This window comes from Rattus norvegicus, chromosome X (genome assembly GCF_021556685.1).
Source record: "Rattus norvegicus strain SHRSP/BbbUtx chromosome X, alternate assembly SHRSP_T2T, whole genome shotgun sequence".
NCBI classification, from domain to species: Eukaryota; Metazoa; Chordata; class Mammalia; order Rodentia; family Muridae; genus Rattus; species Rattus norvegicus.
This window is the reverse complement of record NC_141554.1, coordinates 29,715,479-29,787,567: the sequence shown is the minus strand read 5'-3', so window position 1 is coordinate 29,787,567 and position 72,089 is coordinate 29,715,479. Positions and strand designations below refer to the sequence as shown.

Here is a 72,089-nt window from a genome sequence, read left to right as displayed (position 1 = left end):
ACAACTTCTGTCTCAGGAAGGTTTCAGGAATGTCCCTCTGGGACACCTAGCCAGTTGTCTGTTCTTATCACTTTTACAGCTTCTATCTCCAGCAGTCTATTCTTATCACTCTATATCACTCTATACATGCAATTTAAGGCTTAGGCCTATAGGGAGGGTGGTGGCAATGATTGATTGGATCATGGGTCCTGAGTAATCTTCCCACATGCTTGTCTTTATAAGATGCTGCTGTAAAATTAAAATTTGAGAGCTTGATCAGAACATATATTTGCTCTCCTTAGTACCTGCTGTCCACCATTCTTTCGCCCACTCCCAGATCTCCACTGAATCCCCACAGGCTGGGGCAATGAATGAATAAAAAAAAAACTCAGGTGAAAACATATGTTGGTAAGTATGTGGAGAAAGAGGAACACTCCTCCAGTTTTGGTGGGATTTCAACCTTGTAGAACCAGCTTGCAAATCAGTCTGGAGGTTCCTCAAAATATTGCACATAGTACTACCTAAAGATCAAGCTTATATCACTTCTGGGTATATACCAAAAAGATGCTCCAAAATATAACAAGGACAGATGATCCTCTATGTTCATAGCAGCCTTGTTTATAATACCCAGAAGCTGAAAATAACCAAGATGTCCTTCAAGAGAGTAATGGATACAGAAAATATGGTGCATTTGCACAATGGATTACTATTTGGATGTTAAAAATTACTTCATGAAATTGATAGAAAAATGGATGGAACTGGAAATTATCATCCTTTGTGAGATAACCTAAACACACACACATACACACACACACACACACACACACACACACACAAACACACACACACAATAAAAAACTCACACATATGTTATGCACTCATTGATATGTGGATATTAGCCCCATAATACAATCCATAGACCATATGAAGCTCACTAAGAAGAACTATCAAAGTACAAATATTTCAGTCAATGGTAGAAGGGGAACAAAACTATTCATAATAGACAATGTTTGAAAAAGAATTTGAAAGAAAGGCAATTCAGACATTGACCCACTTAGGGAACCAGCCCATACAAATAAAGCCACCAAACCTAGACTACATTGCTGATGCCAAGAAGTACATTCTGACAGGACCCTCATATAGCTCTTTCCTGAGAGTCTCTGCCAGAGCATGACAAATACAGAGGAGAATGATAGCTGCAAACCAGTGAACTGAGGATGGGGTCCCCATTGGAAGACTTAGAGAAAGGATTGAAGGAGGTTAAGGGGCTTTCAACCCCATAAGAACAAAATTACAAATGAACCAGAGTTCCCAGGAACTAAAGCACAGCCTGTCATGTACACATGGACAGACCCATGGCTCCAGATACATATAAAGCTGAGATTGGCCTTGTTGGGTACTAATAGTAGGAGAGGCCCTTAGGCATGAAACCTGAATGTCAGGGAATTTCAGGTCGGGAAGGCAGGAAATGTTGGGTAGAAGGATTGGATAGTAGGGGAGTAGGGATGGGATGGGGGTTTATTGACCCCGGAAAACTAGAGAAAGGATAACATTAGAAATGTAAATAAAATAATACCTAATGAAACAAGATATAGAAGGTAGGCTGGTTTCTGACTGCAACTGGAACTAAACTGAACTGGTCCCACAGCTCCCTGCATAAAAATCCAGTAGGGGAGAGAGTTGGAGCCTCAGAAGTACGGAAAATCCTAAGAGCTCAGAGAAAACAATTGCTTCTGCCCACATTCCTGACCCAAAAGGAAATTCCTTAGTGCCCTCTATGCTCTCTGGGCACAGGGACCTAGAAGCAGTCAGGGGCAGAACCCTTCTGGTTTCTGCCTGGGCCAAGAGCTGAAAGTCAGTTCCCAGGAATGCCTACATACATGAGTATAGAGGCAATGCAAATCCTTCTGTGCCAAGCAACCCTCCTGTGGCTTCAGGTCACATAAACCCAGGAGCAGCTCTCTGTTCCCAGTTCCAGCTGAAAGAAAACAAGTTGCCAAGAGTGTTGACACACCAGCCTAAAGGAGGGTCCAGCCACTGTCAGAGAGCACAAGACAAGTTAACGCCAGAGACAACCTGATTGCAAGAGGCAAGATCAAGAACCTAAGCAGCAGAAACAAAGAATACCTGGCATCATCAGACCCCAGTTCTCCCACCAAAACAAATACTGGATATCCAAATACAGCAAAAAAGCAAGATTTGGATTTAAAATCCATGTCATGACGATTATAGAGGACTTCAAGAAGGACACAATTAATTTGCTTAAAGAAATACAGGACAGCACAGGTAAACAAGTTGAAGCCCTTAAAGAGGAAACAAAAAATTCCCTAAAAGAACTACAGAAAAAACACAACCAAACAGGTGAAGGTATTGAATAAAACCATCAAGGATTTAAAAATGGAAATAGAAACAATACAAAAAACACAAAGGGAGACAATGCTGAAGATACAAAACATAGGGAAGAGATCAAAGTAATAGATGCAAGCATAAAAACAGAATACAAGAGATCAAAGTGAGAATCTCAGTGGGAGAAGATACCATAGAATACACTGAACCAACCATCAAAGATGATGTAAAACACAAAAATATCATAGCCCAAAACATTCAGGAAATTCAGGACACAATGAGAAGACCAAACTTAAGTATAATAGGTATAAAAGAAAGTGAAGATTTCCAAAGTAAATGATCATTAAACACCTTCAGGAAAATTATGAAAGAAAACTTCCCTAATGTAAAGAAAGAGTTTCCCAGAAACATTCAAGAAGCCCACAGAACTCCATATAGATTGGAGCAGAAAAGAAATCCATCCCATCACAAAATAACTAAAACTAAAAATCGCACAAAAAAATGAAATACTATTAAAAGCAGTAAGGGGAAAAGGTCAAGTAACATATAAAGGCAAACTTATCAGACTTACACCAGATTTCTCACCAGAGACTATGATAGCCAGAAGATTCTGCACAGATGCCAAACAGACATGAAAAACACAAATGGCAGCCAAGGCTCAAAACTCTCAATTAACATAAATTGAGAAACCAAGGTATTCCATAACAAAACCAAATTTACACAATATCATTCTACAAATCCAGCCCTAAGGATAATGGATGGAATACTCCAAAATAAGGAGGGAAACTATACTCTAGAAAAAGCAAAAAAAAAAGTAATCATCTTGCAACAAAACCAAAGGAACAGAGACTCACAAACATAATTCCACCTCTAACAACAAAAAATAACAGGAACCAACAATCACTATTCCTTAATATCTCTTAACAACATTGGACTCAGTTCCCCAATAAAAAGACATAGACCAGCAGACTGGATAGCTGAAAAGACCCTGCCTTTTTCTGCATACAGGAAACACACCTCTGAGACAAAGACAAACACTACTTCAGAGTAATAGCCTAGAAAACAACTTTCTAAGCAAATGGTCCAAAGAACCAAGCAGGAGTAGCCAATCTAATATCAAATAAAATCGACTTTCATTCAAAGAACACTTCATTATACATCAAAGGAGAAATCCACCAAGATGAACTCTCAATCCTAAATATTTATGTCCCAAAAGCAAGGGCACCTACATTCATAAAAGAAAAATTACTAAAGTTAAAGACACACATTGTACCTCACGCAATAAGAATAGGATTCCAATGCCCCACTCTCATCAATGGACATATCATGGAAATAAAAATTAAACAGAGACATATGAACTAAATGGACTTAACAGATTTCTATAGAACAGTTCATCTTAAAACAAAATAATATACCTTCTCCTGACCACCTCATGGTGCCTGCTCCAAAATTGACAATATAATTAGTCTGAAAACAGGTATCAACAGATACAACAATATTGAAATAATCCAATGCATCCTATCAGATTAACACGGATGAAGGCTGGTCTTCAATAGCAACAAAAATGACAGAATGCCCACATATACGTGGAACTTGAACAATAACGCTCTACTCAATGATAACTAGTTCAAGGAAGAAATAAGAAAGAATTTAAAGACTTTTTAGAATTTACTGAAAATGAAGGCACAACATACCTAAACTTATGGGACACAATGAATCCAGTGTGCTAAGAGAAAAACCATAATTCTGGGTGCCTCCAAAAAAACAGGAGAGAGAGCATATGTCAGCAGCTTCACAGCACACCTAAAAGATCTAGAAGAAAACAAAGCAAATACACCCAAGAGGAGTAGAAGGCAGGAAACAATCAAACCCAGGGATGAAATCAACCCAGTAGAAACATAAAGGACTATACAAATAATCGACCAAACTATGAGCTGGTTCATTGAGAAAATCAACATGATAGATAAACCCTTAGACATGCTAACCAGAGGGCACAGATAGAATATCCAAATTAACAAAATTAAAAATGAAAAGGGAGACATAGCAACACAATCTGAGGAAATTTAAAAAATCATCATATCCTACTACAAAAATGTATATTCAACAAAACTGAAAAATCCACATGAAATGGAACATTTTCTAGACAAACACCAGGTACCAAAGTTAAATCATGATCAGATAAACCATCTAAACAATCCCAGAACTCCTAAAGTAATAGAAGCAGTTATTAAAAGTCTCCCAACCATAAAAGAGCCCAGGACCAGATGAGTTTAAAGCAGAATTCTATTAGAATTTCATAGAAGACCTCATACCAATATTGGCCAATGTATTCCACAAAATAGAAACAGAAGGAGCACTACCCAATAACTTCTATGAAGTCACAATTATGCTTATACCTAAACCACACAAAGACCCAACAATGTAAAAGTACTTCAGAAAAATTTCACTTATGAATATCGATGCAAAGAGACTCATTAAAATTCTTGCAAATCGAATCCAAGAACACATAAAAATGATAATCCATCATGATCTAGTAGTCTTCACCCCAGGGAAGCAGGGATGGTGCAATATACAGAAATCTATCAAATTAATCCACTATATAATCAAACTCAAATAAAAACACGATCATTTCATTAAATGTTGAGAAAAAAATGATAAAACTCAACACCCCTCCATGATAAAGTCTTGAAAATATCATGAAATTCAACACCCATATGTAAATATAGTAAAAAATATAGTTAATACAGCAAACAATTAGCCAACATTAAACGAAATGAAGATAAACTTTAAGCAATCCTATTAAAATCAGGGTCTAGATAAGGCTGCCCACTCTCTCCCTGTTTATCGAATATAGTTCTCAGAGTCTTAGCAAGAAAAATCAGACAACAAAATGATGTCTTTGGGATACATATTAGAAAGGAAGAAATAAAAATATCACTATTTCTGATGATAGGATAGTATACATAAGTGACCACAAAAGTTCCACCAGAGAACTACTAAGCCTGATAAACAACTTCAGCAAAGTAGTTGGGTTCTGGATAAGGGGTTCTATGGATGGGAAATCCTGAAAGAGGATAACATTTAAAATGTGAATTAAAAATATCCAGCAAAATAATCCAATAAAAGTAAAAACAGAAGAGCTATAAAAAATGTCAAGAATTATCTGACAGGCTAATTATTTATGCTTTCTTTCTTCCATAATGTTATTTTGCAAATTATATCTTAGTAGATCTCTTAAAGGATTGTTTAAATTACTAACTATGCCCAAAATTCCTTACAGGCATTTGAGTGACATATGACATATACTCCATGTAAAAAAAAAGTAATCGGGGAAAAATAAAGTGTACATTTTGACTTTAAAATGCAATTTGAAGTGCTTGAGTTAGTAGATTTTTCTTTTATGTCATTTTCTTCATTAATATTATCCTATATCAGACATCTAATTATTCAATTATTGTTTGATATTTTTTAATGTTCTTATAATTTTTTCTAATTTTCTGTGTTTATAATAAATGGTAACATCTAGGAAAACAGTAATCATTATATACTAAGGTAATCAAAGTTATAACATTTTACCATCTTCATGTATTCACTGATAACAAATTAGAAATAAAATTCACATGGAAGTATGAAATATAACAGAGAGCAAAAGGTATCATAAGCAGATATAGCATCCCTAGACACGTTACCATACCTAAATTCATGTTCTAGCACATATTTGTGCTGTTAAAACGAAATGGTACCAACACAAAAAAAAGCCACATAGATCAGTATGGTAGAATCAAGAACTCAGATTAATTCTAAAGAACTACAGGCATTTGAGTATTTGTTGATAGATCAAATACCGACAGTCAAAGAAAGATCACATCTTGAAAAACAGAGCTGTGAAAACTAGATATCTACGTGTAGATACCTTATGGAAATTTCAGTTCTTTTTTTTTTTTTGAAAGCATGTGAAGTTGAATAAGTTTATTGATGTCATTTTTCAACATTTGCTCAATTCTTATATTTCAATCTTTCTGGTGTATCTACTATTGGGGTCCATGATATTACTACTTTAAAAGTTTTTAGGCCCCACAAAAATACTCTTTTGATAATATTCTTTTTGTTGAACATATTTCTTAATTTACATTTCAAATATTAATCCCTTTCCCGGTTTCCTGTCCATAAGTCCCCTATCCCCTTCCCCTTCCCAATAAGTGTGTTCCCCCATCCATTTCTCTTTAACACCCTCCCGACATTCCCCTGCACTGGGGGGTCCAACCTTGGCAGGATGGAGTGCTTTCCCTTCCATGTTGTCCCAACAAGGCTATTCACTGCTATATGTGCAGTTGGAGCCCAGGGTTAGTTCATGCATAGTCTTTGGGTAGTGGTTTAGTTTTTGGTATCCTTAGCTGGTTGGCATTGTTACTCTTGTGGGCTTGAAAACCCTTTCAGCTCTTTTACGTCTTTCTCTAATTCCCCAAAAGGGGGTCCCATTCTCAGTACAGTGGTTTGGTGCTAGCATTCTCCTCTATATTTGGCATGCTCTGGTTGTGTGTCTCAGGAGAGATCTATGTCTGGCCCCTCTCAGCACGCACTTCTTAGCTTCATCAATCTTACCTAGTTTTGGTGGCTGTATATATATTGACCGCATGGGAGACAGGCTAAAATGACCGTTCCTTGAGTCTCTGCTGTAAACTTTGCTTCCAAATCCCCTCCTATGGATATTTTTGTTCCCCCTTTTAAGAAGGAGTGGCAGCACCTGCATTTTGGTCAAAGAATAAATAAAGCAAGAAATTAAAGACCTTTTAGAATTTAATGAAAATTAAGGCACAACATACCCAAACTTATGGCACACAGTGAAACCAGTGCTAGGAGCAAAACTCATAATGCTGAGTGCCTCCAAAAAGACAATGGAGCAAGCATGCATTAGCAGCTTGACAGCACACCTGAAAGCTCTAGAAGAAAAAGAAGCAAATACAGACAAGAGGAATAGAAGGCAGGAAATAATAAAACTCTCTGCTGAAATCAACCAAGTAGAAACAAAAAGAACTATACAAAGAATCAACAGAACCAGGAGTTGGTTCTTTGGGAAAATCAACAAGATAGATAAAACCTTAGCCAGACTAACCAGAGGGCAAAGAGAGTGTACCCAAAATAACAAAATCAGAAATGAAAAGGGAGACATAACAACAGAATCTGAAGAAATTCCAAAAATAATCAGATCCTACTATAAAAGTCTATCTTCAACAAAACTGGAAAATCTGAATGAAATAATTTTCTAGAAAGATAACAGGTACAAAAGTTAAATCACAATAGGATAAAACATTTATGGTCCCTTATCTCTTAAAGAAATAGAAGCAGTTCTTAAAAGTCTCCCAACCAAAAAGAGCCCAGGACCAGATGGTTATAGTGCAAAATTCTATTAGACTACAAGGAGACCTAATACCAATTCTGTCCAAACTATTCCCCAAAATAGAAAGAGAAGGAACACTACAAAACTCCTTCTATGAAGCTATAATTACATTTACACCAAAACCACACTTAGTGCCAAAAGAAAAAAATTCATACCAATTTCTCTTATGAATATGACACAAAAATACTCAATAAATTTCTTGCAAAGGAAATCTAAGAAGACATCAAAATGATTATTCATCATGATCAACTAGGCATCATCCCAGGGATGCAGGCATGGCTCAATATAAGGAAATCCAACAATGTAGTTCACAATATGAACAACCTCAAAGAATAAAAACAACATGATCATCTCATTAGATGCTGAGAAAGCATTTGAAAATAATCAATACCCCTTCATGTTGAAAGTCTTGAAAAGATCATGAATAAAAAGCCTACAACTAAACGTAATAAAAGTGATATACAGCAAAACCGTAGACAACATCAAACTAAATGGAGGGAAACATGAAGCAATCCCACTAAAATCAGAAACTAAACAAGACTGCACACTCTCTCTCTACTTATTAAATATAGTTCTCGAAAGTTCTAGCCAGAGCAATTGGACAATGAAAGGAGGTCAACGGGATACAAATTGGAAAGGATGAAGTCAAAATATCACTATTTGCAGAAAACATGATAGTGTACTTAAGCAACCAGAAAAGTTCCACAAGAAAACTCCTAAACCTGATTAAAAAAAAAAAAACTTCAGCAATGTGGTTGGACATAGAATTAACTCAAACAAATCAGAACCCTTCCTCTACTCAAATGGTAAAGAGGCTGAGAAAGAAATTAGGGAAATGAAAGCATTCACAATACTCCCTAATAATAAACAAGGCCTTAGAGTGAATCTAACCACGCAAACGAAAAATCTGTATGACAAGAAAGTCAAGTCTCGGAAAAAAAGGATTGAAGAAGATATCAGAAGGAGGAAAATCCTCCCATGCTCCTGTATTGGCAGGATTAATATAGTGAAAATGTACATCTTACCAAAAGCAATCTACATGGCCAAAGCAACCTCCATGAAAATACCAACTCAATTCTTCACAACTTTAAAAGAAATTTGCAAATTTATTTGGAATGACAGAAAAACCAGGATACCAAAAACTATACTCAACAATAAAAGAACTTCTGGGGGACTCACCATCCCTTACCTCAAGCAGTATTACAGAGCAATAGTCCTAAAAACTGTATGGTATTGGTACAAAGACAGGCAGATAGGTAAGTGGAACAGAATTGAAGACCCAGAAGTGAACTCATACAACTTTGGTCATTTTATCTTTGACAAAGAATCTAAAACCTTCTAGTGGAAGAAACGATAGTGTACTCGACAAATGGTGCTGGTTCAAGTGGAGTTCAGCATATTGGAGAATGCATATTGACCCATTCTTATCATCCGGTAGAAATCTTAAGTCCATGTGGATCAAGGACCTCCATATAAAAGCGATAAATCATACTAACAGAAGAAAATTGGAGAAGTTATTGTGGTTTGCCCTGGAGTTATCTGTATTTTGGTGCCAATACCGCTGCCCCAAGGACAGGTGCCTATTTCTGTAATCAGAACTCAGGTGACTTCCTCAGAACCTTTCTCCCCATTTAACTTGTAAAATACAGGTGAGGATCAGTACAAGATAGAATGAGTCCTGTCATTGAACAAGAAGAATGGATAGGCAGTAGAAAATTTAAGGGAAGAGAAGCAGAGAGGAAAGACTGCAGAGAAGCAGCAGCAGAGAGAACATGAAAACTGACAGTAAGATTCCATGCTGTACCTTTTCAGGTTGTTATAAATGTTCTTAAGGGACTGAGGTGTACAGGGCTTTGTATGTGTAGGTTGGCAATTATATTTTATCAATTGGATGTTATTGTGTTGTATGTTCTTTGATGTAGTGATTTAAATGTAAAATAGTGTGCGGTGGCTAGAGGCCCTGGGCCACTGTGGAATTGGGATGAGTGTTTCAGGCAAGCTATCCAGCAGATATCTTGGGACAATGCAGTGTGGACCTAGTGGAGGACAAAAGAAAGCATTTTATTTTTTTTATAATGTTACAAAAACAGGAAGAGTCAGGAACACACGGGCACTGGGGAAATTTTCTGAACAAAACACCAATGGCTTATTCTCTAACATCAAAAATCGACAAATGGAGCCTCATAAAACTGCAAAGTTTCTGTAAGTCAAAAGTGACTGCCATTAGGAAAAAACAGCAACCAACAGATTGGGAAGAGATCTTTACCAATCCTACATCCAATAGAGGGCTAATATCCAATATATACAAAGAACTCAAGAAGTTAGACTCCAAATAGCAAAATACCCTTATTAAAAATGGGGTACACAGCTCAGCTAAGAGTTTCAGCTGAAAAATATCAAATGTCTGAGAAGTAACAAAAGAAATGTTCAACATCCTTAGCTATCATGGAAATGCAAATCAAAACACCCTTGAGATTCAACATCACACCTGTGAGAATGGCTAAGATCAAAAAGTCAGGTGAAAACAGATGCTGGCTAGGGTGTTGGGAAAGAGGAACATTCCTCCACTGTTGGTGGGATTGTAAGCTGGTACAACCACTCTGAAAATCAGTCTGGAAGTTCCTCAGAAAATTAGTCATTGGAATACTTGAGGACCAAGCTACACCACACCTGGGCATATACCTAAAAGATGCTCCAACATACAACAAAGACATATGTTCCACTAAGATCATAGCAGCTTTATTTATAATATTCAAAATCCAGAAAGAACCCAGATGCCATTCAACAGAGGAAGAGATACAGACAGTGTGGTACATCCACACAATTGAATACTAATCAGCTATCAAAAACAATGATTTCTTGAAATTTAAAGGAAATGGAATGAATTAGAAAATATTATCGTGAGTGTGGTAACACAATCACAAACACCCACTCATGTTGTTCACTCACTGATAAGTTGATACTAGCCCAAAAGCTCAGATTACCAAAGATACAATCCACACACCACATGAAGCTCAAGAAGAAGTATGACCAAGGTGTGTGTGCTTCAATCCTTATTAAATGGTGAACAAAAATACATAGGACAGTATATGGAGACAAACACTGGAGCAGAGACTGATGGAATGGACATTCAGAGCCTGCCCAAACTAGGGATCCATCCCATATATAGAGAGAGCCACCAAAAATAGATATTGATGGTGCTAAAAGGTGCATACTCAAAGGAGCCTGATATAGCCCTCTCCTGAGAGGCACAACCAGAGCATTTCAAATACAGTGACCAATACAAGCAGCAAACCATTGAAATAAACACGGGGTACCTATTGGAGGAGTCAGAGAAAGGACTGAAGGATTTGAAGGTGCTTGCAATCCCATCAGAGCATCAATACAAATGAAGCAGTGCTCCCAGGAACCAAATCACTACCCAAAGTGTACACGTGGACAGACACATGGATCCAGGTGCATATGTCAGCTGATTAAAAGGGTTGACAAGCAGAGGACTGCCTTGTTGGGCACCAATGGGAGGAGAAGTCATTGATCCCGCCAAGGCTGGATTCCGCAGCCTTGCGGAATGTAAGGGCGGGGAGGGGGGAAGGGGCGGTGGTTTTGGAGAGGGAACACCTTCATAGAAGAAGGGGGAGGAGTATGGGAGAGTGGGCTTATGGATGGGATGCTGGGAAATGCATAACATTTCAAACGTAAATGAAAAATAACCAATAAAATATTTATTCCTAAGGAATAAACAGGACAAAAAATAGCTCTACCTACTATAAAATTGGGGTATAAAACTAAAGATAAAATTGTCCACTGAAGAATACCAAATGGCATGGAAGCACTATAGAAATGTTCAACATCCTTACTCTTTTGGGAAAAGCAAATCAAAACAGCCCTGAGATTCCAACTTACACAAGTCAGAAAGGCTAAGATCAAAGACACAGTTGACAACAGTTGTTGGTCAGGATGTGGAGAAAGAGGAACACTCTTCCATTGTTTGTGGGATTGCAAGCTGGTACCACAACTCTGGAAATCACTCTTAATGTATTTCAGAAAATTGGAAATAGTACTACCTGAGGACACAGATATACCAATTCTGGGCATAAATCCAAATAATGCTCCAACATAAAAGGACTCATGCTCCACTACGTTCATTGCTGTCTTATTTATAATAGCCAGAAGCTGGAAAGAAACCAGAGTGGATAGAGAAAATGTAGTACATTTATTCAATGGAGTACAACTGAGCTATTTAAACCAATGACTACATGAAATACTTTGGCAAATGAATAGAACTGGAAACAGGCACAAAACACCGAACATGGTATGCACTCATTGATAAGTGGATACTAGCCTGAAAGCTTGCAATACCTAATAAAAATTCATAGATAATATGAAATTTCAAGAGGATGGAAGACCAAATGTAGATGCTTCATTCCTTCTTAGAAGGGAGAACAATATACTCGTGGGAGTAGATACAGGGACAAAGAGTGGACAGGGACTGAAGAAAAGGTCATCCACAACTGCCCCACCTATGTATCCATCCCATATGAAAGCACCAAACCCAATCAATATTGCTGATGCAAAGCCATATTTTCTGACAGGAGCCAAATATGGGTATCTACTGAGAGCCTCTGCAAGAGCCCTAGTGATATAGATGAGGGTGCATGCAGGTAACCATTGGATTGAACAAGGAGACCACAATGGAGGGGTTAGAGAAAAGACTGAAGGATCTGAAGCAGTTTTCAACAACATAGGAAGAACAACAATATTAACCAATCAGATCACACCATAGCTCCCACGAACTAAACCACCAACCAATAAGTATGCATATAGGGACCCATGAATCCAGTCACATATTAGCAGAGGATGCCATTTTTCCAGCATCAGTAGGAAGAAAAGCCCTTGGTCCTGTGGAGGCACATTTGCCCAATGTAGGGGAAGGCCAGTGTGTTGATGTTGGACTGGCTGTGAGGGAGTAGGAACATCCTTATAGAAACAAGGTGAGGGGGGAGAGGGTATAGAAGAAGGGGAGAAGGGGATGACCTTTGAAATGTGAATGCATGTAAAATCCAGGAAAATAATATTATAAAGTAAAATAAAATTAAATCAAATAAATAATTAGCCTTCCTCAACTCAAAGGATAAGAGGCTGAGAAAGTAACTAGGGAAACAACACCCTTCACAATACACACAAATAATATAAAAGACTTATGTATGACTCACCAAATATGTGAAAGGTCTGTATGACAAGAAGTTCATGTGTCTAACAAAAAAATTGAAGATGTCAATTAAGTTACTAACAATGCCCACAATTAATTACAAGCATTTGAGTGACACATGATCTATACTCCATGCAAAGAAGAAAAACTAATCAGGGAAGAAAAAATTAAAGTGTATATTTTTACTTTAAAGTACAATTCAAAATGCTTGTGTTAGTTGATTTTTCTTATATATCATTTTCTTCATAATTATTATCCTCAATCAGACCGCTACTTGTTCAATTATTTTTTTTGATATTTTTATGTACTTATAATTTTTTCTAATTTATTATGTTTTTAATAAATGTTACTAAGAAATCTAATCTTTATGTACTTAGGCAATCAAAGTTATAAACTTTTTACCATCTTTACATGCTGATAGTTAATTAAAAATAAAATTCATATGGAAGTATGAAATATAACAGAGAGCAAAAGACACCCTAAGCAGAAACAGAATCCCTAGTCACGTTACCATACTTGATTTTGTGTTCTAGCACACACCTATACTGTTAATACAAAATGTTTCCAAACACAAACACAGACACATAGATCAGTGTAGTAGAACCAAGAACTCAGATTAATTCTAAAGAACTCCAGATATCTGAGTTTTTTTGAAAAGACCAAAGACACACAACAAAAGAAAGAAAACATCTTTCAAAATGAAACTGTGAAGACTGAATATCTACATGCAGAACATGTAATGTAGATTTCAGTTCTTATCATGCAAAATAACCAAGAGGATCAAGCATGTACGCAAAAGATTTCAAATTCTGAAAGTAGTAGTAGAAAGAATAGCAGATACACTTCAACTTGTTGGGAAAACTAAGAATTCTCTAAACAAAACATATATAATCAGATGAACTATGCAATTTTAATTTATGTAATAAAACATTTTATTAATGATATTCTGTTAAATACCAAAAAAGAAGTATATCATTGTACTTCAAATGGTTTAATTAAGGAAAATACATCACAAGTTTGCTCAGTAATTTCAGTTTTAATTAATTGAACATGAGGTCAAATGAATGACCAAGAATAATTTTCACAGGGTCTGTTTAAATAAAATAGGATATTCGAACCATCGCCAAATAATGAATGTGTTTTTTACTAATTTGAAAGAATTTTTGCAATTCATGTGTGCACATTAGAACCCAATCATTGCACAGGATCCATCACCTAGATTTAGTAGTTATGGAAACATAAGAATGTATACATTTTCTTACTTCTCTTATGGGTGGCAGTCTCTAACATTTGAACTTCCTAGAAGAGAGATAAAACGGTAAAAATTGTATACTTTCCATGTACTTCTCATTAGGCAACTTCATTATCCTAACACAGAGAATACCAAAGAAGGCCTATGACTTATGGGTCAGGCTACTGTTAGACATGTACTGCACTTGAGTAAATTTTTCTGACTATCATTAAGTGTCAGAAGTGTGTGAATATTTTTTCTTCAAGTCTTGCACTGTATAAATAACTGATCTTGTACATGTATATTAATGACTCTGTGCAATTTTCCTATATATTAAATGAGACTGAAAGCAGTGTTGGTAACATTGGAGGGTTACTAATATCCTGCAGTGTGTAAAGGAGGTTCAAGACAAGCAAAACATGAATTATTAATGCAATTGTTTGTGTGAATTCACCAGTAAACAAGGCTTTCTAATGAGGAGGAGCATATGCCTATTAGATGCTTTACCACTACTTCTGACTCTCTCTCTCTCTCTCTCTCTCTCTCTCTCTCTCTCTCTCTCTCTCTCTCTCTCTCACCAATGTTTCCAGTGACTTAGAAGAATGGTGATATCATCATCCTCCAGATGGGTTGCTATGCCCTCTAAACAAAAAGGTAAAATATGACATATGGCTTAAAATTTGTTTCTTTAAAAAAAGCTTGTATAAATCCTAAGGATTCAGATAAGAACAATACCATATTCTGCAAGTTAGCAAATTTGTCTGGCAGCACATAATTCTACATTCTGCTTTTTTTAATCCTTCAAAGCCTAATGGTTTTGTGGCCTGCTGCTTTAGATATGCCTTGGTAAGAAATTTCTTATATTGACTCTCAATCAATTTCCATGATCATGCAATTTTCATGCAAGCCCATGATCATGTTTATTAAATTTCCCATGTGGCACTTTTACTGTCTTGACCATTTTAGAAAGCACATTCCACAGGATTCTTTGGAAGAGTGCTTAGCGGACAGCTAATCTATCCTTGAAAGGAGATGCCTATTATAAACCCTTCAACCTGCTGCATGTTCAATAACAATGACATTCTGCACATGCTGGAATCACTGAAAGTCTTTTCCCTCTTTCCTTTCTATTAAAGACTCATCAGGATATCTCAGTATGATGTTCTCATTTTCCTTTTAGCACACACATAGAACTGAATTGAAAGGTCTAAATAAGTTTTTTAATACAAAATATATGAAATGTTATTTTTGAGTCAAAGACGATATTGCCTCAGCAAAAATCCTCTAGATACACTATATGTTTCACCACAATGAAGTCAATTTTCATGAAGTGCAATCTTATATAAAATGTAGATACAGAACACATATATACATTATTCCTCATCATTTACATACAGATTATAGTTGTGATTATATAATAATTCACCTCTACACCTCACAAATATTAGGAAATAAGCATTGTAGCATGAAGTTTTAGAACAAACTAGTTTCAATGAGAAGTTTATGTTTGTTTTCATGTTGATTTTGATTATGAAATACTAAATATATTGTTCTGTAGAAATGCATACCCATTAGGATGATATCTATAGAATTATGACAGTATCAGATTCATCAACCTTGATATACTTAGTATCCCCATTGTGCTATCATTTATGTTCATAATTTCTGGTATTAAAGAAGTCAGATATGCCATGGTATGACATAAATTGGCACACCATGTGCATTATTTTCTTTTCTCTCTTTCTTCTCAAGCATTATTCTGATATTAAAGTGCTCCTGTAAGCATCATGCAATAGTCAACTTCAGTAATTTGATCTTACCTCTGTTTGGAAAACTCAATGTGGTCTTTTTTTCTTTCGGTTTTTCAAAGAAATCTGCTATAAGCATCACCTTAAATGACTCTTCAAACTCTTATTTTAACATTAGCTCTAAGTATTAAAATACATAGTCAAGAAACAGCAACATATCAGTATTTGAAGAACACTGTGAAATTATTGTCCAAACATATTAAAATGGAGATGCCTGCCATAATCACAGACCTCAAGTACTATTATTTATACTTAACTAGTGTGTAGACTTCCAGGCATATATAGTTCATTGAAATACAACATGAAGAAAGCAGGGGCAAGGAATGTGTACTTCATAACTGTATACTATAACTCATTCAGTTTTTCACATTTGTGTTCCTGATTGATTCTATAATTGTACTGTCTCATCTTCAGATTTGCAGGGGTGAAGGAGTGGATATTCAGACTGATTGGCCTCCATTGAAGTCTATTATCTTCAGGGTTTGGAATAATCCTTGCAAGCAGCAAATACTGGTGCCTCTGGGAATTCAACAATAAGGTTGTCCAGCTTGTTTACATTGGACTCTGGGAAGCTTATTACCACTGTGAATTTAAATTCTCTGGTACTGAAACCATAATTCTGGTACACAGCCCTGTCAACTCGACCTGGACAATTTCACCTGAATTTCGATGTGCACAGAACCTGATATTAATGGCAATGCTGATAAAACCTGTTGTTGTGATTTTTAGCTCAGCAGCCATTAGGGTCAGCATCATCAAAGCCTCAGTCCCTGAGATTCAGATAGTGTGCTACAAGTGCTCTGTTTTAATTCTGATCATCAGTAGCCCTTGTACCGTTATTTCTGTGACCTGGAACTGTGTAATACATCTCTATGGCAAAACCACCATTGACTTTCCACCAAAGTTTCCAGTTAAGAAAGAAGCCCTCATAAAGAAACACAACACTTATGTGTTTCCAATAGTGCTACTGACAAACACCCTGTAACTCATAGGTGTGATTTTGTTCCTCTTTGAGATCAGGTCATTGAAAGTTCAGAGTAACCTGAATGCCCAGCATGCTTCCAATCAGGCTGATGACATGTCCATAAATGAGAGTTCTGTTGTTTGAAAAAAGTGCCAGGAGACTCCCTGACAAATCACGCACTTATTCAAAATTAAATATCACATTGCTTTTCAGGGTATGTCTGAAGCTTTTATCTTCTTCATGGTGACGGTGCTGCCTTCCTTAAAGGTATTCACATCCTAAACTCTGCATTCCAAGATGATGTGTTCAGACATAAATTGTAGAACCAAACCTAGGTTAGAGGTTTGTTTTTAAATAAAAACACCACACAGGCATTCATCAGGGTGGGGGATAATTAACACCTAGTATATCTTGTATGTAGAGCAGTACTACCAGCCTGATCGTACTGATGAAAGTTCTTATTTCTTTAATAAAGGAAGAAAACTATTCACTGAGCATTCTTACTGCTCTGAGGCCTCTTGACATGTGGCACTTTCTGAAATGCTCAATTATTTCCAATATGTTGTGATGCAGCAAAATATTCCCTGTGGGGAACAGCTGGGTAGAATTTGGCCATAATAAATGTCTATGGAAGCCGTTGAAAGATTACAGTATTGACTAAACTCTGCTATATACCAAATAATGCCCAGGATCCCCTCAGTACAAAAGAGTGAACAAGTACTCCCACAGAAGTAATGAAACTAGAGAGATAGTAGAGGGAACTGATATTCTAATTCAACAGAGGAAATATAGAGCCAGCAAGATGAGGGAAAGTGTCAGAACATTATGGTCCAGGAAATCTCCTATCTGTGACTGACTAGCAATAGTCTGTTTCTGCAGCTCTGACTGACTGGCAACCAGTTTACTTATTTATGCAGATTTCAGAGAACAAAGACAGACTAATGAGTATTCAAGAAGTAGAGGTGATGTGTTTGGTTTTTCATTTTATCTCTAGGGTTATGAATTAAGCCACAGTTGGAAAGTACAAGCAGTACACATTTTATTTTTATTATCATTCTGATGTTTCCAATTAAAAGTCACTAAAGATTATATTTCCATATCAAACAAATGTATTATATGACAGCTTCATTTTAGTCCAGTGGTATTTCAAGTTTTAAAGTCCCCAGGAAAACAGAAATTATCTGAAATGGTATTTTTATGAATACCAAATAGTAACATCTAATTTCTTTTGTTATATATTTCTTCATCTACACTATAAATAAGAAAAATTATTTTTGTCAATATCTTTTATTTACTGGGTTCTATTGCTCTAGAGAGCATATACTTTATGACCCTCTATCTTAAAATTATGCTTTCAGAGATCTCCAAGTGTGTTGTAGAGGGAGGTCTTGAATCTCTAAATTATTGTCCTGGTCTATCAGAATTTGTCAATTACCTCTGTTAATCCTACACCAACTGCACTGTTTGTGTTTGCTCTGGGTCATATATCCCAATGAGACTCCTGGAGTAATATCTACATCTAATCATAATGATCTGAAGGGAATAAATAAGGAAGAGTTCACAAATAGGGTCATATAAAGTTAATTGTATCTTTTTCCTAGAAATATACCAACATACTTCTCTCAGGAAAAGACATAAAATGAATGACAATGCAGAATATCCTCAAGAATGCAACAAGCAGACACCAAAACCCAAAAGTGAGAGACTGAACAACAGTGATTGCAGAATTCACATCAGCTTTCCTCAAAATAGGTCAAACGGTTTTACTGGCTTCATGAATCTCAATCTTTTCAGGAGATATGGCTGTGCCACATCAGTTTAGATGTATCATCTTATGCGTTCCTTCTCTCCTGTGGAGAAAGAACAACACTGCTCCTTTGTTGGTGCAATTCCAAACTCGTAAAAATCAGTCAGGAACTCAATCTAGAGAGTTTCCTCAGAAATTTGGGCATAGTACTGCCTGAGGACCCAGCTATACCACTACCCGGCATGTACCCAATCTTCATAATTAATTCCATAATAGCCAATCAAAGGATGCACATAGAAATCCACAAGTAAACAGCCCACGCCACACAAATGCGCTCGCATGCGCGCACACGCGCACACACACACACCACATACAAACACATGCACACACGCACATACACACAGATATTACTGCACTCATCTACACACATATATACCACTGAAATCAAAATAATTGGAAAAAATCTATCATGGGTCATTAATATCTCTTGACATCAAATTCTTCAATTTCCCAATAAGAAGAAAGAGACAGTTATCACTTACCAAAATTTCCTACACAGATACTATTAACAAAAGTTAAATCAAGATCAGATAAACTATTTGAAGAGTGCTGTAACTCCTTAAGAAATAGAAGGATTGTCCAAACCTCGCTGATCCCGGCCCACAACTCCCTGCTCCCAAACTCCGTGGGACAGAGAGCTCACCTCCCAGAAAGGTGGGCACTGCTGAGACTGCAGGGCAGGAGAGATCTCCAGCACTGCACATCCTTGCCCACATCCTTGGCCAAAGAGGAAACTGTATAGGGCCTCTTGGAACAGGAAGATAAGGGCACTGAACGCTGCAGTTCAGACACCACCCAGATCTGAAGGGGCCCGGCCAAACAGCTGCCTGTATCCAAATCCCATGGGAGGGGCAGACATGCCTGGGAAGCCAGAGGAGACTACTCTCTGCCCACATTTCTGACTCTAGAGGAAAATGTCTAGCGCCATCTGGGCCTGTTGTACACAGGTTCCTGAGAGAAGGCAAGGCAGGCCCTTTTGGTTGCTGCCCTCACAGAGAGCTGAAACCCCGCTCTGAGAAGCGACTCCAGGCCTGAGACCAGAGGTAAGTCCAACTTTTCTGCTCAAAGTCATATACCTGGTGGACTCAGGACACACACCCACAAGAACACCTGAAGACAGGAATGACTACACGCCTGAAAGCAGAACATTCTGTTCCCATAACTGGCTGAAAGGGAACAGGAAAACAGGTACAAAGCACTCCTGACACACAGCGCTATATGACAGTCTAAGAACTGTCAGAACTAGCAGAAAAAGGTAACACCAGAGACAACCTGATGGAGAGAGGCAAGCACAGGAACACAAGCAACAGAAACCAAGACTATGGGGTTGGGGATTTAGCTCAGTGGTAGAGCACTTGCCTAGCAAGTGCAAGGCCATGGGTTCAGTCCTCAGCTCTGAAAAAAAGACAAAATAACAGAAACCAAGACTATATGATGTCATTGGAGCCCAATTCTCCCAGCAAAGCAAACACTGATTATCCAAAAACACCAGAAAAGCAAGATCTAGATTTAAAATCACATTTGATCAAGAAAAACATAAAGAACTCCCTTAGAGAAATGCAGGAAAACACAAAGAGACAAGCAGAAGCTTGTAGAGAGGAAATGCAAAAATCCCTGAAAGAATTATAGGAAAACACCATAAACAGGAGACAACCCTGCATACCAAAAGCAAAGGAAGAGACAAGGAGCAGTACATACAAGCATCAACAACAGAATACAAGAGATAGAAGAGAGAATCTCAGGAGCAGAAGATTCCATAGAAATCATCGCACAACTGTCAAAGATAATGTAAAATGGAAAAACAACTGGCCAAAAACATACAGGAAAATCCATGAAACGTGAGAAGATCAAATCTAAGGATAATAGGAATAGAAGAGAGCGAAGACTCCCAACTCAAAGGACCAGTAAATATCTTCAAAAAATAATATAAGAAAAGTTCCCTAACCTAAAGAAAGAGATGCCCATAAAAATACAAGAAGCCTACAGACGTCCAAATAAATTGGAACAGAAAAGAAACTCGTCCTGTCATAATGCTCAAAACACCAAATGCACACAAAAAAAGAATATTAAAAGCAGTAAAGGAAAAAAGTCAAGTTACATATAAAGGCAGGCCTATCAGAATTACACCACACTTCTCACCAGAGATTATGAAAGCCTGATCCTGGACAGATGTCATACACACACTAAGAGAACACAAATGCAAGCCCAGGTTAAACTCTCAATTAACATGGATGGAGAAACCAAAATATTCCATGACAAAACCAAATTTACACAATATCTTTCTACACATCCAGACCTACAGATGATAATTAATGTAAAAGCCCAACACAAGGAGGCAAGCTACACCCTAGAAAAAGCAAGCAACTAATTGTTTTGCAATAAAACCAGGAGAAGTCAAGCACACAAAAATAATCTCACATCCAAATGTGAATATGACAGGAAGCAACAATCACTATCCCTTAATATCTCTCAACATCAATGGACACAATACCCCAATAAAAAGACAAAGATTAAAAATTGGATATGTAATGAGCACACACGAAATTCCTACCATGAAGACACAATTATTCTTATACCTAAACAACAGAAAGACCCAACAAAGAAAGAGAACTTCAGACCAATTTCTCTTATGAATATAGACACAAAATATTCAATAAAATTCTTCCAAACTAAATCCAAGAACACATCAAAACAATCATCCATCATGATCAAGTAGGGTACATGCAATGAGCTGCCTACATGAAACACACTTCAGAGAAAAGGATAGCCAATACCTCACAGTAATAGGCTGTAAAACAAATTTCCAAGCAAATGGTCTGATGAAGCAAGCTGGAGTAGCCATTCTAATATAGAATAAAATCGATTTCAACCAAAAGTCATCAAAAAAGATGAGGAAGGACACTTCAAATTCATCAAAGGAAAAATCCACCAAGATGAACTCTCAATCCTAAATAGCTATGTTCCAAATACAAGGACACCTACATACATAAAAGAAACCTTACTAAAGCTCAAAGCACATATTGCCGCTCACACAATAATATTAGAAGATTTCAACACCACACTCTCATCAATAGAGAGATCATGGAGACAGAAATTAAGCAGAGACATAGACAGACTAAGAGAAGTCATGAACCAAATGGACTTAACAGATATTTATAAAACATTCTATCCTAAAACAAAAGAATATACCTTCTTCTCACCACCTCATGGTACTTTCTCCAAAATTGACCATATAATTGGTCATAAAACAGGCCTCCACAGATAAAAAAAAGATAGAAATAATCCCATGCATCCTATCAGAACACCATTGGCTAAAGCTGGTCTTCAATAACAATAAGGAAAGAATGCATATATATGGAAGTTGAATGATGCTCTACACTATGATAATCTAGTCAAGGAAGAAATGAAGAAAGAAATTAAAGACTTCTTAGAATTTAATCAAAATGAAGGTACAACATACCCAAACTTATGGGACATAATGAAAGCTGTGCTAAGAGGAAATCTCATGGCTCTGAGTGCCTGCAGAAAGAAACAGGGGAGAGCTTATATAAGCAGCTTGAGAGCACACATAAAAGTTCTACAACAAAAAGAAGCAAACACAGCCATGAGTAGAAGGCAAGAAATAATCAAACTCAGAGCTGAAATCAACGAAGTAGTAACAAAAAGGACTATACAAAGAATCAACAGAACCAAAAGCTGGTTTTTTGAGAAAATCAACAAGATAGATAAACTCTTAGCCAGACTAACCAGAGCACACAGAGAGTGTGTCCAAATTAACAAAATCAGAAATGGAAAGGGAAACATAACAACAGAGCCAGAGAAAATTCAAAAAAAATAATCAGATCCTACTACAAAAGCCTCTATTATACAAATATTGAAAATCTGGAGGAAATGGACAATTTCATAGGCAGATACTAGGTACCGAAGTTAAATCAGGAATAAATAAACCATTTAACCCCATAACTCCTAAAGAAATAGAAACAGTAATTTAAAGTCTCCAAACCAAAAAGAGCCCAGGTCCAGATGGGTTAAGTGCAGAATTCTATCAGACATTCACAGAAGACCTCAAACAAATACTATCCAAACTATTCCATGAAATTGAAACAGATAGAGTGCTACCAAATTAATACCATGAAGCCACAATTACTCTTATACCTAAATAACACAAAGACCCAACAAAGAAAGAGAACTTCAGACCAATTTCTCTTATGAATATAGACGAAAAATATTCAATAAAATTCTTCCAAACTGAATCCAAGAACACATCAAAACAATCATCCAACATGAGCAAGTAGGGTACATTCCAGGGATGCACGGATGGCTTAATATAGAGAATACCATCACTGTAATCCACTATATAAACAAGCTGAAAGAGAAAAACCACATGATCATTTCATTAGATGCTGAGAAAGCATTTGACAACACCCCTTCATGATAAAGTTCTGGAAAGAATAGGAATTCAAGGCTCATCCATAAACATAGTAAAAGCCATATATAGCAAACCAGTGGCTAATATGAAACTAAATGTATAGAAACTTAAGCAATCCCACTAAAATCAGGGACTAGACAAGGCTGCTCACTGTCTCCCTCCATATTCAGTATGGTCCTCAATATCCTAGTCGGAGCAATCAGAAAACAAAAGGAGATCAAAGGGATACAGATTTGAAAGGAATATGTCAAAATATCACTATTTGCAGACGATATGATTGTATACTTCAGTGATCCCAAAAGTTCCACCAGAGAACTACTAAAACTGATAAACACCTTCAGCAATGGGGCTGGGTGTAAAATTAACTCAAATTAATCAGTAGCCTTCCTCTACACAAAAGAGAAACAAGCAGAGAAAGAAATTAGGTAAATGACACACTTCATAATAGTCCTAAATAATATAAAATACCTTGGTGTGACTTTAACCAAGCAAGTGAACGATCTGTATGATAAGAACTTCAAGCATCTGAAGAAAGTAATTGAAGAAGACCTCAGAAGATGGAAAGATCTCCCATGCTCATGGCTTGGCAGGATTACTATACTAAAAATGGTCATTTTATGAAAAGTTATCTACAGATTCAATGCAATCCCCATCAAAATTCCAGCCCAATTCTTCAGAGAGTTAGACAGAACAATTTGCAAATACATCTGGAATAACAAAAAACCCAGGATAGCTAAAACTATCCTCAACAATAAAAGCATTTCTGTAGGAATCACTATCCCTGAACTGAAGCAATATTACAGAGCAATATTGATAAAAACTGCATGGTATTGGTACAGAGACAGACAGATAGACCAGTGGAATAGAATTGAAGACCCAGAAATGAACCCACATATCTATGGTCACTTGATTATTGACAAAGGAGCTAAAAGCATCAAATGGAAAAAAAGATAGCACTTTCAGGAAATGGTTCTGATTCAACTGGAGGTCAGCATGCAGAAGAATGCAGATCGAACCATTCTTATCACCCTCTACAAAGCTTAAATCCAATTTGATCAAAGACCTCCACATCAAACCAGACACACTCAAACTAATAGAAGAAAAACTAGGGAAGCATCTGGAACACATGGGCACTGGAAAAAATTTCCTGAACAAAACACCAATGGCTTATGCTCTAAGATCAAGAATCGATAAATGGGATCTCATAAAACTGCAAAGCTTCTGTAAGGCAAAGGACACTGTGGTTAGGACAAAACGGCAACCAACTGATTGGGAAAAGATCTTTACCAATCCTACAACAGATAGAGGCCTTATATCCAAAATATACAAAGAACTCAAGAAGTTAGACCTCAGGGAGACAAATAACCCTATTAAAAAATGGGGCTCAGAGCAAAACAAAGAATTCACAGCTGAGGAATGACGAATGGCTGAGAAACACCTAAAGAAATGTTCAACATCTTTAGTCATAAGGGAAATGCAAATCAAAACAACCCTGAGATTCCACCTCACACGAGTCAGAATGGCTAAGATCAAAAACTCAGTTGACAGCAGTTGTTAGAGACAATGTGTAGAAAGAGGAACGCTCCTCTAATGTTGGTGGGATTACAGACTGACACAACCATTCTGGAAATCAGTCTGGTGGTTCCTCAGAAAATTGGACATTGCAATACCTGAGGACTCAGCTATGCCTCTCTTGGGCACATACCCAAAACACGCCCCAACATATAACAAAGACACATGCTCCACTATGTTCACAGCAGCCTTACTTATAATAGCCAGAAGCTGAAAAGAACCCAGATGCCCTTCAACAGAGAAATGGTGGTAGATGTGCTATATCTACACAGTGGAATACTACTCAGTTATCAAAAACAATGACTTTATGAAATTCATAGGCAAATGAATGGAACTGAAAAATATCATCCTGAATGAGGTAACGCAATCACTGAAAAATACATATGGTATGCCCTCATTGATAAGTGGATATTAGCCTAAATGCTAGAATTACCCTAGATGCACAGAACACATGAAACTCAAGAAGGATGAGCAAAATGTGAAATCTTCACTCCTTCTTTAAAAGGGGAACGAGAATACCCCTGGGAAGGAATAGAGACGCAAAGTTTAAAACAGAAGCAGAAGGAACACCCATTCAGAGCCTGCCCCACATGTGGCCCATACATATACAGCCACCAAACTACATAAGATGTATGAAGCAAAGAAGTGCAGGCCAAAAGGAACCGGATGTAGATCTTTCCTAAGAGACAGAGACAGAATACAGCAAATACATAGGCAAATGCCAGCAGCAATCCACTGAACTGAGAATGGGACCCCCATTGAAGGAATCAGAGAAAGGACTGGAAGAGCTTGAAGGGGCTTGATACCCCATATGAAAAACATTGCCAACCAACGAGAGCTTTCAGGGACTAAGCCACTTCCCTTCCAATATGTATCCATTTGACCTCCTTACACTGTCTGATTGCTATGGCTAGGAATTCAAGTACTGCACTGAATAAGTCGTTTCCTATTATGTTCGTTGGTAGAGGTGGAATTATGTTTGTTTTTCTCTCTTTTGGTTCCATTTCAAGGAAATTATATTCTTGCTTTCTGTACGGTGTAATTTCTCCACATGTGTTGGAGTTTTCCATCTATTATCCTTTGTAGGGCTGGATTTGTAGAATGATATTGTAGAAATTTGGTTTTGTCATGGAGTGTCTTGGTTTCCCCATGTATGTAAATGGAGGGTTTAACTGGATACAGTAACTTGGGCTGGCATTTGTGTTCTCTTACAGTCTCTCTGACATCTTTGGATAATGGTCTTAAAGCCCATGCCCACAGTGACACACGTACTCCAACAAGGCAACAGCTCTGATTAGTGCCACTCCCTTGGTCAAGCATAAACAAACCATCACATTAAATATTATCAATCAGGATTCACCCTGGGGATGCAGGCATGGTTCAGTATATGAAAATCTATCAATGAAATTCATCACAAAATGAAACTAACTGAAAAAAGTTAAACTACCATCTCATTGGATACTGAAAAATCCTTTGACAGAATCCCAAACTCCTTCTGCTGGGGTTCAGCCTTTCATGGACTAAGTTACCTGGTATGTGAATAAAAAAGCACATCAATTAAAGATGCAGGCAGGCTTTTTTTAAAGTGACAGCTTCTGAACTCAGAAGTCAAAATACCATGCAGAATTGATTCATCACCAGGCGTTTATTCAAATCATGAAATGAAGTTGGGTTACAAAGTTATATGGGTTTGGTTTATGTTTCTCTGTTTTCCTGGACCAACATTTTCTTCTGATACAGAGTAGAACACATTTGGAACAAAATAAATGGATACTATGAAATCTAAAACATAACAGTCTGTAACAAGCACAATTTTTATTTCTATCACTGGACCACCAGACTCCAGTGAGGTGGGGGACACCAGTATTGCAGTTACAAAGTCAGTATCTTTCAGCCATATCTGACAAGAAAGTATGGTTTTATAAAAAGAAAAACATGAGGTGATACAGCTAATCTTGAAGTCTCTAGGACTTCGTTTGTCTGTCTATGAAATGACATCACTTATCCTGTATGAAGAATTCCTTACAGGGCTATTATCATCGTCCCTGAATCCAAGGAGCCCATTGCTGACTTTCTAGGAAATATCTGTATGTTATTCCATCCACAGGTTTTAAATAAAATTGTCCTGTTTCTATTACACAGAACTGAGACTAAAACAGGGGAACAGCGCCAGATTTACTCATCTCTGCCCATGGCTTTGGTTACTTTCATTTCCACTTTGAATGAGTGACCATAACATACATTTTGCTTGCATTCATGAACACCTTTTACTTTATTATTTTTAGTAAAACCTAGTTCCTGGATATCAAGCTGGCTCCTAATAGGTCTTGCCATATCATCAAATACCAGTTTAATCAAGGAAGGAGGAAAGAGAAGAAACAGTAAATATGTAAGGTGAATGATAAATGCTAAGAAAAGTCGCAGAAATAATGTCACAAAGTGCTTTTACCAAAGAAGCAGGCCTTGGGGCCTTGCAGTACTCATACTGGGGCCCATAAAAGACTATAGCCTTACCCTCTAGACATGGTAACCCTGGCAGGGATTTCCTCTTTGTTATCAGCGGTCACAAGCATCTCAAGCTTAATGTGGGGTATCTCCAACACTCTTCAAGTTAAACATTTTGGAGAGATGAGCAATACAGGACCCACACCTAAACATAATCCTAGCAATGTATAGCAAGGCAATAGCCAACATCAAAGTAATAGAAAAACTCAAAGCATTTTCACTAAAATCAGGGACAAGACTGACAATTCTTACTATCTTTTCAGTATAGTACTTGAAGTTCTAGACAGAACAATAAGACAAGTAAAAGAGATCAACAAGATACAAACTGGAAAGTAAGATTTCAAAATATCACTATTTATAGACGATATAACAGGATTCATAAGTAATCTCAAAAATTCTACCACAGAAATCCCAAACCTGATAAACAACTTCAGCAATGTGGCTAAATACTAAGTAACTCACAGAAATCAGTAGTCCTCCTTTATGTAAATGTTGAACAGGCCAAGAATGAAATTATGGAAACAAACCCCTTTGCAATAGCCACAAATAATATAAAATACCTTGGTGTAACCTTAAGCAAGTGAAAGATCTATATGACAAGAACTTCAAGTTCCCGAAGAAAGATATTAAAGAGCATATCAGAAGATGGACAGATCTCCCATGGTTATGGATTGTTAGGATTAACATAGTGAAAATGGCCAACTTGCCAAAAGCAATCAACAGATGCAATGCAATACCCATCAAAATCCCAATAAACTTTTATAGATTTTGAAAAAGCAGATCTAAATTTTGTATGGAAAAACAAAAACTCAGGATAGTAAAAAATCCTGAACTATAAAATAACTTTGGAAGGAGTCACAATCCCTGAACTAATGATCTACTACAGAGAAATACTGATTACAGCTGTGCAGTGTTGACATAGTGAAATATTGATCAATGGAATCAAATTAAAGCCAAAAAATAATCCCACACACCTCTGTTTACTTCATTTTTATAAGGAAATTAAAAAACATACAATGGGACAGTAAGACTTTCCTTAGCATTTGGTGCTGGCCTAATTTTATGTCTACATGGAGAAGAAAGCAAATATATCCAACTTTATCATGCTGCACAAAAGTCCAAGTGGATCAAAGCCATCAACATAAAACCAGATACACTAAATCTCATAGAAGAGAAATTTCAAACTACCTTTGCAATTATTAGTATAGGAGACGATTTTCTAAACACAACACCAAAGGCTGAGGCTCTAAGAGATATCATTCTGAATGAGGTAACCCAGTCGCAAATGTACTTGCATGGTATGTACTCAATACTTATAAGGAGATATTAGGCATAAAATGTACCCATGCGACATTACACAGACCCAAGAAAGTTAGACAAGAAGGAAAGCACAAGGGAGGGTGCTTAAATATCACTTAGAGTGGGGAATAAATTAATCAAAAGAGGCAGATGGAGGGAGGGAACTGGGTGGCAGAGGGTATGGTATGGGGAATTGGAGGAGTTCAGAATGAGATATAGGGAGGGACAGGAGAGCTGGCCAGGTAGCAATGAGAATGAATGTAAAACTGGAGTTTGTGGGAGTTGGGGGATGGGGGCATCTTGAGGACATCCCAGAGATATGAGAAAGGGAAGGCTCATGAAAATCAATGTAAGTATCCTTATCTGAGAATCACAGTAGTGGGGCTATGGAACCTGACGTTGCCTCCATCTGACACCTGGAAGGAACCCCGGTGAAGCAACTCGGACACTAATCTACCAAAAAAACTATCAACCCAAAATGTATCCTGTCCGCAAAAAATGCAAATGGGCAATGGAACAGATAAAAATGGAATGAACAAGCAATAACCAGCCCAGCTGTAGACCCATCCACCGACAAGGACCATTCCTAGTCAATATTAGTGATACTCTGCTAATGTGTGCAGACAGGAGCCTGACATAGCTGTCCTGTGAGAGGTTCTATCCAACAGCTGAATCAGACAGATTTAGAGACCCAGAGCCAAATTTATGGTGCAGCTTTCGAACTCTCATTAGAGTGTTGGGGAGAACTGAGGGCCCCAAAGGGGATTAAAAACTCTTCAGAAGACCAATAGAGTCAAATATCTTTGACCGTTAGGGACTCCCAGAGACTGAACTGCCAAGCAAAGAGCATACACAAGTTGGACCTAGGCCCCAAGCACATATGTAGCAGAAGTGAGACTCAAACTTAATGTGTGTCCTGAAAAACTGGAAGTGGGTAAACATTTCCTGAATCCATTAGCTTTCTGTAGCTACAGTTTCCCTAACTGAACTGGCCTCAGGAGTAGCATCTTGCCTTGCAGAGACATGATGTTCTAGGTTGAGGGAATATCTAGAGTTACAACATCTCCAACAGAAAAAAGGAGAGAGGTATGGGGGAAATGAGTGTGGGAGAAGGTACTGGCAGGGGCATAGTAATTGGAATATAAAGTGAATTTTAAAAAGATTAAAAAGCTTCAAATATTAAATATCCAATATCAAATTCTTATCAAGTTAACATCCAAATATATTACTTTTCTATGTATTCATTCATTAGTGTTCATGTATTTGTATGTATTAATACAAAAGACCATGCTTTACAGTACAACTATGGAAAGCAGAGGAAATTTTCTGAAAAGATAATATGATTTTATGTGTCAGGAGTCATTGTCTAAGAGTATTGTCCAGTTGTTTTAAAGAATGGACAATGCATGCAGATCCTAGAAAGAAAACTCTACAAAGATGGAAAATAAATTTGTGTTAAAGAAAAAAGAGTGCTGTATATGCCTGGACAGCTCCAGAACTTAGGCAGTGGATGCAAGTACAGCAGATGCCTGACAAAAAATGAAAGTAACAAATAAATTATGGTCCCTGACAAAAAGTAAATGTTATGGTTCTGAGCAAGACGAAGAACCTATCCCTGGGAATGAAAGTAATTAAATTGTGATAATCCACAATGACAAGTTTCTGTCCCAGCCAGTTTTTTCTGTACTGTAGGACAGTCAATGAGGATGCAGAGGGTACCTACAAGAGAATGGGGGACAGGAGACGCAAAGAAGGACGCCAAGACATGAGTCCGATCAAGGCAACAATTTTAATTTTTCCCCTAGGCTGCAATTATACCATAACACAGGTAACAGAGAGAGGGGGTAAGTGGGAAACATTTACACAGGCCAAGGACACAGTACTCATGTGGTCAGATAATGTCAATAGGATGTTGGTTTTTCAGAAAAGTTATAGGTTAGTCATATCATTAGTCAGCAGGATGTTGGTTTCTCAGAAAGGTCACAGGTTTGTCATATCACTGGGCATCCTGACCACCAGACTTGTATTAGTCTTCTACAGCTGGCTGAAGATTTTCCATGAACCCAGCCATACTTAACTCTAACTATACTATTGAAATGAATTATGAAGGATTTTAAGGGCATCACTCCGAACATCTCCCCTTTCCTTATATTCAAACGAAAAGGTGACTAATGGCTGTGTTGTCCTGGAATAAGTCCCTCTGGAAATATACTGTTTTAATTTGGAGCAATATTTGTTACATGGCCAAAAGAATCTCATGGCCAGGGTCCATTATGAGACAAGGCAACTGCGAATGGCATCCCTCATGTCTTAGGCCCTTTATATGTGAATACATATGACTCTATTACCCATTGTTGACTGTCCAGATCAGCAAGCAGGTATGATGATTCATTGCTATTTCAGCAAAAGCATCAGGACAGCAGACAGAAAAGAATGTTGGCCTCATTTGGCTCAAGGACAAAAAGGTCCTTGCCTGAGCTGGGAGGAGATGAGTAGGTGAGCTTGACTTTCATCAAAGTCATCCTCCACAGCTAGCCTATGATAAATACCTGAACAGACTTTGCTGCCATATTATCTGCCTGTTGTTTAAAAACCTGTTTAAACAATTAAATGGGCAAGGGCCAAAAGATATAAGCAAAATAAGGCCTACTAGGGGGCCCAACAGAGAGGAAAGCAGGGTGGGCAACCAAGGGGAGGTAGAGAATCAATTTTGATAAAAGTTCTCAGCTTTTTCTCTTTCTCATTTCCTCGATTCTAAGAAGTCTCTGAACTTTTTCATGCCCTCTTTACCATATTCTAAGACACAGGAAGTATACAAGCACTGTCTTTCTCTCACAAACTAGAATTCACTGTGATTGCTCAAAGTTGGGAAATAAAGGTAAAAAGTCAATCACAAATAAGTACACTTGCTAGCATGTGTGGTTTATCTTTCTGATTAACCTCTGACTCTTAAAGACAGTGTAAGTCAAAATTAAAATAGTCAGATATACTTAAAACACTGTGCCATTTTTGAAAGATGTGGAAGTTTAAAAATTGAATGAATTTATATAATTGTAAATGTTTACCATGAAATATCACAGAAGGGATGCCACTAGGCAGGGAATTACAATTATAACTGATACTAAACAACTTCAATAATTTGGAGAAACTTCAGCATTGAATTATAACCATCAGGAGAAAAAAATAAAGACATACATAGGTATATCGTGCATGTTACATAAGATATAGGCAAACCCTAAGTAAGTACAATACAGTATCAATGACTGAAAGTTACATAATATGGTGATACATAGAAGGAAAAGATAACCTGTTGACTGTCATTGTTGAAATTCCCAAAATAATTTCAATAGAAAATTCAATTTGGGTTCCTGCAACAATCATAATTGTGTTATCCAAAAATCCAAATTCTACAAAAGGTATTGCATTGAGGAAGAATACATAGCTCAGCTGTCCTGGAGTGGGTGCTGGAGCTTCCAATTCTTCTTGTGCAATGGCAATGAACTCGAAGTGTTGCAGCTCTTTAAGCAAGCAGTTCCTATTGGTGGAGTGCAGGAAGTAGATGAAGTAGCATGCACCCTGCACAGTCTTCAGCTCCTCCATCGGCTCCTAATTCGGAGGAGTGCTCAGAAATCAGGAAGTAGGAATGCACAGGCTCTTTTAAGAATTTTTTAGTAAATATAATCCCTGTATTGGGATCTGATCAAAATATTCCAAGACTCTAAGTATCCATGTGTCCAATCCTGGTTTCAATCCGTGGAGGTAAATTTAATATTTAGGGGGATGCATCATCCCCTTGTTTTAGAACTAGAACCTTCACAACAGGAATCTGGGACATGCATATTACTAGGATGGGAGTTATTATAAGTCAAACAACGCAGTGTATTAGGTGATAAAATTCTTAAGAACAGGGGAAAGAGGCCAGGTGGCAAGAAAGCTAGTGTCTGCCTCAGTGAGAGTGGGTGGAAGAACTATATCAGGTGACAAATAACACTCAGGCACAGAGCTAAACCGAAGTTTTCTTGGGACAAAAAGGACAGTGCAGAAATGAGAGCAAACTTTGTGCCTCTGAAACAGAAAGACAAGCACAGTGGCAGTTGGAGTCTATGACCAGCTATCTCTCTGGACTTAGATTCTCCCTTAAGGAGTACCTCACCTCAGTGTCAGCTCAGTTGCTCGGCCTCTCAAGAGACCCAGCCTTTAAACAATGCTAGGCTTCCAGCAAGAACTAATAACAAAAGGAAGGAAAAATGGTTAGGACCTGGGTGCTAGATGCCAAATGGCTGACAAAAGAATTGTATGGATCATATGCTCCCTGCAGCACCCTAGTAAACACAGAGGAAGAGTCAGCTTTAGGGAGGAAGTTTCTTCCAGACTGTCAGATACACTTGGAAACCTTGATCCAAGAGACAATGAGAGAATAGTATTTGAGTCTCTAGAGTGTTGAAGGGAGGCTGGCCCAGGGGATGTGATCTGATTGAAACCTTGGGTATCAGACAGTAATCTATAGTCAGAAATAACTGGTTCACCTGGGGCTATAAGAACTTTTTTTTGCTGCCGTTCCTGAGGCAGAATCACATTTGAGATGGGCTTCCTGCCTCTTATATTCTATAAAGATATTCCGAACACTAGAGTACAGACCTTTAATAGAACTATAACCCTCCCCATGTCTCTGAATTCCAGGACTCCAGTAGAAGACCTTCACCAAGGTGTCTCACTGGGTTAAAGACCCATGGAAAAGAAAACATTGATCCTGACCTTGTCCACAGCCTTCAGTTAGAGTAGGCTGAAGAGCCTGTGCCAAGACTTTCTCTCCTGATACCATCCTACGGTAAACACAGCCAAAGCTTGTTCTGAATTCTGACTGGCAAAACAAAGTTCCTCACAGTTTGCTGCAAACACTTTCTGGAACTACTTTAGGGGCTCCTCTGCCCCCAATCTGGGGCATTTTGACCACAGGGGCAGGAACTGGCTGCTGCAGGGATAGTTATAAGGATATCATTAGTAAGAATTCCAGGCTGCTACTGGAATTTTTTCCTGGCCAAAAAGTCTCATAATAGTCTTTAAAACAATTACTAACTCCACGCTATCTTTTTGTATGAATTGTTCCCTCCTGGGGGAATGGTCGACAAATATTTCCTATAAAGTCTAAGAATTTCTTTAAATCTTTTTTCTTAACCCTATTCCTCGTGTCTTCAATGACTCCTTTTTAGTCCTGTCACAAAAGGTGACTGTAGAATGCTTGTCCCATCACACAAAACTAAGATCTGCATTGTGTGTGAATTAACACACAAAGTGGCTGAACTGAAGTCAGGCAGTACATGGTAGCTGGGGGGTGGGTGAGTAAAGGCTCCAAAAGAGGAACAAAGGCTCCGAGGAGGGAGCAAAGGCTCCAAAGAAGAGGGAAGACAGGCCAGTCTGTTCACAGGGGATGATGTTCTCCAGAAGGAGACCCCCAAACAGATGCACATTGTGCTCCAGTTGTTCTGGAACCAGTTGTTCTATCCTGCAGGAGAGGAAGGAGGGTGCAGAGGGTACCTGGAAGAGAATGGTGGACAAGAGATACGAAGGAGGACACCAAGAAAAGAATCTGATCAAGGCGACAATTTCATTTTTTTTCAATGCTGAATTTATACCATAACAAGGGTAACAGAGAGAGGGGGAATATGGGAAACATTTGTACAGGCCAAGGACACAGTACTCGTGTGGTCAGCTGATGTCAACAGGATATTGGTTATTCAGAAAACTTAAAGACTTGTCATACCATTAGTGAAGAGGATATTGGTTTCTCAGAAAGGTTTTATCAAATCACTGGGCATCCTGACCACCAGATTTGTATTAGTTTGCTGCAGCTGGTTGGGAATTTTCCAAAAAACCAATCATACTTAACTCTAACTATACTGTTAACCTCAGTAATGGAGGGTTTTAAGGGAATTGCTCCCAACAAATTTCAACATGACACAAGAACTGAGAAGCAAAGAAAGATGAAAAAGATCAAAAACAACTACACACTTAAGTAGACCGATAAGGATTTCCCACCAAGAATATGAGTGGCCCATACATATACAGTCACAAAACTAGTTAAGATGAATGAAGAAAAGAAGTCCAGGCTGACAGGAACCAGATGTAGATCTCCTCTGAGAGACACAGCCAGAATATGGCAAATACACAGGCGAATGCCAGCAGCAAACCACTGAACTAAAAACGGGACCCCTGTTGAAGGAATCAGAAAAAGAACTGAATGAGCTTGAAGGGGCTTGAGACCCCATATGAACAACAATGCCAACTAACCAGACCTTCCAGGGACTAAGCCACTACCCGAAGACTGTACATGGAGTGTCCCTGGGCTCTAGCTGCATAGGTAGCAATGTGTAACCTAGTAAGGGCACCAGTGGAAGGGGAAGCCCTTGGTCCTGCCAAGACAGAACCCCCAGTGAACAGGATAGCTGGGGGCATGGCAGTAATGGGGAATGTTGGCCTGGAAACTGGGAAATGGAATAACAATTGAGATGTAAATAAGAAATACCCAATTTAATAAAGATGGAGAAAAAAAAGAACTACACACTTTAGTAGACAGAAAAATATTTCCCCCCTAGAACATGAGAGGTACACACAAGGAATGACAATCTTCGTCAGGAATTGTATGACAAATCTGATAATCTCCCTGTGACATTCTCCAAATCCAGACAGTTTCTCAGTCCTATTTTCCTATCTCAAGTGGTCTTTGATGGAATGGTACTTGTCCTTTCTGCTTGTTGGACATAATCATCATTAAAAGGTGCAGTCTCATAGCGAAGTTTTGGGTGCTAAGAGAAAGGAGAAATCCTTCTTAAAGGGACCAGCAATGATTCCCCAGAACCTATTTTCCATGACCTCTTATCAAGGGTCTTTCTTAGATATTAGCACTGGCTACCACTGGGCTATGTATAATATCACTTTTGGCTAAGCCCTGCTAAGTTGCATTTGTGTTTGGCAGTTTTATCAGAATGAGTATGGGCTGCAGATTGGAGTTAGAACCCCTAGGACAAGATAGATGATTGAAAATAACAGTGTAGATCTGCAACACTGAGCACCAAGTCACTTCATAAAAAGATATTATGTGGAGAGGTGAAATCTGTAACATATTAATAATTCAAATATTAGAATAATAGTAACTACAAATGAGAATATGCATATAAAGGGTTGTGGTAGATTTTTACTTATTACAGGATGAATATGGGCAAGAAAACCATTTTTTAAAGGACTGTGCCAGCCTTGTAGTAAATGGCAGTGTGGGTGATGGATTCCGCATAGGCTGGGAAGCCTTTTTGTACCAACCAGAGGGATAAAAATACCTTAGAAGATGTTAACACAATGCTAAAAGGAATTTCAACACAGAAAAACAAACAAACAAACAAAAATACCTCCTAATAGAAAACATCCAGAAAATCCATGACAGAATGAAAGGACAAAAATCTAAGAGTAATATGAATAGAAGAGACCACAGATTTCAGCTCAAGGTACCTGAAAATATCTTCAACAAAACATAGAAGAAATCATCCACAATCTAAAGAAAGAAATGGCCATAAACATACACACACAAAGCCTATAGAACACCAAATAGATTGAAATAGAAAAGAAAATCCTGTACTCATATAATAATCAAAACACTAAATGCCCAGAACAGAGAAAGAATATTAAAAATTGTAAGAAACACAGGCCAAGTAACATATAAATGCAGACCTATCAGAATTATAACGGATGTCTTAAAAGAGACCCTAAAAGCCAGAAGAGCTTATACAGAGGTCTTGCAGACTGTAAGAGAACACAACTACCAACACAGGTTACTATATCCTGCAAAACTATCAATGGGATGACCTAGAAAATTACTTGTGGCTCATTTATAGAAGAATGTTCTGTGAATATCCATTGCCCATGAATTTGCAACTGTTATAAAATATTAAAAGAATTTAGGAATAGGAAAAGCATACTATTCAATATAAGGTAGCTGGATGGACTAAACATTAAGGGAAGAAGGGGGGATGAAATTTGGTGCACACAAGGGAGACTACCTAAATTGTGACCCATATATCCAAGGAGAATTCTGGTGTCCCCTTCATCCCATTGATGGGAACTGTGTGTAGATGTTCAGATAAAATCTGCATTTTTTATTATTTTGTTTTCTGAAGCTCATAATTTTCTCTTTCAGTGTTAATATGCAACCCAACATTTCTAATACACAGCTTTACATCCTTTGTGTCTTACAGTTTTGGGAATTGTTGCTTATTCACATGCTCAGAACACTAGTATTTTTTGTCTGTCAGTGACAATCACATATTTATTACTTTCTAATTAGGGCACGAGTCAGTAACATTTGTTCTCCCTCTCTTGGACCTGTAGCTGTCACCCCTGCTTTTGTTCTCTCTTCCACTATCCCTTTATGTTTTGCCTTTCTTCAGGGTTTTTTTTTTTGCTGCTCATACTTTAAACATTCCCACAATGAATTAGACAATACCATTGGACAAAAACTCTCAGGATTTACCTATAACATAAAAATGTTTACTCTGACTGACTTCCATACCTGCACAGAAATTCCATGACTAAAAGCTTTCCTATTTTGTGTTGTGTGTGTCAAGAGTTTTCTTACTAATTCAATGAATACAGTGGGTTTGGGGCAAGGACATTAGATATCAGAATTCATGCAGAGTAAATAAACACACAGCAAAACACACTCACAGAAACTGACCCTGCTGAAGAATGTGAACAAAGTACTAAGGAAGACAGCCATGACTGTGTTAAGGGTTCTATCAATTACACTTATTCATTACTCCTTTCTGATTGTTGATCCTTTTTATGAAGCAGTGTAAACCTTTAGCCACCTCAGCAGGCAGTCATTGGCCACATCTGCAGCCACCTTAACACACTTGTGATGACTAAATGGAAAATGTAGAGAAATATGTCACTTTAAATCATCAATGTCCTCCAACCAAGGAGAGAAGGATATTATAAGATAATACATCTAAACTTATGTGTCACACCATATCCCCTGAAAACATTGAGATTCGGGAAGCCAGTAATACTGTTTGACCCTCTTTGAGCAAAGCTGATGTGAATGTTACAATTACTGTGCTACAAACTCTCACTTTTGGATTTTGCTGTTCGTTTGTTACATTCTTGAGGACATTCTGCATTATCATTCATTTTATGTCTTTTCCTGAGAGAATTATGTTGGCATAATTCTAGGAAAAAACTAAAATTAACATTATCTGACCCTGTTTGTGAAGTCTTCCTTACTTATGTCCTTGAGATTCTTATGATTTGATGAAGATACTACTCCAGGGATCTTATTGGCCTATCTGACCCAGAACAAACACAAACAGTGCAATTGGTATAGGATTAACAGAGATAAATGCCAACCCCTGATAAAACAGGACATTAATTTACTGATTCAAGGCCTCCCATTAAAACACACTTGGAACTCTCTGAAAGCATAATTTAAAGAGAGAGGGTTATATAGTATATACACCCTAGAGCAATAGAACCCAGTAAATAAGAGGTATTGACAAAATAAAATTTTCGTATTTATAGTATAGATGAGGAAACATATAATAAAGAAATTAGATGTTACTATTTGCTACTCATAAAAATACTCTTTCAGACAATTTCTGTTTTTCTGGCTGCTTTAAAACTAGAAATACCACAGGCTTAAAATGAAGCTGTCATATAATATATTTGGTGCGGAAAAGAAAACCTTTAGTGTCTTTTAATTAGAGACATCAGAATGATAATAAAATAAAATGTGTTCTGCTTGTACTTACCAAACGTGGCTTAATTCATAACCCGGGTCATATAATGAAAAATCAAACGGATAATATCTACTTCTTGAATACTCAGTAGTCTGTCTTTGTTCTTGGAAACCTGTATAAATAAACAATCTGGTTGCCAGTCAGTCAGTGCTGCAGAAAGAGAGTAATTGCTAGTCAATCAGAGACTCAAGATTCCCTGGACCATAATGTCCTGACACTTTCCCTTGTTTTGCTGGCTCTTTCTTTCCATTGCTGAATTAGAACATCAGCTCCCTCCACCATCTCTCTAGTTTCAAGAGGTAGTTCATTAATTCTGTGGGAGCACTTGTTCACTTTTTGGTATTGAGTAGTCCAGGGCATTATTTGGAACATAACATAATTTAGCCTAATAATCTAACCTTAAAAGGGCTTCCATACAAATGAATTGTGGCCAAATCCTTCCCGTTGTTCCCCACAGGGAAGAATTTACTTCATCACAACATATTGGAAATGATTGAGCATTTCAGAAAGTGCCATATGGTGGGATACTTGAGAGCAGTATGAATACTCAGTGAATAGTTTGTCTTCCTTTGTTAAAGAAAGCAGAGCTTTCAGCAGTACTAAAAGGCTGGTAGTACTGCCCTGCATACAAAACACATTAGGTGTTAATTATCCCCACCCTGATGAATGCTTCAATGCCTGTGTGGTGTTTTTATTTAAAAACAAATCTCTAACCTAGGTTTGGTTCTCTGATTTATGCCTGAACACATCATCTTGGAATGCAGAGTTTAGGATGTGAATACTTTAAGGAAGGCAGCACCATCATCATGAAGAAGAAGATAAAAGCTTCAGACATGCCCTGAAAAGCAATGTGATATTTAATTTTGAATAAGTGTGTGATTACAGTAGCACTGTGTGGGTGTTGGAAATTTTGTCAGGGAGTCTCCTGGCACTTTTTTCAAACAACAGAACTCTCATTTATGGACATGTCATCAGCCTGTTTAGAAGCACGCTGGGCATTCAGGTTACTCTGAACTTTCAATGACCTGATCTTAAAGAGGAATGTAATCACACCAATGAGTGACAGGGTGGTTGTGAGAAGCCCTACTGGAAACACATAAGTGCTTTGTTTCTTTATCAGGGCTTCTTTCTTTACTGGAAAGTTTGGTGGAACGTCAATGGTGGTTTTGCCATAGAGATCTACTACATGATTCCAGGTAACAGAAATAACAATAACTGATGATCAGAATTAAGACAGAGCACTTGTAACACACTATCTGAATCTCAGGGACTGAGGCTTCGATTATGCTGACCCTAATGGCTGCTGAGCTAAAAATCACAACAGCAGGTTTTATCACCATTGCCATTAATATCAGGTTCTGTGCACATCGAAATTCAGGTGAAATTGTCCAGGTCGAGTTGACAGGACTGTGTACCAGAATTATGGTTTCAGTGGTAATAAGCTTCCCAGAGTCCAATGTAAAAAGGCTGGACAACCTTATTGTCGAGTTCCCAGAGGCGCCAGTATTTGCTGCTTGCAAGGATTTTATATATATATATATATATATATATATATATATATATATATATATATATATATTCCAACAGTTATGAAGTAAACATTCCTTGCCCCTGCTATCTCCATGTTTTATTTCAACAAGCTATTCTGTAGATACTATCCTAATGAGTGTGCATTTCTATAGAACAATATGTTTAATATTTCATAATTGAAATCAATACAAACACAAACATAAATTTCTCATTGAAACTAGGTTGGTGTAAAACTTCATGTTAGAATGTTTATTTCCTACTATATGTGTGGTGTAGAGGTGATTTATTATATAATCAAAACTACAATATGTATGTAAAAGATGAGGAATAATGAATACATGTGTTCTGTATCTACATTTTATGCATTATTGCTCTTTGTGAAAATTGTCTTCATTGTGATGCAACATATAGTGTATCTAGACGATTATGGCTGAGCCATTATCACCTTTGACTCAAAAATGACCTTTTATATTTTTATTATAAAATAACTTATATAGATCTTTCACTTCATTTCAATGCGTGTGCTAAAAACAAAATGAGAAAATCATACTGAGATATCCTGATGAGTCTTTCAGAGAAAGCAAATAGGGAAAAGACATTCAGTGATTCCAGCATGTGCATAATGTCAATGTCATTGAACATGCAGAAGGTTGAGTGGTCAATACTATGCATCTCATTTCAAGGATAGATTATCTGTCAGCAAAGCACTCTTCCAAAGAATCCTATGGAATGTGCTTTCTAAAATGATCAAGACAGTAAAAGTGTCAAATGGGAAATTTAATAAACTTGATCATGGGCCTGCAGTGGATGGAAATTGATTGGGAATCAATATACGAATTTCTTACCAAGGCATATCTAAAGCAGCAGACCACAGAACCATTATGCTTTGAATGATAAAAGAAGCAGGATGTAGAATGATGTGGTGCCAGACAAATTTGCTAGATTGCAGAATATGGTACTAGTATTTTCTGAATCCCAATGAGAGATATGAGTTTTTTGTAAAGAAACAAATAGAAAGCCTTCATATGTCATATTTTACCTTCTTGTATAGCAACCCATTTGGAAAATGACTATATCCTCAATCTTCTAAGTCATTGGAAATATTGAACAGAGAGAGAGATAGTCAGAAGTAGTGATAAAGAATCTAAATGAACCGGCGGATCCCGGACCGCAGCAGCTCTCTGCTCCCAAACCCCGTGGGAGAGAGACCTCACCGCCTGATCAAGTGGGCACTCCTGAGGCTGCAGAGCGGAGGAGACCACCAACACTGCCCACCCCTGCCCACATCCCTGGCCCAAGAGGCAACTGTATAAGGCCTCTGGGTTCCCGTAGGGGAGGGCCCGGGAGCGGCAGGACCCCTGCGCCTGAGACACTGCCGGAACCTGAAGGAAACAGACCGGATAAACAGTTCTCTGCACCCAAATCCCGTGGGAGGGAGAGCTGAACCTTCAGAGAGGCGGACACGCCTGGGAAACCAGAAGAGACTGCACTCTGTGCACATCCAGGCGCCAGAGGAAAACACCAAACGCCATCTGGAACCCTGGTGCACGGAGGCTCCTGGAAAGAGCGGCGCAGATCTTTCCGGTTGCTGCCACAGCGGAGAGGACTTAGGCAGTACCCCACGAGCAAACTTGAGCCTTGGAACTGCAGGTAGGACCAACTTTTCCCCTGCAAGAAACCTGCCTGGTGAACTAAGGACACACAGAGGCAAAATTCCTCTAAGGCCGGGCACTTCCTGTGTTTACCAGAAGTCCCACACCGGCGGATCCCGGACCGCAGCAGCTCTCTGCTCCCAAACCCCGTGGGAGAGAGACCTCACCGCCTGATCAGGTGGGCACTCCTGAGGCTGCAGAGCGGAGGAGACCACCAACACTGCCCACCCCTGCCCACATCCCTGGCCCAAGAGGCAACTGTATAAGGCCTCTGGGTTCCCATACGGGAGGGCCCGGGAGCGGCAGGACCCCTGCGTCTGAGACACTGCCAGAACCTGAAGGAAACAGACCGGATAAACAGTTCTCTGCACCCAAATCCCGTGGGAGGGAGAGCTGAACCTTCAGACAGGCAGACACGCCTGGGAAACCAGAAGAGAATGCACTCTGTGCACATCCAGGCGCCAGAGGAAAACACCAAACGTCATCTGAAACCCTGGTGCACGGAGGCTCCCGGAAGGAGCGGCACAGATTTTCCCGGTTGCTGCCACAGCGGAGAGGACTTAGGCAGTACCCCACGAGCAAACTTGAGCCTTGGAACCACAGGTAGGACCAACTTTTCCCCTGCAAGAAACCTGCCTGGTGAACTCAAGACACAGGCCCACAGGAACAGCTGAAGACCTGTAGAGAGGAAAAACTACACGCCCGAAAGCAGAACACTCTGTCCACATAACTGGCTGAAAGAAAACAGGAAAACAGGTCTACAGCACTCCTGACACACAGGTTATAGGACAGTCTAGCCACTGTCAGAAACAGCAGAACAAAGTAACACTAGAGATAATCTGATGGCGAGAGGCAAGCGCAGGAACCCAAGCAACAGAAACCAAGACTACATGGCATCATCGGAGCCCAATTCTCCCACCAAAGCAAACACGGAATATCCAAACACACCAGAAAAGCAAGACCTAGTTTCAAAATCATATTTGATCATGATGCTGGAGGACTTCAAGAAAGACATAAAGAACTCCCTTAGAGAACAAGTAGAAGCCTACAGAGAGGAATCGCAAAAATCCCTGAAAGAATTCCAGGAAAACACAATCAAACAGGTGAAGGAATTAAAAATGGAAATAGAAGCAATCAAGAAAGAACACATGGAAACAAACCTGGACATAGAAAATCAAAAGAAAAGACGAGGAGCTGTAGATACAAGCTTCACCAACAGAATTCAAGAGATGGAAGAGAGAATCTCAGGAGCAGAAGATTCCATAGAAATCATTGACTCAACTGTCAAAGATAATGTAAAGCGGAAAAAGCTACTGGTCCAAAACATACAGGAAATCCAGGACTCAATGAGAAGATCAAACCTAAGGATAATAGGTATAGAAGAGAGTGAAGACTCCCAGCTCAAAGGACCAGTAAATATCTTCAACAAAATCATAGAAGAAAACTTCCCTAACCTAAAAAAAGAGATACCCATAGGCATACAAGAAGCCTACAGAACTCCAAATAGATTGGACCAGAAAAGAAACACCTCCCGTCACATAATTGTCAAAACACCAAACGCACAAAATAAAGAAAGAATATTAAAAGCAGTAAGGGAAAAAGGTCAAGTAACATATAAAGGCAGACCTATCAGAATCACACCAGACTTTTCGCCAGAAACTATGAAGGCCAGAAGATCCTGGACAGATGTCATACAGACCCTAAGAGAACACAAATGCCAGCCCAGGTTACTGTATCCTGCAAAGCTCTCAATTAACATAGATGGAGAAACCAAGATATTCCATGACAAAACCAAATTTACACAATATCTTTCTACAAGTCCAGCACTACAAAGGATAATAAAGGGTAAAGCCCAACATAAGGAGGCAAGCTATACCCTAGAAGCAAGAAACTAATCATCTTGGCGACAAAACAAAGAGAAGGAAAGCACACAAACATAACCTCACTTCCAAATATGAATATAACGGGAAGCAATAATCACTATTCCTTAATATCTCTCAATATCAATGGCCTCAACTCCCCAATAAAAAGACATAGATTAACAAACTGGATACGCAACGAGGACCCTGCATTCTGCTGCCTACAGGAAACACACCTCAGAGACAAAGACAGACATTACCTCAGAGTGAAAGGCTGGAAAACAATTTTCCAAGCAAATGGTCATAAGAAGCAAGCTGGAGTAGCCATTCTAATATCAAATAAAATCAATTTTCAACTAAAAGTCATCAAAAAAGATAAGGAAGGACACTTCATATTCATCAAAGGAAAAATCCACCAAGATGAACTCTCAATCCTAAATATCTATGCCCCAAATAAAAGGGCACCTACATATGTAAAAGAAACCTTACTAAAGCTCAAAACACACATTGCACCTCACACAATAATAGTGGGAGATTTCAACACCCCACTCTCATCAATGGACAGATCATGGAAACAGAAATTAAACAGAGATGTAGACAGACTAAGAGAAGTCATGAGCCAAATGGACTTAACGGATATTTATAGAACATTCTATCCTAAAGCAAAAGGATATACCTTCTTCTCAGCTCCTCATGGTACTTTCTCCAAAATTGACCATATAATTGGTCAAAAAACGGGCCTCAACAGGTACAGAAAGATAGAAATAATCCCATGCGTGCTATCGGACCACCACGGCCTAAAACTGGTCTTCAATAACAATAAGGGAAGAATGCCCACATATACGTGGAAATTGAACAATGCTCTACTCAATGATAACCTGGTCAAGGAAGAAATAAAGAAAGAAATTAAAAAATTTTTAGAATTTAATGAAAATGAAGGTACAACATACCCAAACTTATGGGACACAATGAAAGCTGTGCTAAGAGGAAAACTCATAGCGCTGAGTGCCTGCAGAAAGAAACAGGAAAGAGCATATGTCAGCAGCTTGACAGCACACCTAAAAGCTCTAGAACAAAAAGAAGCAAATACACCCAGGAGGAGTAGAAGGCAGGAAATAATCAAACTCAGAGCTGAAATCAACCAAGTAGAAACGAAAAGGACCATAGAAAGAATCAACAGAACCAAAAGTTGGTTCTTTGAGAAAATCAACAAGATAGATAAACCCTTAGCCAGACTAACGAGAGGACACAGAGAGTGCGTCCAAATTAACAAAATCAGAAATGAAAAGGGAGACATAACTACAGATTCAGAGGAAATTCAAAAAATCATCAGATCTTACTATAAAAACCTATATTCAACAAAACTTGAAAATCTTCAGGAAATGGACAATTTCCTAGACAGATACCAGGTACCGAAGTTAAATCAGGAACAGATAAACCAGTTAAACAACCCCATAACTCCTAAGGAAATAGAAGCAGTCATTAAAGGTCTCCCAACCAAAAAGAGCCCAGGTCCAGACGGGTTTAGTGCAGAATTCTATCAAACCTTCATAGAAGACCTTATACCAATATTATCCAAACTATTCCACAAAATTGAAACAGATGGAGCCCTACCAAATTCCTTCTATGAAGCCACAATTACTCTTATACCTAAACCACACAAAGACCCAACAAAGAAAGAGAACTTCAGACCAATTTCCCTTATGAATATCGACGCAAAAATACTCAATAAAATTCTGGCAAACCGAATCCAAGAGCACATCAAAACAATCATCCACCATGATCAAGTAGGCTTCATCCCAGGCATGCAGGGATGGTTTAATATAAGGAAAACCATCAACGTGATCCATCATATAAACAAACTGAATAAACAGAACCACATGATCATTTCATTAGATGCTGAGAAAGCATTTGACAAAATTCAACACCCCTTCATGATAAAAGTCCTGGAAAGAATAGGTATTCAAGGCCCATACCTAAACATAGTAAAAGCCATATACAGCAAACCAGTTGCTAACATTAAACTAAATGGAGAGAAACTTGAAGCAATCCCACTAAAATCAGGGACTAGACAAGGCTGCCCACTCTCTCCCTACTTATTCAATATAGTTCTTGAAGTTCTAGCCAGAGCAATCAGACAACAAAAGGAGATCAAGGGGATACAGATCGGAAAAGAAGAGGTCAAAATATCACTATTTGCAGACGACATGATAGTATATTTAAGTGATCCCAAAAGTTCCACCAGAGAACTACTAAAGCTGATAAACAACTTCAGCAAAGTGGCTGGGTATAAAATTAACTCAAATAAATCAGTTGCCTTCCTCTATACAAAAGAGAAACAAGCCGAGAAAGAAATTAGGGAAACGACACCCTTCATAATAGACCCAAATAATATAAAGTACCTCGGTGTGACTTTAACCAAGCAAGTAAAAGATCTGTACAATAAGAACTTCAAGACACTGAGGAAAGAAATTGAAGAAGACCTCAGAAGATGGAAAGATCTCCCATGCTCATGGATTGGCAGGATTAATATAGTAAAAATGGCCATTTTACCAAAAGCAATCTACAGATTCAATGCAATCCCCATCAAAATACCAATCCAATTCTTCAAAGAGTTAGACAGAACAATTTGCAAATTCATCTGGAATAACAAAAAACCCAGGATAGCTAAAGCTATCCTCAACAATAAGAGGACTTCAGGGGGAATCACTATCCCTGAACTCAAGCAGTATTACAGAGCAATAGTGATAAAAACTGCATGGTATTGGTACAGAGACAGACAGATAGACCAATGGAATAGAATTGAAGACCCAGAAATGAACCCACACACCTATGGTCACTTGATTTTTGACAAAGGAGCCAAAACCATCCAATGGAAAAAAGATAGCATTTTCAGCAAATGGTGCTGGTTCAACTGGAGGGCAACATGTAGAAGAATGCAGATCGATCCATGCTTATCACCCTGTACAAAGCTTAAGTCCAAGTGGATCAAGGACCTCCACATCAAACCAGACACACTCAAACTAATAGAAGAAAAACTAGGGAAGCATCTGGAACACATGGGCACTGGAAAAAATTTCCTGAACAAAACACCAATGGCTTATGCTCTAAGATCAAGAATCGACAAATGGGATCTCATAAAACTGCAAAGCTTCTGTAAGGCAAAGGACACTGTGGTTAGGACAAAACGACAACCAACAGATTGGGAAAAGATCTTTACCAATCCTATAACAGATAGAGGCCTTATATCCAAAATATACAAAGAACTCAAGAAGTTAGACCGCAGGGAAACAAATAACCCTATTAAAAAATGGGGTTCAGAGCTGAACAAAGAATTCACAGCTGAGGAATGCCGAATGGCTGAGAAACACCTAAAGAAATGTTCAACATCTTTAGTCATAAGGGAAATGCAAATCAAAACAACCCTGAGATTTCACCTCACACCAGTGAGAATGGCTAAGATCAAAAACTCAGGTGACAGCAGATGCTGGCGAGGATGTGGAGAAAGAGGAACACTCCTCCATTGTTGGTGGGATTGCAGACTGGTAAAACCATTCTGGAAATCAGTCTGGAGGTTCCTCAGAAAATTGGACATTGAACTGCCTGAGGATCCAGCCATACCTCTCTTGGGCATATACCCAAAAGATGCCTCAACATATAAAAGAGACACGTGCTCCACTATGTTCATCGCAGCCTTATTTATAATAGCCAGAAACTGGAAAGAACCCAGATGCCCTTCAACAGAGGAATGGATACAGAAAATGTGGTACATCTACACAATGGAATATTACTCAGCTATCAAAAACAACGAGTTTATGAAATTCGTAGGCAAATGGTTGGAACTGGAAAATATCATCCTGAGTGAGCTAACCCACTCACAGAAAGACATACATGGTATGCACTCATTGATAAGTGGCTATTAGCCCAAATGCTTGAATTACCCTAGATCCCTAGAACAAAGGAAACTCAAGACGGATGATCAAAATGTGAATGCTTCACTCCTTCTTTAAATGAGGAAAAAGAATACCCTTGGCAGGGAAGGGAGAGGCAAAGCTTAAAACAGAGACTGAAGGAACACCCATTCAGAGCCTGCCCCACAGGTGGCCCATACATATACAGCCACCCAATTAGACAAGATGGATGAAGCAAAGAAGTGCAGACCGACAGGAGCCGGATGTAGATCGCTCCTGAGAGACACAGCCAGAATACAGCAAATACAGAGGCGAATGCCAGCAGCAAACCACTGAACTGAGAATAGGTCCCCCGTTGAAGGAATCAGAGAAAGAACTGGAAGAGCTTGAAGGTGCTCGAGACCCCAAAAGTACAACAATGTCAAGCAACCAGAGCTTCCAGGGACTAAGCCACTACCTAAAGACTATACATGGACTGACCCTGGACTCTGTCCCCATAGGTAGCAATGAATATCCTAGTAAGAGCACCAGTGGAAGGGGAAGCCCTGGGTCCTGCTAAGACTGAACCCCCAGTGAACTAGACTATGCGGGGAGGGTGGCAATGGGGGGAGGTTTGGGAGGGGAACACCCACAAGGAAGGGGAGGGGGGAGGGTGATGTCTGTCCGGAAACCGGGAAAGGGAATAACACATGAAATGTATATAAGAAAAACTCAAGATAATAAAAAAAAATAAAATAAAATAAAAAAAATAAAAAAAAAGAATCTAAATGAATGTTGTTCTGATAGGCACATGCTCCTCCTCATAAGAAAGCCTTGTTTATTGGCGAATTCACACAAAGAGTTGCATTAATAGCTCATGTTTAGCTTATCTTGAACCGCCTTTACCCACTGCAGGATATTAGTAACCCTCCAATGTTACCAACACTGTTGTCAGTTTCATTTAATATGTAGGAAAATTGCACAGAGTCACTAATATACATTTACAAATTCAGTTAGTTATACAGTGTAGGACCTGAAGACAAAATATTCACACACTTCTGACACTTAATGATATTCAGAAAAAGATTACTGAAGTGCAGTACATGTCCAACCTGACCTATAGGTGAGAGGCCTTCTTTGACAGTCTCTGTCTTAGCATAGTGAAAGTGACTTATGGAAAGCACATGGACAATTTACAGTCCTTACCTTTTTATCTCTCTTCTAGGAAGTTCAAATGTTAGAGACTTTCACCCATAAGACAAATCAGAAAATGTACACATTCTTCTGTTTCCATGACTAATAAAGCTAGGAGATGGGTCCTGAGCAATGGCTGGGTTCTAATGGGAACACATAAATTGGGAAAAGTATTTCAAATTAGTTATAAACACATTCATTATTTGGTGATGGGTCAAATATCCTATTTTATTTGAACAGAACCTGTGAAAATTATTTTTGGTCATTCACTTGACTACATGTTTAATTAAGTAAATCTCAAAAGAATAAACAACCTCGTTAGTTATATTTTGCCCTGTATTAAACAATTTGACATGTAAAAACATACTTCAATTTGGTATATAACCGAATATCCTGAATAAAATGTTTTATTATTTAAATTATTTGTATAATTTATCTGATTATATGTGTTTTGTTTAGACAATCCTTAATTTCCCAAACATGTTGAGGTGTCTCTGCTACTCTTTCTAGTAATAATTTCAGAATTTCAGATCTTTTGTCTACATATTTGATGCTCTTGATTGCTTTGCATGATAACTACTAAAATCGAGTTTAGATATTATACATGTAGATATCCAGTTTCCTCAGCTCCATTTTTCAAGATACGTTCTTTCTTTTCCTGTGCGTCTTTGGTCTATTCACCAAAACTCAGATGTCTGGAGTTCTTTAGAATTAACCTGAGTTCTTGATTCTACTACACTGACCTGTTTGTCTAAGTTTGTGTTGGTACCATTCTTTTTTTAACAACAGAGATGTGTGCTAGAACATGATATCTGGTATGGTAAAATGTCTGGGGATGCTATTTATGCTTAGGATACCTTTTAGTCTCTATTCTGTTCATGCTTCCATATGAATTTTATTTCTAATTTTTATCAGCCTGCACATAATGATGATAAATAGGTTATAACATTGACTACCTGAGTATATAAAGATTACTGTTTTCAGAGAAATTATTATTTATTATATACTTAGAAAATTAGAAAAAGTATAGGAACATTACAAATAATCAAACAACATTTGAACATTAATGGTCTGATTAAGGATATAACTATGAAAAATGATATAAAAGAAAAATCTACTAACGCAACCATTTCAAAGTGTATTTTTAAAAAAGCACACACTTTAATTTACTATTCCCTGATTAATTTTTCTTCTTTGCATGGAGCATAGATCATTCGTCACTCAAATTCCTGTAAGAAATTGTGGGCATTGTTGTAATATAAACAAATCTCTTGAGGAATCTATGAACACATTACTGGTAAAATGACTTTGTGTAAGAAAGGAAGCATAAATAATTAGCCTGTCAGATAATTCATGATATTCTTTATAGCTCTTCCTTTTTTTACCCTTATTGGCTTGTTTTACTGTATAATTTCTAATTTACACTTCAAATGCTATCACATTTCAGGGTTTCCCATCCATTGACCCCCTTATCCCATCATGCTTCTGAGTATGTGACCCCCAATTATTCATCCTTTCCCTCCTCCCCAACATGAAATTCCACTACATTGGGGGATCCAGCATGACCAAGGGCTTCTCATCATACCAGTGCTCAACAAGGACAATCTCTGCTATATATGCTGCTGGAGCCATGGATCTGTCCATGTGTGAACTTCTGGTGGTGGTGCTTTAGTCAAGCGGTACTCTGGTTGGTTGGTATTTTTGTTCATGTGATGTTGAAACACCCTTCAGTTCTTCCAGTCATTTCTCTATCTCTTCCAATGTGAACCCTGCTTTCAGTTCAATGGTTGGCTGCTAATATTCACCTCTGTAATTGTTATAGTCTGGCAGAGCCTCTCAGGAACAGCTATATCAAGCTCCTGTCATAATGCACTTCTGGCATCAGCAATATCATCCGTGTTCGGTGGCTGTATGGATATGGGCTGGATCCCAAGGTGGGGCAGGCTCTGCATGGCCATTGCTTCAGTCTCTGCTACAAAATCTGTCTCCATACCTCCTCCTATGAATATGTTTGTACCCCCTTATAAGATGGACTGAAGCATCCACACCTTGGTGGTCGTTTTTCTTGTGTTTCATGTTGTCTGAGGACTGTATCGTGGGTAATCAGAGCTTTTAGGCTAATATCCACTTATCAGTATGTGCATAGGATGGGTGAGTTTTCTTTGTTGTTATTGTTGCTTGTGTTTTGTGATTGGGGTACTTCACATAGGATGATATTTTCTAGTTCCATCCATTTACCTAAGAATTTCATGAAGGTTTGTTTTTAATAGCTGAGTAGTAATCCATTGTGGAGATGTATTGCATTTTCTGTATCCATTCCTCTCTTGAAGGAAATCTCTATTCATTCCAGCTTCTGGCTACTATATATAAGGTGGCTATGAACATAGTGGGACATATGCCTTTGTTATATGTTGGAGCAACTTTTGGGTGTATACCCAGGAGTGATGTTGCTAGGTCCTCAGGTAGTACTATGACGAATTTTCTAAGAAACCACCAGACTGATTTTCCAGAGTATTTGTGCCTGGTTAAAATCCCACCAACAATGCAGGAATATCCCTTTTTTCCAATCCTCACCAGCATCTATTAACACCTGTGTTATTGATGTTAGTTATTCAGACTGGTGTGAGGTGGTATCTCAATGTTATTTTGATTTGCACTTTCATGATGATTGAAGATGTTGAACATCTCTAAAGGTGTTTCTTATCCATTTGGTATTCCTCAGTAGAGAATTATTTGATTAGTTCTGTACCCCATTTTTAATAGGATTGTTTTATTCTCTTTTGTCTAACTTCTTGAGTTCTTTGTATATAGTAGATAGTTGCCCTCTATTGGATGTAGTATTGGTAAAGACATTTCCTAATCTGTTGGTTGCCTCTTTGTTCTAAGCATGTCCTGTGACTTACAGAGGCTTCAAAATTTTGGGATTGTGATGAGGAAAATTTCCCCTTGTCCTATGTATTACACAATCTTCCCACCTTATCTTCTATTAGTAGCAGTGTATCTGGTTTTATGTAGAGGTCTTCCAACAACTTAGACTTGAGTTTGTATGAGGAGAAAAGAAAGAATCAATTTGCATTCTTCTACATTCTGACCTAGAATTGATAAAAGATAGAAAAATTCTATCTTTTATCAAAGACCAAGTGACCATAGGTGTGTGGGTACTTTTCTTAGTCTTTGATTCTATTGCACTGATCTACCTGCCTGTCTCTGTATAAATAACATGCAGTTTTTATTACTATTGCTCTGTCACACAGATTGTGGTCATAAATGTTGATTTCATCAGAATTTCATTTACTGTTGAGAATGTTTTTTGCTACCCTGAGTATTTTTGCTTTTCCAAATGAATTTGCACACTGCTCTTTATAATCCTATGAATAACGGAGTAGGAATTTTACCGGGATTGCATTGTTTTTGAAAAATTTTACTATATGTATCCTACCAATCCATGCCTATGGGCGTTCTTCCCATCTTGAGAAATCTTCAATTTTTTTGTCAGACACATGAAGTTCTTGTATACAGACCTTTCACATATTTGGTGAGAGTCACACTTAAGTATTTTACATTATTTGTGGCTATTGTAAAGGATGTTGTTTCCCTAGTTCCTTTCTCAGCCTCTTTACCCTTAGAGTTGAGGAAGGCTAATTATTTATTTGACTTAATTTTACTTTAATTTATAATATTATTTTCCTGGACACTATATGTTTTTACATTTCTAATGACATCCCCTTCCAGCTCTATTCTATACCCTCTCCCAACTCACCTTGTTTCTATGAGGATGTGCCTACCCCCTCCCACTCAGTTCATCCTCAACACCCTGGCCTTCCCCTACATTGGGCAAATGTGCACTCCCAGGACCAAGAGCTTTTCCTCCTACTGATGGTGGATAATGGCATCCTCTGCTAATATGTGACTGGATTCATGGGTCCCTACATGCATTCATATTGGGTGGTGATTTAGTTCCTGGGATCTATGGTGTGATCTGATTTGTTAATATTGTTGTTCTTCCTATGTCATTGAAAACCCCTTCAACTCCTTTAGTCTTTTTTCTAACTCCTCCATTGGGGTATCCTTGTTCAATAAAATGGGTAGCTGCACACATACTCATCTGCATCAGTAGGGCACCTGCAGAGCCTCTCAGGAGATACCCATATCTGGCTCCTGTCAGCCAGCATGGCTTGACATCAGCAATAGTGACTGGGTTTGGTGGTTTCATATGGAATTGATCCACAGGTGCAGTAGTGTGTGGATGACCTTTAGTTCAGTCCTTCTCCACTCTTTGTCCCTGTATCCCCTCCCATGTGTATATGTTCTCCCTTCAAAGAAGGAATGAATCATCCATATTTTGGTCTTTCATCTTCTTGAGATTCATATTTGCTATGAACTTTTTATTAGTTATTAGAAGCTTTCATGCTAATTTCCACTTATTGACGAGTGCATGCCATGTGTGTTATTTTTTGACTGTTGCTAATACCATCCATTTTCAAAAAAAATATGTGTAGTTATTGTTTTACTTAGCTGAATAATACTCCATTGAGTAAATAAACTACATTTTCTCTATCTACTCTGGGTTATTTCCAGCTTCTGTAAATCATAAATAAAGCTTCTATGAACATAGTGGACCACATGTCCTTGTTATATTTTAGAGTATTATTTGGATTTATGCCTAGAAGTGGTATAGCTGTGTTCTCAGGTAGTACTATTTCCAATTTTCTGAGGAACATCAAGACTGGTTTCCAGAGTTTTGGTACCAACTTGCAATCCCACAAACAATGGAGGAATGTTCCTCGTTCTCCACTTCCTCACCAGCATCTGTTGTCAACTGCGTTTTTTATCTTAGACATTCTGACAGGTGTAATTTGGAATCTCAGGGTTGTTTTGATTTGCTTTTCCCAAAAGACTAAGAAGCTGAACATTTCTACAGGTGCTTCCCAGCCATTTGGTATTCCACCCCTTTATCTCATTCCCCTACCCCTCCTTTTATGAGCATGTTCCCCCTCCCAAACCACCACCTCTCTCTCACTCCCTGCCCTGATATTCCCCAAGTTTGCAGAGTCCAGCCTTGGCAGGATCATGGGCTTCTCCTTCCATTGGTGCCCAACAATGCTGTCCTCTGCTATATACATGCAGCTGTAGCCATCGGTCTGTTCAAGTGTTCTCTTTGGGTAGTGGTTTATTTCCTGGAAGCTCATTTCAATGGTTTGCTGCTTGCATTCACCACTGTCTTTGACATACTCTGGCTATACCATTCAGGAGACAGCTATATCAGGCTCTGCTCAGCATGCACTTCTTAGCTTTATCAATATTATCTATTTTTGGTGGATGTATGTATATGGGCTGGATCCCCACTTTGGCCAGGCTCTGAATGTCCATTTCTTCAGTCTTTGCTCCAGACATTCTCTCCATATCTCATCCTATGCATTTTTGTTCACCATTTTAATAACTGAAGCATAGACACCTTGATCATACTTCTTCTTGAACTTCACCTGGTCTGTGGATTGTCTTTTGTGTAATTTGAGATTTTGGACTAATGTCAAATTATCAGTGAGTGAATAACATGTGTTTTTTTGTGATTGGATTATCTCACTCAGGATGATATTTTCTACGTCTGTGATTTGCCTATATATTTTAGGAAGTCATTATTTTGGATAACAGATTAATATTCAATTGCATAGATGTATCACATTTTCTATATCTCTTCCTCTGATTAATGGCATCTTGGTTCTTTCCAGCTTGACATTTTATTTTATCCCAATCAAAATGACAACTATCACCTTAACAGTGCATGGCAAATGTCGGAGGATATATGGGGAAAAGGGAACCCTCATTTACTGTCAGTGTGACTGCAAATTGGTACAACTGCTATAGAAATTAGTGTGATGTATTCTTAATCTGATTCCAGGCTCATTGGGTACTGATCATTAGGCACTGTTTCCATATTCCCCAATTGGAGCTGTCCAGAATACCATCCCTTGAATATGCTCTTTTATTCTTATAACCAGACATCAGTAATTTGGAACAGCCTGTAACTGCATGTCCTTTGGAGTAGGGAACAGGACAACATTGGAACAAGGTCTTGTCTGCTCAGATAGTCTCCATTGTTACATCACAACACTTTCCCTTGACAATATTTTATGTGCACTAATTCGTTCTACCATCAGTGTACCTGTATCTCATGCAGGTCATCAGTCTGATTTACACACACTGTGTACACTGAGGTGTCATAATATTCCCAAATATATCATGATTAAGACATTCCAATCCAGCTACTGTGGAAATTGACTCAATGGCATTTAAGGGTAAAATAAAAGCACATGCACAGTCACACACACACACATACATATATATGTATACATATACATACATACATACATATATATATATACATATATATACATACATATATATATAGTCCTTAACCAAGCCAAGACTTAATGAGTCACTAAATGATTCAAAATTAATGTTGCCCTGGAAATTCAATGCAATTGTTTAGACAATGAGACTTAGATAATTAAAAACATGTTTAAAATAATTCAGCATTAAATGGTAAATTGTAAATAGCATAAGAAGGAGAAATAGACTAAAGGAGTCATAAACACATCAAGGCAAACTGAAAACAGAAGCTTCATAACTGAGGTAAAGGTCATCTAGAGATGATCGCAGCCAGGGAGCAATCCAACATACTGTTACCAAACCCAGACAATATTGTGGATGCCAAGAAGATGGTGATAGGGGCCTGGTACAGTGGCTAGAGACTGAGGAATACAGAGTCAGATTCTCTCAGCCAAGGGATGGACTGAAAACAGGACCCACAATAGAGGAGTTACAAAAATGTCTGAAGGAGCTGAAGGGGTTTTCAACTCTATAAGAAGAAAAAATATCAAACAAAAAGAATTCTACAGCTCCCAGAAATTAAACCACCAATCTAAGAGTCTACATTGAGGGAACAATGGCTCCAGCCACATATGTAACAGAGGATAGCCTTATTGGGCATCAGTGAGAGGGGAGGCCCTTGACCCTGCAGAGGCTCAAAGTTCCCATGTATAAGAATACCAGAGAATCTCCGGGATAGAGTAGGAGGGTGCATGGGCGAAAATTCTCATAGAAGCAGGGGGAGGGTGGAGATTCCAGAGGGGAAATCAGGTAAAAGGATAGTATTTGAAAAGTAACTAAAGAGAATATCCAACTGAAAAAGCTGATAAAATAGGGCAGGAATAAAAAAATATCTGTACAGTATGACTTAATATAAAATGAAATAAGAATACAACTATATCAGTAGTCACATGCTGTTTTTTTTCTAAACACAGTCTTTTGTAGCCAAGACTGCACACTCCTGATATTCCTGTCTCAGCCTCCACAAGGTTAGGATTATAGGCATTCTGTTATCACTACACACAGGATAAGTTAACATCAGTCACCAGTTAAAAGAAAAAAGTCACAGCTCAACAATGTTGTTAGGTTTGGTATTTTCCATGGGAAGTAACATAGATAATGAGATGTTTCATTTGTACTGATTTTGTTTACTATTATAATTTAGGTCAATTTTAAAATCTTACAAAGTGAATTATCATAACTTAAAAAAGCAATTATTCAGACACTCTACTAGAAATGTTCAACAATGGGTGAGTGCCCAACACAATATTGCTTAGCATCCTGACTGACTTATCATGACACCTCAGTATCTGGTAGATGGGGAGGGGTAATCCATCTCTCTGTATCTCTGACCTCTTCTGGAAAAGGCACTGGTTGACATGATGTGGGAAGCTCATGGTAAGAGGAGAGAGTTCAGCCTGAGATACCATATCAGTCTGAATAGCTAACATCAATAACACAGGTGATAATAGATGCTGGTGAGGATTGGAAAAAACGGGATATTCTTGCATTGTTGGTGGGATTTTAACCAGGTACAAACACTCTGGAAAATCAGTCTAGTGGTTTCTTAGAAAATTAAAAAACTACCTGAGGACCTAGCAACATCACTCCTGGGTATACACCCAAAAGTTGCTCTAATATATAACAAAGGCATATGTTCCACTATGTTCATAGCCACCTTATTTATAAGATACGGAAGCTTGAATGAACAGAGATGTCCTTCAACAGAAGAATGGATACAAAAAATACCGTACATCTCCATAATGTTTTACTACTCACCTACTAAAAACAAACCTTCGTGAAATTCTTAGGTAAATGGATGGAACTAGAAAATATCATCCTATGTGAAGTACCCCAATCACAAAACACAAGCAACAATAACAACAAAGAAAACCCACCCATCCTACGCACATACTGATAAGTGGATATTAGCCCAAAAGCCCAGATTACCCAAGATACTATCCTCAGACCACATGAAACACAAGAAAAACGACCACCAAAGTGTGGATGCTTCAGTCCATCTTATAAGGTGGTACAAAAATATTCATAGGAGGAGGTATGGAGACAGATTTTGTAGCAGAGACTGAAGCAATGGCCATGCAGAGCCTACCCGACTTTGGGATCCAGCCCATATCCATACAGCCACGAACACAGATGATATTGCTCATGCCAGAAGTGCATTATGACAGGAGCTTGATATAGCTGTTCCTGAGAGGCTCTGGTAGACTATAACAATTACAGAGGAGAATGGTAGAAGCCAATCATTGAACTGAGAACAGGGTTCACGTTGGAATAGATAGAGAAAGGATTGAAAGAGCTGAAGGGTGTTTCAACATCACATGAACAAAAATACCAACCAACCAGAGTACCGATGGACTAAAGCACCACCACCGGAAGTTCACACGCAGACAGATCCATGGCTCCAGCAGCATATCTAGCAGAGATTATCCTTGTTGAGCACCGGTATGATGAGAAACTCTTGGTCATGCTGGATCCCCCAGGGTAGTGGAATTTCTTGGTGGGGAGGAAGGAAAGGATGGATACTTGGGGGTTCACATACCCATATCGGAAGCATGATGGAACAGGGGTTCTATGGATGGGAATCCCTGAAAGGTGATAACATTTGAAATATAAATTATAAATTATACAGGAAAAAAATCCAATAAGGTAAAAAAAGAAAGAGCTACAAAGAATGTCATGAATAATATGACAGGTTAGTTATTTATGCTTTCTTTCTTCCATAAAGTTATTTTATCTTTAATATGTTGATAGATTCCTTAGGAGATTTTTTTATATTGCAACAATGCACACAATATCTTACAGGAATTGAGTGACAAATGATCTATGCTCCATGCAAAGAAGAAAAATTAATCAGGAAAGAATAAATTAAAGTGCATGTTTTAATGTTCAAATTCATGTTGAAATGCTTGAATTTATTTATATCATTTTCTTCATAATTATTATCCTCAACAAGACTTCTAATTGTTCAAATGTTGTTTGTTTATTCATAATGTTCTTATACTTATTATAATTTATAGAAAAACAGTAATCTTTTTATACCAAGGTAATCAAAGTTATAACCTATTTACCATCATTATGTACATGCTGACAACAAATTAGAAATAAAATTCATAAGGAAGTATGAATGTACAGAGAAAAAATATAGCCTAAGCAGAAATAGCATCCTCAGACATATTACCATACCAGATTTCATGTTCTGGCACAAATTTCTGTTCTTTAAACAAAATGGTACCAACACAAACATAGACACACAGATCAGTGCAGTAGAATCAAGAACTCAGATTAATTCTAAAAAATTTGAGACATGCGAGTTTTGGTGAATAGACCAAAGACACACAGCAAAAGAGAGAACACATCTTGTAAAATCGAACTGAGAAAACTGGACATCTAAATGTATAATACTTAATCTTTATTACAATTCTTATCATGCAATGTAATCAAGGAGATCAAGAATATATACAAAACCACATGATCATTTCATTAGATGCTGAGAAAGCATTTGACAAAATTCAACACACCTTCATGATAAAAGTCCTGGAAAGAATAGGAATTCAAGGCCCATACCTAAACATAGTAAAAACCATATACAGCAAACCAGTTGCTGACATTAAATTAAATGGAGAGAAACTTGAAGCAATCCCACTAAAATCAGGGACTAGACAAGGCTGCCCACTCTCCCCCTACTTAGTCAATATAGTTCTTGAAGTTCTAGCCAGAGCAATCAGACAACAAAAGAAGGTCAAGGGGATACAGATCGGAAAAGAAAAAGTCAAAATATCACTATTTGCAGATGATATGATAGTATATTTAAGTGATCCCAAAAGTTCCACCAGAGAACTACTAAAGCTGATAAACAACTTCAGCAAAGTGGCTGGGTATAAAATTAACTCAAATAAATCAGTAGCCTTCCTCTACACAAAAGAGAAACAAGCAGAGAAAGAAATTAGGGAAACAACACCCTTCATAATAGAGCCAAATAATATAAAGTACCTCGGTGTGACTTTAACCAAGCAAGTGAAAGATCTGTACAATAAGAACATCAAGACTCTGAAGAAAGAAAATGAAGAAGACCTCAGAAGATGGAATGATCTCCCATGCTCATGGATTGGCAGGATTAATATAGTAAAAATGGCCATTTTACCAAAAGCTATCTACAGATTCAATGGAATCCCCATCAAAATACCAATCCATTTCTTCAAAGAGTTAGACAGAACAATTTGCAAATTCATCTGGAATAACAAAAAACCCAGGATAGCTAAAACTATCCTCAACAATAAAAGGACTTCAGGGGGAATCACTATCCCTGAACTCAAGCAATATTACACAGCAATAGTGATAAAAACTGCATGGTATTGGTACAGAGACAGACAGATAAACCAATGGAACAGAATTTAAGATCCAGAAATGAACCCACACAACTATGGTCACTTGATTTTTGACAAAGGAGCCAAAACCATCAAATGGGAAAAAGATAGCATTTTCAGCAAATGGTGCTGGTTCAACTGGAGGTCAACATGTAGAAGAATGCAGATCGATCCATGCTTATCACCCTGTACAAAGCTTAAGTCCAAGTGGATCAAGGACCTCCACATCAAACCAGATACACTCAAACCAACAGAAGACAAACTAGGGCAGCATCTCGAACACATGGGCACTGGAAAAAATTTCCTGAACAAAACACCAATGGCTTATGCTCTAAGATCAAGAATCGACAAATGGGATCTCATAAAACTGCAAAGCTTCTGTAAGGCAAAGGACACTGTGGTTAGGACAAAACGGCAACCAACAGATTGGGAAAAGATCTTTACTAATCCTACAACAGATAGAGGCCTTATATCCAAAATATACAAAGAACTCAAGAAGTTAGACCGCAGCGAGACAAATAACCCTATTAAAAATTGGATTCAGAACTAAACAAAGAATTCACAGCTGAGGAATGCCGAATGGCTGAGAAACACCTAAAGAAATGTTCAACATCTTTAGTCATAAGGAAAATGCAAATCAAAACAACCCTGAGATTTCACCTCACACCAGTGAGAATGGCTAAGATCAAAAACTCAGGTGACAGCAGATGCTGGCGAGGATGTGGAGAAAGAGGGACACTACTCCATTGTTGTTGGAATTGCAGACTGGTACAAACATTCTGGAAATCAGTCTGGAGTTTCCTCAGAAAATTTGACATTGAACTGCCTGAGGATCCAGCTATACCTCTTTTGGGCATATACCTAAAAGACGCCCCAACATATAAAAAAGACACGTGCTCCACTATGTTCATAGCAGCCTTATTTATAATAGCCAGAAACTGGAAAGAACCCAGATGCCCTTCAACAGAGGAATGGATACAGAAAATGTGTTCCATCTACACAATGGAATATTACTCAGCTATCAAAAACAATGACTTTATGAAATTCATAGGCAAATGGTTGGAACTGGAAAATATCATCCTGAGTGAGGTAACCCAATCACAGATAAACACACATGGTATGCACTCATTGATAAGTGGCTATTAGCCCAAATGCTTGAATTACCCTAGATGCCTAGAACACATGAAACTCAAGACACATGATCAAAATGTGAATGCTTCACTCCTTCTTTAAAAGTGGAACAAGAATACCCTTGGCAGGGAATAGAGAGGCAAACATTAAAACAGAGACTGAAGGAACACCCATTCAGAGCCTGCCCCACATGTGGCCCATACATATACAGCCACCCAGTTAGACAAGTTGGATGAAGCAAAGAAGTGCAGGCAGACAGGAGCCGGATGCAGATCTCTCCTGAGAGACACAGCCAGAATACAGCAAATACAGAGGCGAATGCCAGCAGCAAACCACTGAACTGAGAATAGGACCCCCGTTGAAGGAATCAGAGAAAGAACTGGAAGAGCTTGAAGGGGCTCGAGACCCCATATGAACAACAATGCCAAGCAACCAGAGCTTCCAGGGACTAAGCCACTACCTAAAGACTATACATGGACTGACCATGGACTCTGGCCTTATAGGTAGCATTGAATATCCTAGTAAGATCACCAGTGTAAGGGGAAGCCCTGGGTCCTGCTAAGACTGAACCCCCAGTGAACGTGATTGTTGGGGGGAGAGCGGCAATGGGGGGAGGATTGGGAGGGGAACACCCATAATGAAGGGGAGGGGGAGGGGTTAGGGGGATGTTGGCCCGTAAGCCGGAAAAGGGAATAACACTCGAAATGTAAATAAGAAATACTCAAGTTAATAATAAAAAAATACCCAATTTAATAAAGATGGAGAAAAAAGAACAAAAAAGAATGTATACAAAAGATGTGAAATTCTGAAAGTATTAGTAGAAAGAGTTACAGATACACTTCCACATGTTGGGAAAATTAAGAATTCTCTAAACAAAACATATATAATCAGATAAACTATGCAAATTTAATTTAAGTAATAAAACATTTTCTTAAGGAAATTCTGTTAAATACAAAAGAAGTATGTCATTGTACTTCAAATGGTTTAATTCAGGGTAAATAATCACTAACATGTTTGTTTATTCATTTGAGTTAAACTTAACTAAACATGTAGTCAAGTGAATGAAAAAGAATAATCTTCACATGGACCTTTTAAATCAAATAGGGTATTTAACCCATCACCAAATAATGAATGTATTTTTAAATAATTTGACAGACTTCACCTTGCAATTCATGTGTGCCCATTGGAACCTAGTCATTGTTTAGGACCCATCTCCTAGCTTTAGTAGTCATGGAAACATAAGAATGTGTATATTTTCTTACTTCTCTTATGGGTGCCAATCTCTAACATTGAACTTCGTAGAAGAGAGATAAAAAGGTAAGAACTGTAACCTGTCCATGTGCTTTTCATTAGTCACTTTCAATATGCTAAGACAGAGAGTACCAAAGAAGGTCTCTGACCTATAGGTCAGGCTCCTCTTAGATATCTACTGCACTGGAGTAAATATTTCTGAATATCATTAAGTGTCAGAACTGTGTGAATATTTTTTCTTCAAGTCCTGCACTGTATAACTAACTGAAATTGTACATGTGTATTAATGACTCTGAGCTATTTTCCTGTATATTAAATGAGACTGATAGCAGCATTGGTAACATTGAAGGTTTACTAATACCCTGCAATGTGTAAAGGAGGTTGAAGATAAGCAAAACATGAGCTATTAATGCAATTATTTGTGTTAATTCACCAGTAAACAAGGCTTTCTTATCAGGAGGATCATGTGCCTATCAGAACGACTCTCATTTAGTTTCTTTACGATATGTGTGACTCTCTTTCTGTTCAATATTTCCAGTGACTTAGAAGATTGGTGATATTGTCATCCTCCAAATGGGTTGCTATACCCTCAAAACCAAAAGGTAAGATATGATATATGAAGGCTTTTTTATTTGTTTCTTTACAAAAAACTCATATCTTTCATTGGGATTCAGAAAATACTAGTAACATATTCTGCAATCTAGCAAATTTGTCTGGCACCACATCCTTCTACATCCTGCTTCTTTTATCCTTCAAAGCATATTGGTTCTGTGGTCTGCTGCTTTAGATATGCCTTGGTAAGAAATTTCGTATATTGATTCCCAATCAATTTCCATCCACTGCAGGCCCATGATCAAGTTTATTAAATTTCCCATTTGACACTTTTACTGTCTTGATCATTTTAGAAAGCACATTCCATAGGATTCTTTGGAAGGATGCTTAGCTGACAGCTAATCTATCCTTGAAAGGAGATGCCTATTATAGACCCCTCAACCTTCTTAATGTGCAATGACAATGACATTATACACATGCTGGCATCACTGAAGGATTTTTTCCCTCTTTCCTTTCTCTTAAAGAACTCATCAGGATGTCTCTGTATGATATTATCATTTTCCTTTTACCACACACATAGAACTGAATTGAAAGATCTAAATAAGTTGGTTTATAATAAAAATATAAAATGTTATTTTTGAATCAAAGTTGATAGTAGCTCAGCAAAAATCCTCTAGATACAGGATATATGGCACCATAATGAAGTCAATTTTCACAAAGACTAATATTGTATAAAAGGTAGATACAGAATGCAGATATACATTATTCCTCCTCTTTTATGTACGTATTGTAATTTTGATTACAAAATTATTCACCTCTATACCTCACATATAGTTAAATATCATCATTCTAACATGAAATTTTACACCAAACTAGTTTCAATGAGAAATTTAAGTTTGTATTCATGTTGATTTTAATTATGAAATATGGAACATATTGTTTTATTGACATGAATACTCATTAGAATACTGTCTAAAGAAATATGGCATTATCTGCTTCATCAGCCTTGATAAACTTAATATTCCCATTGTTCTATCATTTATGTTCATATCTTCAGGTATTAAAGAAGTTAGATATGCCATGGTTTGACAGAAATGGGCATACCATGTGAATTATTTTACTCTTGTCTCTTTCTTCTCAAGCATTATATTAATATTAAATTGCTCCTGTAAGCATCATGCCATAATCAACTTCAGGCAGTAGAACATTGTTCTGTTTGGAAAACTCACTTAGGTTTTTTTGATTTTTTTCTGTTTTTGAAAGAGATCTGCAATAAGCATCACCTTAAATGATTCATCAAACTCATATTAACATTAACACTAAGTATTAAAATACATAGTCAAGAAACAGCAAAATAGCGAAATTTGAAGGACTATGTGAAAATATTGTCCAAACATATCACAATGGAGATGCCTGCCTCAATAACAGATCTCAAGTACTCTTATTTATATTAACTAGTGTGTAGAATTCTAACACATGTATAGCTCATTGAAATACAACTTGGAGATAGCAGGGGCAAGGAATGTGTACTTCATAACTGCATATTATTAGAGTTTTTCACAGTTGTGTTCCTGGTTAATTTTAAAATTGTACTTTTCATCATCCTCAGATTTGCAGGAGTGAAGGAGTGGATATTCAGAGTGATTGGCTTCCTTTGCAGTCTATTATCTTCAGGGTTTGGAATAATTCTTGCAAGCAGCAGATACTGGCGCCTCTGGGAATTCGACAATAAGGTTGTCCAGCTTGTTTACATTGGACTCTGGGAAGCATATTACCACTGGGAATTTAAATTCTCTGGTACTGAAACCATAATTCTGGTACACAGCCCTGTCAACTCGACCTGGACAATTTCACCTGAATTTCGATGTGCACAGAACCTGATATTAATGGCAATGCTGATAAAACCTGTTGTTGTGATTTTTAGCTCAGCAGCCATTAGGGTCAGCATAATCGAAGCCTCAGTCCCTGAGATTCAGATAGTGTGTTACAAGTGCTCTGTCTTAATTCTGATCATCAGTAGCCTTTGTACCATTATTTCTGTGACCTGGAACCATGTAGTAGATCTCTATGGCAAAACCACCCTTGACTTTCCACCAAACTTTCCAGTAAAGAAAGAAGCCCTGATAAAGAAACACAGCACTTATGTGTTTCCAATAGGTCTACTGACAACCATCCTGTCACTCATTGGCATGATTATGTTCCTCTTGGAGATCAGGTCATTGAAAGTTCAGAGTAACCTGAATGTCCAGCATGCTTCTAAACAGGCTGATGACATGTCCATAAATGAGAGTTCTGTTGTTTGAAAAGTGCCAGGAGATTCCCTAATAAAATTTCCTAATCCCCACAGTACTCCTGCAATTATGCACTTATTCAAAATAAAATATCACATTGATTTTCTGGGTATGTCTGAAGCTTTTATCTTCTTCCTCATGGTGATGGTGCTGCCTTCCTTAAAGGTATTCACATCCTAATCTCTGCATTCCAAGATGATGTGTTCAGGTATAAATCAGAGAACCAAACCTAGGTTAGAAGTTTGTTTTTAAATAAAAACAATACACAGGCATTCATCAGGGTGGGGGATAATTAACACCTAGTATATCTTGTATGCAGAGCAGTACTACCAGCCTGTTAGTACTGCTGAAAGTTCTGCTTTCTTTAATAAAGGAAGACAAAATATTCATTGAGTAATCTTACTGCTTGGAAGCCTCACAACATATGGAACTTTCTGAAATGCTCAAGCATATGAATATGTTTTGATGCAGTAAAGTGTTCCCAGTGGGACTGGATAGGATTTGGGCACGATTCATGTGTATGGAAGACTTTGGAGGATTAGAGAATTAGACTAAATTCTGCTGTGTTCCAAATTATGCCAGGGATCCACTCAGTACCAAAGAGTGAACAAGTGCTCCCAAAGAAGTAATGAACCACTCTCTTGAAACTAGAGAGTTGGTGGAGGGAACTGATGTTCTAATTCAGCAGAGAAAACAAAGAGACAGCAAGGCAAGGGAAAGTATCAGGACCTTATGGTCCAGGGAATCATATGTCTCTGATTGACTCGCAATTAGTCTCTTTCTGCAGTTCTGACTGACTGGCAACCAGATTGTTTATTTATACAGGTTTCAGAGACAAAAGACAGAATAATGAGTATTCAACTATCTGAGATTATGTGTTTAACTTTTCATTATATGTCCAGGGTTATGAATTATGCCACAGTTGGAAATTACAAGCAGAACACCTTTTTATTTTTATTATCATTCTGATGTCTCCAATTTAAAGACACTAAAGATTATCTTTTCCAATGCAAACAAATGTGTTATATGACAGCCTCATTTTAGGCCAGTGGTATTTCCAGTTTCAAAGTCCCCAGAAAAACACAAAGTATCTGAAATAGTATTTTATGAATAGTAAATAGTGACATCTAATTTCTTTTATTATATGTTCCTTCATCTGCACTATAAATAGGAAATATGCACTGGCTTCTATTGCTCTAGGAAGTCTATAATGTATGACCCTCTAACTTTAAATTATGCCTGTAGGGATCTCCAAATGTGTTGTCAAGGGAGGCCTTGAATCTCTAAATTCATGTCATGACCTATTGGAGTTTGTAAATTATCTCTGTTTATCCTACACCAATTGCACTGTATGTGTTTGCTCTGGGTCAGATATCCCAAGAAGATACCTGGAATAGTATCTGCATCTAATCATAATGATCTCCAGGGAATAAATAAGGAAGACTTCACAAATAGTGTCAGACAAAGTTAATTTTAGTTTTTTCTAGAAATATGCCAACATAATTCTCTCAGGAAAACACATAAAATGAATCATAGTACAGAATGTGCTCAAGAATGCAACGAGACACCAAAACCCAAAAATGAGAGATTGAACGACAGTGATTTGATTATTCACATCAGCTTTGCTCAAAGTGAGTCAAACAGTATTACTGGCTTCACAACTCTCAATTTTTTCAGAAGATATGGCTGAGGCACATCCGTTTAGATGTACTATCTTATGATATCCTTCCTTCCCAGGTTGTAGGACATTGACAGTTAAAACTGACATTTTCGGGGCTGGGGATTTAGCTCAGTGGTAGAGCGCTTACCTAGGAAGCGCAAGGCCCTGGGTTCGGTCCCCAGCTCCGAAAAATAAGAACCAAAAAAAAAACCTGACATTTTCTCTACATTTTCCATTTAGTCATCACAAGTGCGTAAGAGTGGATGCAGATGTGGCCTTCTCAGATGGCTAAATGTATATACTGCTTCATAAAAAGGATCAACACCAGAAAGTCGTAATGCATAAGCCTACTTCGTAGAAACTTTAACGTAGTCATGACTGTGTTCCTTAGTACATTGTTCACATTTTTCAGCAGGGTCAGCTTCTGTGAGTGTGTTGTGCTGTGGGTATATTTACGCGACATGAATCCTGATATTTAATGTCTTTTCCCCAAACTCAGTATGTTCATTCTGTTAATAAGAAAAATCTTGAAACACACAACTCAAGATAGGAGAGGTTTTAGTCATGGAATTTCTGTGCAGGTATGGAAGTCAGTTAGAGTAAACATTTTTCTGTTATAGGTAAATTCTGAGTTTTTTTTTATCCAAAGGTGCTCTATAATTCACTGTGGGAATGTTTAAGTATGAGCATCAAAGACAACCCTGAAGAAAGGCAAAACAGAGTGATAGTGGAAGAGAGAATAAAAGCAGAGGTGGCAGCTACAGGTCCAAGAGAGGGAGAGAAAATGTGGCTGACTCCGGCCCTGGTTCGAAAGTAATAGATATGTGATGGTCACTGACATAAAGAAAATAGTAATGTTCTGAGCATGAGCAAAACCAACAGTCCCCAAATGTATAAGACACAAAGGGTGTGAAGCTCTGCATTAGAAATTTTGAGTTGTATATTAACACTGAAAGAGAAAATTACCAGCTTCAAAAATCAAAATAATAAAAAAGGCAGAGTTTATCTGAGCAGATACACAGAGTTCCAATCAATGGGATGACAGAAACACGAGAATTCCCTTGGATACATGGGTCACAATTTATGTAATCTCCCTGATGCACCGAATTTTACCCCACTTCTGCTCTTAATGTTTAGTCCACTCCGCTACCTTATATTGGATAGTATGCTTTTCCTCTTCCTAAATTCTTTTAATATTTTATAACGGTTGCAAATTCATGGGCAGTGCACATTCACAGAACATTCTTCTGTAAATGAGCCATTTGTAATTTTCTATCAGCCCATAATTTCCTTACTTTCCTTGACTGGGATCTCTGAGACATGAACACAGACAGTCATTAGGCTGTGTGAAATGGCAGCTCTGCCTCATTGGTGCAGACAAACAGTGGAGGTTTTTTTTGTATTTTACAGAAAGTATAGGTCTCTGCATGGAGTTTCCTTTCTTGTTTTAAATACAGAGCTCTGCAAAAGAACTTTCTTGTATGTGTGTTTATGGGATGACGTAGAACATTTAGTGTCTTATAGACAAGGTAACATATCTAACATTGGGGTAAAATTTCTAGCAAAAGAATATTTCCAAGGGAAATAGTGAATAAAAAAAGAGATGGAACTCTTTTCCCTTATTAGATGGTAGCTGCAGGGGATGTATTGCACTAAAACCCCTGGTAAAACACAAAAGATGAAGAACATTGAAAGAATTGAGAAGAACCAGACAGAGAGAGAAGAAAGTGTCAAAAACCACCAACTCAGTAGAATTAACAAATATCTCCAATCAAGGTTGTGATTATGGCTCCAAAATTGGGAATCCACGGAAAGTTCTGACTAAGAATGATTCTCGGCTCCCAGGGAACTGACTATTAGGCATGCTTTCCATATTCCCCAATTGGAACTGTCCTGCATACTATTCCTTGAAGAGGCTCTTTTCTTTTTATAACCAGACATCAGCAATGTGGAAAACCCTGTACCTGTTTTAATGCCCATTGGAATAGGGGACATGAGAACACAGGAACAAGGTCACATCTTCTCAGATAGTCTCGATTGTTACGTCAAAACACTATCCCTTGACAATGTTTTAGGTTCACTTGTTCAACCATCAGTGTACCTGCATCTTCCGCTAGTGATTAGTCTGATTTACACACTCTTGCATACACTGAGGTGTCATTCTTTTCCCACCCATATCATGAATAAGACATTACATTACATCCATTTTACCCAGAGACTCAAGGGCATTTTAAGGCAAAATGAAAACACACACACACACACATATGTATGTATGTATGTATATATATATATATATATATATATATATACACACATATATATATATGTAAACTAAACAAAGTTATAAGCAATCATGAAATGAATCAAAATTAATGTTTCTTTGATGAGTCAAGGCGATATTTTAAGTGGTGAAACCTAGATAATTAAAAAATGTTTAAAATACATGAGCATGAAATGGTAAATTGTAAATATTATGATTATAAAAGAGAGATTTGGGGGCACAGAAGGGAGAAATAGACTAAACCAGGCCTAAACTCATCAGAGCAAACTGAAAATAGAATCTCCATAGCTGAGGGAAAGGTCATCCAGAGATGGCCCCATCCAGGGATCCATCGCATACAGTGTCACTAATCCAAGACAATATTGTGGATGCCAGAAAGTGCATGCTGACAAGACCCTTCTACAGCTCCCAGAGACTGAGAAATAGAGAGTCAGATGTTCTCAGTCAACAGTTGGAATGAAAACAGGGCCCACAATGGAGGAGTTAGAATATGGACTGAAGGAGCTGAGGGGGTTTTTACCTCTATAGGAAGAACAAAAATATCAACCAACCAGAACCCCAAAGCTCCCAGAAACTCAACCAACCAAAAAAGAGGATACATAGAGCACCCATTGCTCCTGCTACATATGTAGCATAGGACGGCAATATTGGGCATCAAAAAGAGGAGAGGACCTTGGGCCTGTGGAGGCTCAATATTCCTGTATAGGGAAATGCCAGCGCAAGGAGAGACGAGTGAATAGGTAGGTGAGTTGGGTAGTATTCTCATAGAGGCAGGAGGAGGGGGGAAGTTATCAGTGGAATCCAGAGGGTAAATCTAAGAAAAGGATAACATTCGAAATGTAAGTAAATATCCAATCAAGGATAAATATCCTCAAGTAAGAAAAGATGCTGGCAAGAATGTGGAAAATAAAGAGCACTCCTCCATTTTTGGTGAGATTTAAAATTGGTAAAATCCTATTAAAAATGGGGTTCAGAGCTAAACAAAGAATTCACAGCTGAGGAATGCCAAATGGCTGAGAAACACCTAAAGAAATGTTCAACATCTTTAGTCATAAGGGAAATGCAAATCAAAACAACCCTGAGATTTCACCTCACACCAGTGAGAATGGCTAAGATCAAAAACTCAGGGGACAGCAGATGCTGGCGAGGATGTGGAGAAAGAGGAACACTCCTCCATTGTTGGTGGGATTGCATACTGGTACAACCATTCTGGAAATCAGTCTGGAGGATCCTCAGAAAATTGGACATTGAACTGCCTGAGGATCCAGCTATACCTCTCTTGGGCATATACCCAAAAGATGCCCCAACATATAAAAAAGACACGTGCTCCACTATGTTCATTGCAGTCTTATTTATAATAGCCAGAAACTGGAAAGAACCCAGATGCCCTTCAACAGAGGAATAGATACAGAAAATGTGGTACATCTACACAATGGAATATTACTCAGCGATCAAAAACAACGACTTTATGAAATTCGTAGGCAAATGGTTGGAACTGGAAAATATCATCCTAAGTGAGCTAACCCAATCACAGAAAGACATACATGGTGTGTACTCATTGATAAGTGGCTATTAGCCCAAATGCTTGAATTACCCTAGATGCCTAGAACAAATGAAACTCAAGATGGATGATCAAAATGTGAATACTTCACTCCTTCTTTAAAAGGGGAACAAGAATACTCTTGGCAGGGAAGAGAGAGGCAAAGATTAAAACAGAGACTGAAGGAACACCCATTCAGAGCCTGCCCCACATGTGGCCCATACATATACAGCCACCCAATTAGACAAGATGGATGAAGCAAAGAAGTGCAGACGGACAGGAGCTGGATGTAGATCGCTCCTGAGAGACACAGCCAGAATACAGCAAATACAGAGGCGAATGCCAGCAGCAAACCACTGAACTGAGAATAGGACCCCCGTTGAAGGAATCAGAGAAAGAACTGGAAGAGCTTGAAGGGGCTCGAGACCCCATATGTACAACAATGCCAAGCAACCAGAGCTTCCAGGGACTAAGCCACTACCTAAAGACTATACATGGACTGACGCTGGACTCTGAACTCATAGGTAGCAATGAATATCCTAGTAAGAGCACCAGTGGAAGGGGAAGCCCTGGGTCCTGCTAAGACTGAACTTCCAGTGAACTAGACTGATGGGGGGAGGGCGGCAATGGGGGGAGGGTTGGGAGTGGAACACCCATAAGGAAGGGGAGGGGGGAGGGGGATGTTTGCCCGAATACCGGGAAAGGGAATAACACTCGAAATGTATATAAGAAATACTCAAGTTAATAAAAAAAAAAGATATCACATGATTTAACATGGCTCCGACCTCATCTTACTTGGAAAATAAAAATTTTCTCTCAAAAAAAATAAAATAAAATTGGTAAAATCACTCTGGAACTCAAGTCTTGGGATTCCTCGAAAATTTGGGCATAGTACAACCTGTGCGCCCAGCTATACCATTCCTAGACATATCCCCGAATGATTCCCTAACATACAGCAAGGAAACATACTCCACTATGTTCATTGCAGCCTTATTCATAACAGCTAGAAGCAGGAAAGAACCCAGATGTCCTTCAACAGAGGAATGGATACAGAAATCATGGTGCATTTACACAATGGAATACCCTTCAGCCATTAAAAACAATGACTTATTCAAATTATTAGGCAAATGGATAGAACAAGAAAACATCATCCTGAGTGAGGTAACCCAATCTCAAAAGAATAAACATGGAATGCACTCACTGATAAGTGGATATTAGATCAAAAGCTAGGAATACCTAAAATACAATCCAGAGAGCAAATGAAGCTCAAAAAGTTGGAAGACCAAACAGTCAATGCTTCAGTCCTTGTTATAAGGGATAACAGAATATTCACAGGTGTAAAGACAACAACAAAGTGTGGAGTCAAAACTGAGGGAATGGTCATTCATAGATGACCACACCTGGGGATCCGTCCCATACAACATCAACAAACCCAGAATATACTGTGGGTGCCAAGAATTGTATGCTGAAAGGAGTCTGATTTAGCTGTCTCCTGAGAGGTTCTGCCACAACCTGAGAATTAAACACTCACATGCTCTCAACCAAACATTTGACTGATAATGGGGCCTACAATGGAACAGTTAGATAGAGGACTGAAAGGGAATAACACTCGGAATGTATATAAGAAATACTCAAGTTAATAAAGAAAAATAAAATGTAAAAATAAATAAATAAATAAAAGATCTTTAAGAAAAAAAAAGAAAGAAAGAGGACTGAAGGAGCTGAAGAGCTTTTCAACTCCATAGGAAGAACACAATTATCAACTAACCAGAACCTCAAAGCTCCCAGAAAATAAACCACTAATTAAAGAGTATACATGGAGGCATCCTTGGCTCCACCTGCAAATGTAGCAGAAATGGCCTTATTGGGCATCAATGAGAGGAGTGGATCTTGGCCCTATGGAGGCTCAGTGTTCCCATGTAGGGGAATTTCTGGGCAGGGAGAGAGGAGTGAATGGGTGGGTTTGTGGGCTAACACTCACATAGAGGCAAGGGTGTTGGGGAAGAGATTGGGGGATTCCAGATGGGAAATCTGGATAAAGGATAACATTTGAAATGTAAGTAAATATCAAACCAAGAAAAAAAAACTCCCGTGACAAAAGACGCTGGCAAGAATGTGGAGAAAGGACAAAACTCCCATTTTTCGTGGGATTGCAAACTTGTAAAATCGGTCTGG

General features: G+C 38.1%; 1 protein-coding gene and 2 pseudogenes across 1 annotated transcript; 2 read left to right on the top strand and 1 right to left on the bottom strand.

Annotated features, from left to right (window-relative positions):
* Positions 1-14,788: 14,788 nt before the first annotated feature.
* Positions 14,789-17,103, top strand: LOC100363019 (hypothetical; annotated as a pseudogene).
* Positions 17,104-36,513: 19,410 nt separating this feature from the next.
* On the bottom strand, positions 36,514-57,927 carry LOC100362195 (hypothetical; annotated as a pseudogene).
* A 3,669-nt stretch (positions 57,928-61,596) lies between these two features.
* On the top strand, positions 61,597-64,534 carry Samt2l1 (spermatogenesis associated multipass transmembrane protein 2 like 1). The gene is made up of 3 exons (XM_087601200.1): positions 61,597-61,656; positions 62,129-62,192; positions 63,752-64,534. The coding sequence occupies exons 2-3, from the start codon at positions 62,164-62,166 to the stop codon at positions 64,443-64,445; spliced, it is 723 nt and encodes a 240-aa protein (XP_087457326.1). The 5' UTR covers positions 61,597-61,656; positions 62,129-62,163; the 3' UTR covers positions 64,446-64,534.
* Positions 64,535-72,089: the final 7,555 nt, after the last annotated feature.

Coding starts and splice junctions, on each gene's coding strand:
- Samt2l1 (XM_087601200.1), top strand. CDS start 62,164: ATGGGTTGCTATACCCTCAAAACCAAAAG. Junction 62,193..63,751: donor TATACCCTCAAAACCAAAAG/GTAAGATATGAT, acceptor CATCATCCTCAG/ATTTGCAGGAGTGAAGGAGT.